The sequence below is a fragment of the Lynx canadensis genome, chromosome B1 (assembly GCF_007474595.2).
Source record: "Lynx canadensis isolate LIC74 chromosome B1, mLynCan4.pri.v2, whole genome shotgun sequence".
Taxonomy (NCBI): Eukaryota; Metazoa; Chordata; class Mammalia; order Carnivora; family Felidae; genus Lynx; species Lynx canadensis.
The window spans coordinates 122,808,199-122,880,287 of record NC_044306.2 but is presented as its reverse complement, the minus strand read 5'-3'; the positions used below and the strand labels follow the sequence as shown (position 1 = coordinate 122,880,287).

The 72,089-nt window shown below is 38.6% G+C and overlaps 1 protein-coding gene across 1 annotated transcript; it reads left to right on the top strand.

Annotated features, from left to right (window-relative positions):
* Positions 1-36,715: 36,715 nt before the first annotated feature.
* CB1H4orf17 (chromosome B1 C4orf17 homolog) lies at positions 36,716-71,601 on the top strand. The gene is made up of 8 exons (XM_032593043.1): positions 36,716-36,915; positions 43,866-44,075; positions 46,637-46,701; positions 58,424-58,567; positions 67,228-67,309; positions 68,709-68,895; positions 69,840-69,883; positions 71,352-71,601. Exons 1-8 carry the CDS (start codon positions 36,789-36,791, stop codon positions 71,552-71,554), a joined length of 1,062 nt encoding a protein of 353 aa, XP_032448934.1. The 5' UTR covers positions 36,716-36,788; the 3' UTR covers positions 71,555-71,601.
* The last annotated feature ends 488 nt before the right edge of the window (positions 71,602-72,089 follow it).

The window sequence follows — 72,089 nt, the reverse complement described above, 5'->3', positions numbered from 1 at the left end:
GCATGAAAGAATGCAATAAATCTCTTTATTTAGTAACCTCAATTAAAATATGCTATTTTTCAGAGGCCAATGCCAGTTAGAGGGGGCACACAGGGAAGAGGAATCTAGGGTGGCCAAGTGTGGGGAAGCTATAATAGGATCTGAGGCTGCTGATGGGTGGGAAGAATTTTAGCATGTGGTAAATATGGCATTGATGGATATGGCTAAACATGGGCTCCAGTTGAGTAGAAAGTTTGTATAATCAGGACGGGGCTGACGATATAAGAGTGATAGGTTGAATTATTGTGAATCCTGTTGAGAAAAATTCAGATTTGGTTTACACAGAGGAATAGAAAAAAAATTAATTGTAATTGGCAAATAGTGCCATAACAATGAACAAATCCCAGCTAGTTTTCTTGAAAGACTTCATGTTCCTTGTCATCAAGATTTTGAAAGCAGAAATACAATTTTATCACTGTAATATAAAAATGGAGACAATTAGTACATAAGGCTTCCGGAACAACATTTCAATAGCCAGTGCATTATGATATGGACAGAGTCAAGCTGTACTATTTTCTTTTTTTGTTTGTGTTTTGTTTTGAAAAGTATTTTTAATGTTTATTCATTTTTGAGAGAGAGAGAGAGAGACAGAGTAAGAGCAGGAGAGGGGCAGAGAGGGAGGGAGACACAGAATCTGAAGCAGGCTTCAGGCTTCAAGCTGTCAGTACAGAGCCCGATGCAGGGCTTGAACTCACAAACTGTGAGATCATGACCTGAGCCAAAGTCAGATGCTCAACTGACTGAGCCACCCAGGTGCCCCAAAGCTGTACTATTTTCTAAGACTCTTTGTAGATTCATCCTGTATCTAATAGATTGGTTTTATATCTAATCTGAGACAATGGCCTAATGTAATAAATAGTATCCTTACTTTACAGATGGGGAAACAGGTTCAGGGAGGTTAGGAAAATAGCTCATAACATAGTGAATGACGAAGCTGGGATTTGAATCCAGGAGTTGAATCCAAGTGTCCTGAATCCAGAGAGCTTTTACTTTTTCCATTACACAATCCTACCAAGCACCTCCTAGATTATAATTTTTCAGACATTTATAAGTTATAGACCCTACATTTATTATTCTTGATCACCTTACCCTTTTCATTTCTTCACAGCATTTGTAAAATTTTATATTTGTATTTCTATGTGTCATATATACATACATATACATCCATATACATCCCCAGCCCCCCCAACACACACAGTTGACCATTATTTGTATGCTGGAGCAGGACCAAAGTTTCTTCCTGAGGAAAATTCTGGCTTTGACCATTTATTCCATTTATTCCTATGAGTCACCTCAACTAAGGGATGGGTGGCCTGCTGCCTGGATGTGAGTATCACATAACTCTTCAGTTTCCACAACTGGATATGTATCCTACATCTGGTTGTTTTCCCTAATTGCACATGGGCCTGCCCTTGGTCAGTGATACCAGCATCAGAGAAAGCAGAAGAATCTCAAGGTAGAAAGATAGACTTGTCATGCCCTATTTTTACAGAACTTTTCTTCTTTTGCCTAAGACTGCTACAATAATCACAAAATTAATAGTCCCTACCTCCTAAGGCCTAAAATGGATATTGACTCATTCTTTAAGTCTTCCCTTCCCGTAGCACTTGTCACTCAAGGATTTGTGAAGGCATTCTTGCACATCAAATCAATCATAGAAATTTTCAAAACAGGTGTCCTCAAGTTTTAATGCAGTTTAAAAAATCCTTGGAAGGGCACCTGGGTGGCTCGGTTGATTAAGGGTCTGATTCTTGATTTGGGCTCAAGTCATGATCTCAAGGTTGGTGAATTTAAGCCCACATGGGGCTCTGTGCTAACAGCCTGGAGCCTGCTTGAGAGTCTCTCTCTCTCTCTCTCTCTCTCTCTCTCTCTCTCTCTGTCTCTCTCTCTCCCTCTCTCTCAATCTCAAAATAAGTAAACATTAAAAAAAAAAAAGTCCTTGTAGGGGTACCTGGGTGGCTCAGTCAGTTAAGCGTCCAACTTCAGCTCAGGTCATGGTCTCATGGTTCGTGGATTTGGGCCCCACATTGGGCTCTGACCTGATAGCTCAGAGCATGGAGCCTGCTTTGAATTCTGTGTCTTCCTCTCTCTCTGTGTCTCAAAAGTGAATAAACATTTAAAAAAAGTCCTTGGAGCTATGATTCAGGAAGATATGCCTGGAAATGAAGACTTCTGCATTCTAGACTTAATTACACCCCTCCCCTTTTTCCTAGATGATAAGGAAAACAATGTAAAGGGAATATCTCAAGACACTAAAGAAGTGAGTGATTAGAAGAGAGTACCTAATCATTGCTTATGTAATTTTATGGGGAAAATGGAAAATACAAATATTTTTGCTTGAAGACTTATTAGGCTTAGACCCCCTAATTTGAACATTCTGTATTAGAAAGACACAAATCTAGAGGAAATAGAAAAATACTTGATTCAGGTATAAAATGGTAACAAAATGGAAACTAACTTTGTGATAATTTAGGAATAGAGTATCCATAGGTTAGAAATATAAGAATAGAAGTTATCTAAGAAAATAACACTGATTATATATTGTTATTTTAATTTCAGTACAAACTGCAGCCCCTTCTTCTTGTTTAGAAATAAAATGTATCCTATCAATACACATCTCTTTCCTGAATGATGCAAGTGAATTCGTTCCTATTTTTTTTCCTGTGTCCAATACATGAGTTCTCAGGGGGTCCAGATTAATCTTGTAGGCCATACAATCAGACACAAGTGTAAGGTTACTATCTTTGCTCTTGAAACTTAAACAAAAAATTTAAACAAAAATGTGCAAAAAGATGGGATTTTGTATTGGGTTACATTTTTACATTTCCAGGAAGACTAGTTACTAATAAGGCTGCTAAGATGTTTTTAGTTTTAGAAACATTTACTTATGCTGGAAAAATAAGTTTAATTACATTTCTGGTTTTGTTTAAAAGATTAATAGACAGTTGGCTCTCAAACATTAGTGGGCATTAAAAATCTCCTGGGATTGGGGGAATCCTGCTTAAAATGGAGATTTCAAGGCTCTGTTCCCAGGAATTTTAACTCAGTAAGTCTGAGGAGTGGGACCTAGAAAACTACATTTTTAAAAGCTTTAATTGAAATATACTCTGCAGATAGAAAAGTGCCTGTATCATTGGGGTATAGCTCAGAGAATTTTCACAAACTGAACCCACACTTGTAACCAGCACTCAGTTCAACAACCAGAATGTTCCAGTACGTAGAAGCCTTCTTGTGCTTCTTTCTCTTGCTCTCCCCTCACAGGAATAACTGTTATGCTCACTTCTGACTTGTTAGATTAGTTTTGTCCATTAGCTTTGTCTGTTTCGTTCTTGTATTTCACACAAATGGAAAGCTGTATAATTTATATTCTTTTGATTCTGACTTCTCTCAGTCAACATTATGTCCATGAGATTCATCCATATTGTTGTGTATAATCGTAGGCCATTCATTTGCCTTGCTGTATGGTATTCCATTGTGTGACCACACCACAATTTACGTATTCATTTATTTTTGTTAGGTATTTGGGTAGTTTCCAGTTTGGGCTATTAAAACTGGTACTGCTATAGACATTGCTGTTTGAATCTTTTGGTCGATTTGAGTGCCTTTCTTTGGAGATATACCTTGGAGTAGAATTTCTGAGTCACGGAGATAATCAAAATTTCGCATTTAGTAGATACTACTAGAAAATTCTCCAAAGTGGTTATACCAATTTATATTCCCACCAGAGAGTATGAGACATACAGTTATTCCACATCCTCACCAACACTAGGTATTATCTACTTTTTTCATTTTAGCTATTCTAGTGATTGTATAAAAGAAGCTGCATTGTTAACATACTCCCCTCCCACTTGATTCTGATGTGGAGGGCGTGTGAACTTCGAAACACACTTATCTAGCTGTCACATATTAGGCTGAATGGGGCTAACAGATATGATTTTTTTGCCTACATTTTTTCTCTAAAGACCAGTCTTGCATTCTTGAGTTTACTGTGGTCCACACCACTCCGTCTCATTTTGTGTTCTACGTGGTTCGTTCGCACATTTATATTGCCAGCCCAGCTCACATAGCCATTTTAAGGTTAACTCTTGAAGACATTATGAATCAATCAACAAGCTATTAATTTAAAAGCATCTGTGTGCAGGAGTGCATGGGTGGCTCTGTCAGTTAAGTGTCCGACTATTGATCTCAGCTCAGGTCTTGATTTCAGGGTAATGAGTTCAAGCCCCACGTTGGGCTCTGTGCTGGGCATGAAGCCTACCAAAATAAATACATAAATGAATAAATGCATGCATGCATGCATGCATGAATGAATAAATAAATAAATAAATCTACGTGCAAGACACTTTGTATGCTAAGTGCCTCTTGATCTTCAAAGAAATAATCTAAAAAGTCTCCTTCCTGAAGAAATTTATAATCTAGTTGGATAGACAAGATATCAATATAGAAAAGCAAATAGCATTAAAAAGAGTTTGCAACTACCATAGTAAGTGCTTATTTGCAATGTAATTTATTGAACCATTATTTTTTAAACTGCCATGTAAAGGAGCTGTTTGTAGCTCACCAGACGGCAAGAGGCCATGTGGTCTAGAACCAAAACATCCACTCATCAGCCAACTCCTAGGCTCTAGAAATCAGGGTGAGGCCCTGAGGGATCTTCTAGTCCAGCCCAGCTTTGAGCTGGATGTAGCCACATGAGTGAGCCCAGGTGAAACTGGCAGAACCTCCTAGTCGACCTACAGGATTATGAGAAAAAAATAACTTGTTGTTGCTTTTAGCCACTAAAGTTTTAGGGTAGTTTCTTAAGCAGCGGTAAACAAGTGAAACACATGCTAACACATGTGATAGTAAGTGCAGAAAGCAAATTGCACAACAGTATTTATAATACCTCCACCTGCCTCTGGCTACCACCAATCTGTTCTTGGTTATCTATGAGTTCAGTTATTTTTTTTAAGATTCCACATATAAGTGAGATCATACAGTATTTGTCTTTCTCTGACATTTCATTTAGCATAATGCCCTCAAATTCCAGCCATGTTGTTGCAAATGGCAGAATTTCCTTCTTTTTTATGACTGAATTATATTCCATTCTATCTATATACCTTACTTTCTTTATATAGTCATTCATTAGTAGACCATTGGGTTGCTTCGATGTCTTGGCTATTGTAAATAGTGGTAAATATTTATTGTAAATAACGAACATGTGTGTGTATATATCTTTTTTTTCATCAGTATTGACATTTTATGAGTTCCAAGACTAAACATAGAATTGAAGAAAATTTTTAATCTTTAATAACTTTTGATTATATATACAAATATTAATTAAATAAAAATTAACTCAAAAAAGGTTATATATATATAATTATACATATATATATAATCTTTTTTGACTCAAAAAATATATATAATTATATATATATAATCTTTTTTGAGTTAATTTTTTAGTTTCTTTTGCATAAATACCCAGAAGTAGACTTTCTGGATCATACAGAAGTTCTATTTTTAATTTTTGGAGAAGCCTCCATACTGCTTTCCATAGTGACTACACCAATTTACCTTTCTACCAACAATGCACAAAGTTCCCTTTTCTACACACCCTTGCCAATACTTGTCCTTGTATTTTTTATAATAGCCATGCTACAGATTTGAGGTTATATCTCATCATGGTTTTGATTTGCATTTCCCTGATTAGTGATGTTGAACAGCGTTTCATGTAAGTATGTATGTCTTCTTTGGAAAAATGTCCGCTCAGATCCTCTGCTCATTTTTAATTGGAGTGTTTGGGTTTTTTTGCTATTGAGTTTCTTTGTGTATTTTGGGTCTGAATCCATTATCAGGCATATGACTTGCAATATAACCTCCCATTCTGTAAGTTTTAATTTTTTCTTTTAATTTTTTGATGGTTTCCTTTACTGTGCAGAAGCGTTTTAGTTTGATGTAGTCTCATTTGTCTATTTTTGCTTTTTTGGCCTTTGTTTTTGGTGTCATATCCAGAAAATCATTGCCAAGGCCAATGTTGACAAGTTTCTTCCCTATATTATCTTGTAGGAGTTTTATGGTATCAGTTCTTATGTTTAAGTCATTGACCCATTTTGAGTTAATTTTTGTGAGTCATGTAAGACGGGGGTCCAATTTAATTGTCATACATGTATTTATCCAAGTTTTCCAGCACCATCTGTTCAAGAGACCATCCTTTCCCCATTTGGTGTGTTTGACTTCTTTGTCAAATATTAGATGATCGTATATGTGGGAGTTTAATTCTGGGCACTCTCTTCTGTTCCCTTGGTTTATGTGTCTATTTTTATGCTAGTGCCATACTATTTTTATTACTAAAGCTTTGTAGTATAGTTTGAAGTCAGTAGTGGGATACCTCTGTGTTTGTTATTGTTCTGCAGGATTGCTTTGACTATCTAAGGTTTTTTGTCGTTCCATACAAATTTTAAGATCGTTTTTTTCTATTTCTTGAACATTGTTTCTTTCAGCCTTCATGGAAACCTTATCTAGTAGGTTTTATTATCCTTTATCCAATGAAGGTCCAATGCAAAGAGAAGTTATATAATTTTATAAGGCCAAACGTCTAGTACAAGGCAGAGCTAGGATTCAAATTAACATTTACCTGACTACAAAACCCATGCTATTAATTACTAAATATGCTTCTTTCTCACAGCTCTTATTCTGGCCTGTAGTAAGCCTGTTGAATTGTATCATCTGCAGCCTTGAATCAAATTCAGCACGTCATAGTAACACCTAATCTTGCATACTGCTTTACTGTCTGTGGAACATTTTCACATCCATCACTTATTTTGGCTGATACCGTGAATCACTCTGCAGGGACCTGAGCAACATTTACTTCCTGCATGAACCAGAAGCTGTGAATATGAGTGTTAGTTCAATAAGTCTGAGTTAGAATGCCAACTCTGACAAGGTCTGTGTGACCTTGTCCAGCTCTCTGAATTTGTCTGGGTCACAGATGTCTTTTTTTTTATAAATTTTTTTTTTTAGTGTTTATTCATTTTTGAGAGACAGAGAGAGACAGAGCATGAGCAGGGAAGGGGCAGAGAGAGAAGGAGACACAAAATCCGAAGCAGGCTCCAGGCTCTGAGCTGTCAGCACAGAGCCCGACGCGGGACTCGAACTCACGAACTGTGAGATCATGACCTGAGCCGAAGTCGGGCACTCAACCAACTGAGCCACCCAGGCGCCCCTGGGTCATAGATGTCTTGTACGTAAGTTGGTATATTAAATAATGCGTGCATGTGATATACTTAGTTCTGACTTTAACTCAGATGTTTGCTCAGCAAGGTTTTTGCTCAGGTTCCCTGTGCCTATTTTCTACTTTACCCTGCCCTGTCCTTCCTGTCCCCCGTCTCCACCAAAGTAGCTAGAGCAGGAGACATTTGGGATTGGGAGAAACCTCTGCCCATGGCTTTAACAAGATCAATGCAGTCTCAAAACTTATGGAGTAGACCTTGGGGGAAGAAGGTTGTGGTCTAATAAATACACATTATTTAATATACTAACTTACACACAAAACATCAACATCAAGTGGCAAAGTGCCTAAGCCCAAAGTCTCACATAGCTGGAGGTCAGAGCTCCTGTGCAAGTCCCAATGGCCCTGCTCTTTACTATGTGGAATTCTCAGTATACACAGACAGCTATGAGTCACACAAAACCCTGCATGGCCCTCAGGAGGCACTTTCAGAGCTACAGGCACACAGCTTTATCGATTCTTACTGCCTGAGCAGAGTCGAGACCCCATGGTCTGGCAGTGGCTCAGTGTCCACTAGTCAGGAGTAACAACACTGGGTTTGGAATCTGATAAGCCTCACTTTAACATGTTTGCTATCAGGGCAAATGATTTCATCTCTCTGGGTGTCAGTTTCCTATTCTCTACAATGTACATAGTAATACTTATTTCATAAAGTATCTTAAAGATTAGATGCCATGATGGAGATGAAAAGTTTGGCACAAATTGAGGATCATAAATGCCGGCTATTCACTGTGCATTTTGTTCTCTCTCCTCCACTTGCTCTGGGAAAGCAGACTTCCTCAGTCTGAACCAAGAGCGGCATGCTCCCCCGGCAAAAACATCTGCGCTTTTCCTTGCTTCCTTTCTCCTTGTCTGTTACTAATTGGCTCTCCCCCCTCTCTGTCTCCTCTCTGCCTCTGTTTCTGTCACTGCCTGTTCTTTTGCTGTCTCTTTCATTCTTCTGTTAAGGCCTTTCCTCCCTTTTCCCCTGTCCTGCCTTTCTCAGACTTCACCCACCTTTATGCTATTATCAGATTTTTCTCTAGGACGTTCCCTTTTCAACCAACCACCATGCAGTATGTGCTGAGCTGCTGTGTGCAAATCACAGGGAGGAGCAGGAAGATGAGGAGGACACAGGCCCCAGTGCTCAGAGGCTCCCATCTAGTGTGGAAGACAGACGCACACTCCAGCCTGCCCCAGCCTGGCCCACCCACCCACTCACTCTGGGGCCTACTGCCCTCCTCAGGCAACTCCTTCACTCTCTCCTGGTCAGCAGGTTATATGTCATTCTGTCCAGTCTCTTTCCCCTTTGTCACATGACTGTTCAAAACATACCTGTTCTATGTCACATTAACTTTTTATCCCTTCCAAGGCCTTTTTTTTAAGTTTTATTTATTTATTTTGAGAGAGAGCATGGGAGAGGGGCAGAGAGAAAGGGAGCAAGAGAATCCCAAGTAGGCTCTGCACTGTCAGCATGGAGCTCAATATGGGGCTCCATCCCATGAACTGTGAGATCGTGACCTGAGCCAAAATCAAGAGTTGGACACTTAACCCACTGAGCCACCCAAGATCTTAACTAGCTTCCAAGATCTTAACTAGCTAATCTAATGAGATAATTTTCTGTAGTGTGCTCCCAAGACAGGGTGAAATGAGAGGACCCATCTTCTCTGGAATCTTCCCATTTGTCCAAGGTAGGGATTATATATTTTCATACAAGGGAATATTATTCATCCTTAATTTTTTTAAATGTTTAATTACTTTTGAGAGAGAGAGAGAGAGAGGCAGAGAGATGGAGACACAGAATCCAAAGCAGGCTCTAGGCTCTGAGCTGTCAGCACAGAGCCCTATGAGGGGCTTGAACTGACGAACTGTGAGCTCATGACCTGAGCTGAAGTTGGACACTTAACTGACTGAGTCACCCAGATGCCCCTATTCAACCTTAATAAGAGATATCCTGCTATATGCGACATTGTGGATGAGACTAGAGGACATCATGCTGAGTAAAATAAGTCAGTCACAGAAGGACAAATATTGCTGTTCCGCTCTGTGAGGTCTCTTAAAAAATCAAACTCACAGAAGCAGAGTAGAAGGGTGGTTGCCAGGAGCTGCAGGGAGGAATGAGTGGGGAGTTGTTACTCAGTGGGTATAAAACTTCAGTTACGAAAGACAAGTAAGTTCTAGAGAACTTCTGTACAACATGGTGCCTGTGGTTAATAATGCTACTATATTGTGCACTTAAAAATCTGTTAAAAGTGTATTTCTCATATTAAATGTTCGTACCATGAAAACAACAACCACAAAAATGGAATGAGGAAACTTTTGGGGGTGATGGATACGTCTGGTACTCTAATTGTGATGATGGTTTAATGGGTATCTGTGTTATGTCCAGACTCCTCAGATTATATACATTATATATGTGCAGGCTTTTTGTATATCAATTATACTTCAACAGAGCTGTCATAAAAATCCATAATCCCTACCTTGGGCAAGTCATATCCCAGCTTGTGCCAAATGCAATATGACATCTTGTGTTGAATATTGAAACAGAACAAGAGGATATTAGTGGGAAAACTGTTGAAATCCAAGTGAAATCTGAAGTTCAGTTAATAGTAATGTACTAATGTTGGTTTCTTGGTTCTAACAAATGTACCACAGTCGTGGAAGATTAGGGGAAACTGGATGAAGGCTATACAGGAACATTATGTGCTATCTTTGCAATTTTTCTATGTATCTAAAATTATTCCAGGGGCGCCTGGGTAGCTCAGTAGGTTGAGTGTCCGACTTCGGTTCAGGTTGTGATCTCATGGTTGACGAGTTAGAGCCTTACATCAGGCTCTGTGTTGACAGCTCGGAGCCTGGAGCCTGCTTCGGATTCTGTGTGTCTCCCTCTCTGCCCCTCCCCCGCTCATGCGCTGTCTCTTTCTGTCTCAAAAATACAATAAGCATTTAAAAAATAAAAAAAACAATTAAAATAAAATTATTCCAAAATAAAAATTAATAAGAATTATTAAAATTATGAAACCTTTAAAAGTTAACTCACTATTTCCTTACTCTCAGATGAAAACTATGGTAAAGATAATAGAGTTGCAAGCATGAGAGCTCACAACAACATAGTAATCTACCGTTTCTCCTTTGCCAACCTCAGTGCTTCATCTGAGCCTCCTCTGCATCCCCTTGTTCAGGGTCATCTACATTTGTGGCGCAGAGAAGAAGCCTGACCCACGGGAAATCCTGCAAGTATTCTTCACATCTCCCCTCGTTATGAAAAAAAACATAAGAAGTTGTGAACATGAATGAATAGCTCCCTCATTCACCCAATAAAACAAGAGCACTGACTTGTAATTGTCTTTCAAAGATAAAGAAAACTAAAAATGGACTTTTCCTGCAATGTCCATGCTGTCTCCAAATCACTAGACATCAGCCAGTCTAAAGGTATGTTGTTATTTTCCAGCTCTCCTTTATGCAATGCAGAATCCTAATTATTTAGCTGGTATTGAATTGGAGACATGCCTCCTTGATCCTTAGCTCAGCTTCTTTTCCTAGGAAATTTAGAAAGACTTTATCAAGCCTACAGTATTCTAAGGATCTGTTTTAACAGTTATCAGATAATTTATTTATACTCCAAAGATCAGCTTGAAGTCTGGTATCGGTGAAGAGGACTCTTTGTTTGTGTTCAGTTTTGAAATATTAAGGGTCAATACCTGTCAAAGAGAATCCATGTGAGAAGCAGAATGTTTTTGCATCTGGGGCAAGGTGAAAGAGTGCTGTCCAATAGAACTGTAATGTGAGCCACACATGCAATTTTAAGTTTCCTGGTAGCCACATTAAAAAGAGTATAAATAAATGGGTGAAATGGATATTAACAACATTTTACTGAAGCTGATCTTTTCAAAATGTTATCATTTAAAAGTATAATGAATACTAAAAGTTATTAATTATTTTATTTTATTTTTCTAATAAGCCTTCAATATTCCATATATATTTTATACTTAGAGCACATCTCATTGAGGACTAGGCATATTTCAAGTGTTTAAGCCTGGCACAAAGGGCTTCCTTAAAGATATTAGATGTTAAAAACCCCCAGAACAGGGGCGCCTGGGTGGCGCAGTCGGTTAAGCGTCCGACTTCAGCCAGGTCACGATCTCGCGGTCCGGGAGTTCGAGCCCCGCGTCGGGCTCTGGGCTGATGGCTCAGAGCCTGGAGCCTGTTTCCGATTCTGTGTCTCCCTCTCTCTCTGCCCCTCCCCCGTTCATGCTCTGTCTCTCTCTGTCCCAAAAATAAATAAACGTTGGAAAAAAAAATTAAAAAAACAAACAAACCCAGAACAGAATTAGAATGGTAGAACGCATTTCTAAGTGTTTGCATTACATTTCCAAGTTAATCATAGTGCACAGGGCTTTAAATAGCTCTAGAGGTAATCATTAGTTGTGTTAGGCAGGTCAACTTGAGTTAGACCATGACCACATGTCCTTGAGAACATTATTTAACCTCTCCAAACCTAAGTTTTGTCCATATAAAATGAGAATAATAATATCTAATAAGAATAATATCTACTTCAAAGAGTTGTAAAAATTGAGATAATCCATGTAAAGTACTCAACACAACACTGACTCTGATTTGAAAACAAGCATTTGATACATGATACTACTATGTTATTATTATTTGGCTGAGCACAAACCATTTTCTCAAGTGTCTGTAAGACTTCTAAGTGGACATATCCAGTAGACAGTTAAGCATAAAGGAAAAAAAAGCAAAAGTGGGATAATCCCCATAGAAGATGCATTCTAGGCCTTTTATTCTACTCAAGTATCCAGTGTAAGATACCATATTGCACTTAGGACAATTAATATTTGATGGATAAACTTTTTAAAAATTTTAATTCCAGTACAGTTAATATATAGTGTTATATTAGTTTCAGTTGTACAACATAGTGATTCAACAATTACATTACACAGTGCTCATCATGATAAATACACTCTTTAATCCCCTTCTCCTATTTCACCCATTCTCACACCCACCTCCCTTCTGGTAACCACCAGTTTGTTCTCTATAGTTAAGAATCTGTTTATCTTTTTTGTTTCTTTCTTCATTTGTTTTCTTAAGTTCCACATGTGAGTGAAGTCATATGGTGCTTGACTTTCTCTGACTGACTTGTTTCGCTTAGGATGATAGCCTCTACGTTCATCCATGTTGTTGCAATATATACATATATAAATGGTATAGATACTACTTCTTTATCCATTCATCTGTTGATGAACACTGAGCTACTTTCATAATTTGGCTATTGTAAATAATGCTGCAATAAACATAGGGGAGAATATATCTTTTAGAGTTAGTGTTTTTGTATTCTTTAGGCAAATATACCCAGTGGTGGAATTACTGGATTATATGGGAATTCTATTTTTAAGTTTTTGGACACTTCCATACTGTTTTCCACAGTGGTTGCAGCAGTTTGCATTCCCACCAACAGTGTACAAGGGTTCCTTTTTCTTTGCATCCTCACCAACACTTGTTTCTTTTGTTTTTGATTTTAGCCATTGTGACAGGTGTGAGGCGATATCTCATTGTGGTTTTGATTTGCATTTCCTTGATGATGAATGATGTTGAGCATTTTTCCATGTGTCTATGGGCCATCTGTATGTCTTCTTTGGGAAGATGTCTGTTCATATCTTCTGCTAATTTTTAATTGGATTATTTGTTTCCTTGGTGTTGAATTTGGTAAGTTCTTTATATATTTTGGATACTAATCTTTTATCAGATATGTCATTTGCAAACATGTTCTCCCATTCAGTTGGCTGTCTTTTAGTTTTGTCAGTGGTGTTTTTTTGCTGTGCAGAAGCTTTTTATTTTGATGTAGTCCCAATAGTTTAATTTTGCTTTTGTTTCCCTTGCCTCAGGAGACATATCTGGAAAAATGTTGCCAGGACCAATGTCAGAGAAATTACTGCCTGTGTTCTCTTCTAGAATTTTCATGGTTTCAAGTTTCACATTTAGGTCTTTAATCCGTTTTGAGTTTATTTTTGTGTGTGCTGTAAGAAAGTGGCCCAGTTTTCCCAACACCATTTATTGAAGAGACTGTCTTTTTCCCCACTGCCTGTTCTTTCCAGCTTTGTCAAAGATTAATTTACCATATAATCATGGTTTATTTCTGGGCTCTCTATTCTGTTCTATTGATCTATGTTTCCGTTTTTGTGTCAGTACCATACTGTTTTGGTTACTACTGCTCTGTAATATAACTTCAAATCTGGGATTTTGATACCTCCAGTTTTGTTTTTCCTTCCTCTTGTACTTTTTGGAAGAGTTTGAAAAAAGTAGGTATTAATTCTTCTTTAAATGATTGGTAGAATTCACTTGTAGCCCTCTGGTCCTAGACTTTTTGTTAGGGAATTTTTGATTTCTGATTCAATTTCATTGCTACTAATCAGTCTATTCAATTTTTCTATTTCTTCCTGATTCCATTTTGATAGTTTATATGTTTCTAGGAATTTATCCATTTCTGTTAGGTTGCCCAACTTGTTGGCATATAATGTTTTATGATATTCTTTTATAATCCTTTGTATTTTTATGGTGTTAATTGTTATTTCTCATCTTTCATTTCTGATTTTGTTTATTTGAGTCCTGTCTTTTTTGTAACATTTATTTATTTTTGAAAGAGAGAGCACAAGCAAGGGAGATGCAGAGAGGGGGACAGAGGATCTAAAGTGGGCTCCACATTGACAGCCGTGAGCCTGAAGCAAGGCTTGAACTCTTGAAACATGAGGTCGTGACCTAAGCTGAAGTCAGACCCTCAGCTGACTGGGCCACCCAGGCACCCCATCTCTGTCTCTCTCTCTTCTTTTTTTTTAATGAGTCTTTCTAAAGTTTTATCAATTTTGTTGATCTTATGAAGGAACCAGCTCCTGGTTTCATTGATCTGTTCTATTGTTTTTTTAGGTTTTATTTCATTTAATTCTGCTCTAATCTTTATTATTTCCCTCCTTCTGCTGGTTTTGGATTTTTTCCCCTTACTTTTCCAGCTCCTTTAGGTATAAGGTCAGGTTGTTTATTTGAGATTTTTCTTGCTTCTTGAAGTAGGCCTGTGTTGTATAAACTTCCTCTCAGAATAGCTTTTGCCGATCCCAAAGATTTGGGACTGTTGTGTTTTCATTTTCATTTCTTTCTGTGTATTTTTTGATGTTCCCTTTAGTTTCTTGGCTGATTTAATGATTGTTTAGTAGCATGTTATTTAACTGCCATATATTTGTACTCTTTCAGATTTTTTTTTCTTGTTGTTGATTTCTAGTTTTATATTGTTGTGGTCAGAAAAGATGCACAGTATGACTTCAATCTTTCTGAATTTGTTGAGACTTGTGTTGTAGCCTAATATGTAACGTAATCTGGAGAATCTTCCATGTGCACTTGAAAAAAGTGTGTATTCTGCTGTTGTAGGATGGAATGTTCTGAATATATCTGTTAGATCCATCTGTTCCAATGTGTCATTCAAAGCTACTGTTTCCTTGTTGATTTTCTGTTTGGATGATCTGTCCATTGTATAAGTGGGGTGTTAAAGTCCCCTACTGTTATTGTATTACTACTTATTACTTCCTTTATCTTTTTTTAATAGTTGCTTTATGTATTTGGGTGCTTCTATGTTGGGTGCATGAATATTTATAATTGGTATATCTTCTTATTGGATTGTTCCCTTTGTGATTATATAGTGTTGTCTCTTGTTACAGTCTTTGTTTTAAAGTCTATTTTGTCTGATACAGGTATTGCTATCCCATCTTTCTTTTCACTGCCATTTGCATGATGAATGCTTTTCCATCCCTCCACTTTCAATGTGCATATGTCTTTAGGTCTGAAATTAGTCTCTTGCAGGCAGCTTATTGATGGGTCTTGCTTTTTTATCCATTCTGTCACCCTGTGTCTTTTGATTGGAGTATTTTTTCCATTTAAATTCCAAGTAATTATTGATAGGTATGTACTTTTTACCATTTGGTTCATTGTTTTATGGTTATTTTTTGTAGTTCTTCTCTGTTCCTTTCTTCTATTTTATTCTTCTTTCTTTTTTCAATTTATTTATTTATTTTTTTAATTTATTTTTGACAGAGAGAGAGAGAGAGAGAGAGCAAGTGGGGGAGAAGCAGAGAGAGAGAGAGGGAAACACAGAGCCTGAAGCAGGCTTCAGGCTCTGAGCTGTCAGCACAGAGCCCAACATGGGCTCACAAACTGTGAGATCATGACCTGAGCTGAAGTGGATGCTTAACCAATTGAGCCACCCAAGCGCCCCTGCTGGCTTTCTTTAGTGATATGCTTGGATACCTTTCTCTTTATTTTTTGCATATCTATTACTGGTTTTTGATTTGTGGTTATCATTAGGTTTGTATATTAAGTTGACCGTTGTTTAAATTTGAACTGATTCTAAAAGCACCTGATTTTTTACTCCTCTCCCCTCTCCCCCCATGTTTTAGGTATATAGTGTCATATTTACATCCTTTTAGTTTATGGGTCATTTGACTGATTTTCATAGATATACTTGATTTTAGTGCTTTTATGGTTCCTTCCTTTTTCACTCCTACTTATGGCCTTTCCTTTCCACTCAGAGTCCCCTTTGACGTTTCTTGTGGGGCTGGGTTAGTGGTGATGAATTCCTTTAACTTTTGTTTGACTGGGAAACTTTATCTCCCTCTCTATTCTGAATAATAGTCTTGCTGGATAGAGTTTTCTTGGTCACAGGTTTTTATTTCTCAGCACTTTGAATAAATCATGCTATAGCATTTTGAATATATCATGCTACTCTCTTCTGCAAAGTTTTTGCTAAAAAGCCACCTGGTAGCTTTATGGGGGTTTTCCTTATATGTAGTTGTTTCTTTTATCTTGCTACTTTTAAAATTCTCTCTTTATCACTACTTATTTTTTGCCATTTTAAGTACTATGTGCCTTGGTGTGGACTTCCTTGAGTTGATTTTGTTTACCTTCCCCAGATTCGGGAAGTTTTCAGCTATTATTTCTTCATGTAAATTTTCTGCCCCCTTTCCTTTCTCTTATAGGGGTCCCTATAATGCAGATGTTATTGTGCTTGATGGTGTTGTTGAGTTCCCTTAGTCAATTTTCATTTTTTATTATGTTTTTCTCTTTCTCCTGTTTAGCTTGACTGCTTTCCATTACTCTGTCCTCCAGGTCACCAATCCATTCTGCTTCCTCTAGTTTACTATTCATTCCCTCTAGTGTGTTTTTAATTTCAATTATTGAGTTCTTATCCCTGATTGTTTTTTTTTTTTTATGTTTTCAGTCTTTTTGTTGAAGGTCTCACTGAGGTCCTCCACTTTTTTCTCAACTCCAGTGAGTATCTTTATGACTATTACTTTAAATCTCTAACAGGCATATCACTTATCTCCATTTCATTTAGTTTTTTTTGCTGTGATTTTTGTCCTTTTCTTTCATTTGGGACAATCCTCTATCTCCTCGTTTTGTCAAACTCTGTTTTCTATATTTTAGGAAAGTCAGCTACATCTCCTAGTAAGTAGTGGCCTTATGAAGAGGTCCTGTAGTGCCCTACAGTGCAATATCCTCTGTTCACCAGAACCTGGCATTTCAGGACGTCTCCTATGTGTGTTGTGTGCACACTACTGTTGTGGCTGAATCACATTTGCCTTAGGTCCAGTCATCTGCACTTGCTTTCTTTGTTGTGGGCAGTGTTTGATCCCTGTGTTGTTGATGGGCCAATCTGGGACCACCTTGTGCTTGAGTTGGGTCAGACCAGGTGTTTGCTAGAAATGCAGTAACAGCAGGCTGTAGGGCCCTTTCCCTGTATTTTCCCATGAGAAGCTTTTGTTGGTGGGTGAGGCCTGGGGTAAGACCAGGTGTCTGCCCCCAGCTCACTGCTGGGGCTGCAGTCAGACTATTACATGTGGTTATCTTCTCCTCTCCCCAGCACAGGAATCACTTCAGAGTGGTATTGGCCCCTGTTGGGGCTGCTTTGCACACTGCCTCATTTGTGGTCCCACACTGGATGGACCCCTGCCAAGGGTGTGTTGGGGTGATAGGTCCACAGGAGAACTCAGAGGCAATGCACATGGTGATAGGCACAGGTTTGTGCTGGTCCGATGTGGGAAGGGACCTGTAACCACTTTGGAGAACTCTTATCCAGGCCAAATTGGAGGGGTGGGTATGCAGGAGAATGTGGGAGTGGGGATTGCGTGGGGCACAGTGTTAGCAAATTAGGTAGAGAATGTTTGCGCTGCGCTGGTTCCTGCAGGTGTCTGTGCATCTGGGCTACTCTCACCAGCTCTTTTGTTCTTGCAGAAGTCTCCCAAAGATCCCTATCCCTCCAGCATACTTTCTGAGATTAGTAAACAAATCTCCCTCCCTTAAACCCCAGACATTTTTCAAACTGCTCTTTCTATGGTGTCTCTTGGCAGGGATATTTGTTGTGCTGTCTATTTAAGGGTAGGGACTCAGTTTCCTATTGCCCTCTGGCTGAGTCTCCTGAACTTTAAATACTAAAATTCCAGGTGTTAAGCTGCACTGATTGTAAAAGTTCAGGAAGTCAAACCCTGTGGTTTTCAAAGCCAAATTCTATGAAGATTTGTCTTCCCAATGTGGGTCCCCCATGCCTGGGGTGCCTGGGGTGGGGTTTGCTCCTCTCTCCTTTGTGCTCATGGTGTCCCTCCCTCCCACAATATTTTTGCTGGTCAGTTTGGCTCCTGACCATGTCTCTGCCCTTCCCACCCTCTTCAATGTGGCCTCTTCTCTACATTTAGCTGTGGAAAGTCTCCCCACTCTTTGGGTTGTTTTCTGGGTTATTTACACTGATGTGGGTGTTATCTGGGTGTATCTATGTGCCAAGGAGAGCTTAGGGTACTCCTCCTCCACCATCTTCTCCAGAGTTGACCTTGATGGACAAACCTTAATTCTTCTGGGGACACACATTCAGGACAGTTAATATTTGATGGACAACCTGAGAGATGATGTATAGGTTTATTATGTGTTTGAATATGTTTGAGATATAAATGTATAGAAGTTAAAAGAGGAATTAAGTTCTTGTCATCTAAAGCATATACTTACAAACATGCTGATCTGAATCAAGTGAAAGTAGATTTTGGCAACCAAGCCTGGGACTGTCTCCTTGTTTGAATTATGCTCAAGTTAGGATCGGGCAGGTATTGCTGCCTGGAGCTTTGAAAAATTTTCTTTACAAGGAGACGCAATGACAGAATAATATCCTAGATCCCTTTTCTCAGGATTAAACTCGCTGGAATGGCATCTGGAACTAAGTTTGTAATAGATAATCAATTTCCAGTATAATGAAAAACATAGGAGACAACAGTAAATTTTGCATTTCAAGTTAAAGTGTTGGTTGTTCTCTACTGGAGTGCCCTCCCTCCTAACTTTGTGCCTTGCTGAGGGTCTCAACTTGAATATCACCTTCTCAGAGGGGCTCGTCCTGGCTGTCCTGTCTTCCTTACGGGACCCCACTCTTGTCCTTCAGGGCTGCGGCACATGATGCTACCTACCGCCTGCCTTTTTAACCAACCCCCAGTAGTTGTTCAAGGCAGTGATGTGTCTGGCTAAAACACAACAATTATCAACCTTCCCTGGGACAGAGACAGCAGTGTGACAGTGTCGTGGCCCAGGAGCATAGGCAGAAGCTGCTGAGGATGGCTGGGAAATAGCTGCTTTCTCCCCATCATTGCTGACTCCAGGTTGCTTCCTTCTTTATGGAATGCAGATGCCAGGCTTGGAAGGGCAACAGCCCCCTAGGACCACAAGAACAAAAGATACAGGCAAGGACTGCTGGAGCAGGAAGAGGGGAAAAGGAAAGAGCCTGTGTCCCATGACATCTCTCTGCTTTAACCCAAGGTTCCCTACCTAACGTTAGCAACAACAACAACAAAAATTGTACATATATGTTTATGCATTTCCGTCATCAGTGCCTGTCTTCTTCACTAGACTGTGAACTTTATGAAGAAACAGACCATCCAGGTTTTTTTGTTCATGACTGTGTACCCAGAACCTTGCACAATGTCTGGTGCCTAGATTTTCAAAGGAGATTCTGGAAAAGAATGAATGATATGCAGCATTGTGGAGTGAGACATTTATTAAAACAAAACCATTTTAGCTGAAAGGTAAGAGAGAAAGTAAAATGCAGCAACACAGAGGCCTCAGTTACCGTGAGAATAAAGCTAAGAGTGAGGCAGAGACACTGAGACAGATGCTGAGAAGGAAGCAGAAGCCTGAGTTCTCTCCATCTTCTCTCTCTGTAAACTGTCTTATCACTCAGATTCTGCCCAGTGATGTTCTTTTAGTATAAGGGCCATAAAAGTGACCCATTTTCAAAATGTCCTTGTGGGGCGTATGGCACACACAAAATACATGCAAGATCAAAAGAGTGACATGATAATGGTGGACACCTGTCTTTTCTTCCTGCACACCCCCTACGTGCACACACACACACACACACACACACACACACAGATTCACACACAGATCTTGGCAAAAACAGTGAAAAGAAAAGTCTTCTGCATAACCCCTCTTTAGACAGTCATCTCTGACTCTCAAGAGTTTGATCCTATGTGCTCCTGCTAAGGCTCCTTTCTTTCAGACAGGTCTTCCATTTCACTTTCTTTTTAAAGTTTATTTATTTATTGAGAGACAGAGAGAGAGAGAGAGAGAGAGAGAGAGAACAAGTGGGGGAGAGGCAGAGAAAGAGAAGGAGAGAAAGAGAATCCCAAGCAGGCTACACACAGTCAGCACAGAGCCCAATGCAAGGCTTGAATTCACCCACCACAAGATCATGACCTGAGTCAAAGTCAGACACTTAACTGACTGAGCCACCCAGGCACCCCTCTATCAAACAGGTCTTAAGAAAACCCAGCCTCTGGCTTGCACCACTGATGTTACCAGTAGTGTGTTGAAACTCAAAGGTCCTGGAATTGTAACAGGTTTTGTCATAGGTCTTGGAATGATTACAAAGCTGTAAAAACCCTGTGAAGTACTGCGCCAGCCTAACTTGTGTCCTGTCTCTACTTCCTGTCCTTCTCACTGGACCATCTGTGCTCTCCCGATGAGCTGCCATCTGAGACATTTTAAATTTCAAGTGGAGGCAGTAATCACTTCTCCCAAGGAACTGGTTTGCTTGGGCAATTGTAGATAATCTCTCAAAATTAAGAAGACAGGAATTGTCTGATAATGAGAGATGATATTCAAAATATCAAACAACTACTATGGCATGGATACCAACCAACTGGGAGGGACATAGCTGGTAACAATCAGTACTCCCGTTTAGGGCACACCAGCTGCATTTCAACCTGCTTGGCTTGCTGCCCAAGGACACACACACAGCCCAGAACTGTAACACAACCCTGAGAAGTCATGGATACATTTTAGGATGGAATCCTGTGAACTGTCTCCACAACCTGCCTCACTTAAAGAGATCACAATCTGATACATGAAACAGATACTGTTATTATAATTGAGTATGGACTATGAATATGCTTCCTAAGTTTCATTTTACTGTATTAATTTTTCTTTTGCTGCCTAATACATTGCTACAAACTTAGCAACTTAAAACAATGCAAAGTTGTTATCTCACAGTTTCCATGTGCCAGGACTGTAGGCATGGCTTAGCTTTAGCTGGGTCCTCAAAACAGGGTCTTATAAGAACTGCATTCCAGGTACAAGCTGAGTTTGGGGTCTCATCTGTGGCTTGGGGTCATCTCCCAAGCTCTCAGGGTTGTTGACAGATTCATTTCCTTGAAGCTGTAGAACTCATGATAGCTTGCTTCTTTAAGGCTAGCAGGAAAGCTTGTCTGATCTTAGGGAAGGCCTAAATCTCCTTTAAAAATTAGGTCAGGGGTGCGTAGGTGGCTCAGTCAGTAAAGAGTCCAACTTTGTCTCGGGTCATGATCTCATGGTTCCTGGGTTTGAGTTCCACATTGACTCTGTGCTGACAGCTCAGAGCCTGGAACCTGCTTCAGATTCTGTATCTCCCTCTCTCTCTGCCCCTGCCCTGCTCACGCTCTGTCTCTCTCTCTCTCAAAAATAAATAAACATTAAAAACTTAGGTCAGATCCACCCCCAAACAATCTCCTTTTGATGAACTCATAGCAATTCTGATTAGGGATTTGAATTATATCTGCAGAACCTCTTCATCTTTGCCATAGAATGTCACCTAATCACAAGAGTGACATCCATTGTATTCACAGATGTGCCCACAATCAAGGGAAGGGGGTTATACAGGGTATGAACAGTAGTGGTGAGGAAATGTAGAGGCTAATTTAGAATTCTTTGTATTATACTTACATCAGTACTTTTGTTATGCTCTGGCAATCACAAAGTACTCTTTTCTATGAATGCAGATACTTGTTGCAAATTTAGGACTGAATCATGTGCTTCCAAAATTGACAGAACAAAGTACAGGGTGGGCAAGACACCAGATGAAATAAGTTTTATTCTTGTGTTGTTTTCAATTACATTTTTGCCTTTCATAAATAATTTACATTACTTTCTTATATGTTAAGCAGACACCAGTGGGATTTTTATAGAAAATGCAAAATGAGGATAAAAATCAATAGGTCTAATCCATTCACAGCTCCAAGATGTGGCCACACTGCTTGTATATGGAGAAAATGCACCTGACGGAGTGTTCTGCATATTCACATGTGTATTAATGTGCTAGGGCTGCCATAACAGAATACCACAGATAGGGTGACTTACACAACAGAAGTTCATCTTTTCATAATTCTGGAGGCTGGAATTCCAAGGTCAAGGTTCTGGCAAGGTTGGCTTCAGGTAAAGCCTCTCTTCCACCTCTCTCCCTCTCTTCCTCTCTTCCTGGCTAGTAGACAGACCCCTCCTTGCTGTGACTTCACATGGCCTTTCTTCCATGTGTGTATGGAGAGAGAGAGGGGGAGAGGAAGAGGGAGAGGGAGAGAGAGAGAGAGAGAGACAGAGAGAGAGAGAGAGAGAGAGAGAGAGAGAGAGAGAGGGTGTGTGTGTGTGGGTGTGTGTGTGTGTGTGTGGGCTGGGGTCTCTTCCTCTTCTTAAAAGAACACCTGTCCTATTAGATTTGGACTCACCCTTAGGACCTCCTTTAGCCTTCATTACCTCCTTAAAGGTCCTGTCACCAAATATGGTCACATTGGGGGTTGGGGCTTCAACATATGAATTTAGGGGGACACCATTCAGTCCATAACAATACTCAAAATATCTGTGGACAGTGAACAACCTGGGAGATTTCCTGTTTATGACTACTACAGAAGGTGTTTTTAAATCACTAATCACCATTCAAATATGCACATATTCCAAGAAATCTCTCCATCCATTTTCTGTCTTTGAGTGTCTTGACTAGCAGTTTGTTTCCAAGGCAACAAAGACACATGTGTGCCCTGAGCAAGGGCAGCAGAGCAACCTCTGTCCCGCGGTTCTGACAGATTACTGCCAACCGTGCCCAAACAAACCAGTTGTATCATTTTTCCCAATAATGAGACAAGGAAGGTCTCATAGGTCTTCCTATAAAGAAAATACAACAGAACCATGGTTACATAGCCAGGGGTATGTCTCCCTCTGATGGACACTTCGCCCTCTCTAATGAAAGGTGCAACTGCGTAGAGTGTCAAAACCTCTTCCACAGGGGTCAGGTATAATGTCAGGATCTGTGGTAGAAACTGTTTATAACCCAATATACCCTATCTCACTCTTCTTTTGGTAACTGAGCCCCTCTTTGAGAAATCAGTGGCAATATGCCCTGTGAAGAAGCTACACTTTCTATCCCCACCTTGCAGCTAGAAGTGATCAAGGCACCTAGATTATTGTCTGGGACTCATGAAAAGGCTTTTATGGAGGGAGCACATAGCCATCATGTCCTTGTCTGCACTCACCCCTCTTTCCTTTTCTTTTCTGCCGGCACTGTGCATTTGATGTCTGTAATATAGTAGCCATTCGGATGACTGGAACTTCAGGAACCATCTTGGATAAGAGTTAGCTTCAAGGAGGGAAGCCACATATCAAGGAAGATGGACCAAAATGTGGAACAAGTCTAGGCTCCAAATGACACCATGGAGCTTCCACACCAACCTTGGACTCTTGGACTCTCTCATGTGAAGGAGAAATAAATCTCTATGACTAGCTGTGGAAAGCAAATTCCTGACACAAAATGTAGCATGAACATTTCAAAATGTCAAAATTACATTAGAAAATTGTTTGAATCTTCCATAAAATAAAGAAAAATAGTGTGGTACAAGTCCTGAATGGGTTATAGGCAAGAGGAGATATTTAGCCTTTAATTCTTGGGGCCAAACAACAAAAAAAATCCAGACCGAATTAGACCATATCCTTGCATTGCTTGAAACTAGTATTTGCCCTTTAGAAACTATCTACATTGATTTCAGAGACTGATTTAGAAATTAAAAACCAGGGGCGCCTGGGTGACGTAGTCGGTTGAGCGTCCGACTTCAACCAGGTCACGATCTCGCAGTCCGTGAGTTCGAGCCCCGCGTCAGTCTCTGGGCTGATGGCTCGGAGCCTGGAGCCTGTTTCCGATTCTGTGTCTCCCTCTCTCTCTCTGCCCCTCCCCCGTTCGTGCTCTGTCTCTCTCTGTCCCAAAAATAAATAAAAAACGTTGAAAAAAAAAAAGAAATTAAAAACCATATGTGGTCTGAAAAGAAAAATATTAGGAAGCACTAGTATATATAATCCGGAGAGCTGAAGGACACATGTATGTATGTGTATATGTGTATGTGCATGTATGGAATTACTATGTATGATTCCATCTTCCCTTTTCACAGGGAACCCTATGACTTTAACTGTATTATTTAATGTTTCTTTATGACTTTTAATTAACATTTCAATTTTTTTCAATACTATTGAGCAAGTCGTTGCCATGGACATGCTGACTACCAAGCAGAATGACTGGGATGTCTTTAAAATCACCCACATTTTCTCCCCCTACTTTTGGGTGAGAAGTTTGATTACCTCTGCATAGTATGTATTCTTCAAGCAGAATTATGGAGAAAGTATCAATAAATGATATTGATTACTCTTTCTTTTTTCTCTTTCTCTTTCATTCGATTCAACACTATTATATGTCTGAAACTGAGAAAAGTCACTGCTACCATATGGTTTTGTCAAGCTGTGGAGCTCTGAGAACATGGGGTGAAGAGGTTCTGGAACTCAGATTTCCCTAAGGAATGTTACCACGTTGCTAAGCTTTGTAGTGTATCCTAACAACCAGGGAGCCTCCTGGGCTCTTTGTAGCAACAGTGGGAGAAACTGGAGGGAGACAGTGATATTCTACTGGATGCATTAGACATTAGGCTGTCTCTGCCAATTAAAAATTCCCAGCTCAAGTGCAAAGATTTAAGGAAATCAGTGACAACTCAGCATAGACCCATTATGAGGCTTGAAGTGTATCAATAGCCTTGAGTTCCTGTGAACAAGATCACCTTCTTTAAAAACTGTCCTCAGGTATAATTTTAAATTCATCATTAAAATAATTTTCAAAAAGTTTAGGTATGGTTTAGTTAATGGATCTCAGGTTCATCCTTTTTCAAGACTATGTGAAGGCCAAATAAATCTGTTTTGTGGTAATGAGGTATTATCTTTTAAAGTAAACCACCTAAAAAAAAATAAAGTAAACCACCTATCTTTGAGGAGATCATACAAATAAAATAAGCTAAGTTTGTGGGATAAAGACATTTGTTCTGTGGATAACATTCAACTTCATTTAACAAATACTGAACATATACTATGTGACAGGTATTGGGAATACAGAACTTAGACTAGACCATTGCCTGCTTGATTATGATATCCTATGGAGAGAAGCGGAAAATAAACACAGAAATGAAAAAAAAAAAAGCCAGGGAATAACATGCACTTATGGAGATCGCCTAAGGAGAGTTAGGGATAGACAGTGATCCAGGCAGGGAAGATGGTGGGAACTACTTTAGAGAAGGGTAAGGAAGCCTTAGCCTTAGGAGAAAGTCTCCTGTAGGCAGAGCAATGAATGCAGTGAAGATCTTAGTGGCATGCCTTTTAGGCGAGGTGACCTGCAAAATGGTTCAGCATTCATCACCTAAATAACAATCTTTACATCTCTAGGAATTCTTTGTAACTTACAGCTGTTCGTTGATCAGATGTCGTATCCTCTTGTTTTAAACATACATCTTACATAAGTGTTACTTTGGACTAAGATTATTAATATTTAATACAGATTGGCATATTTTATGTTTGTTAAATTTTTTTTTTAGCATTTATTCATTTTTTTTTTTTTTTTCTCAGCAACCCTTGGCTTTATTATTTTTTTTTTTTTTATATGAAGTTTATTGACAAATTGGTTTCCATACAACACCCAGTGCTCATCCCAAAAGGTGCCCTCCTCAATACCCATCACCCACCCGCCCCTCCCTCCCACCCCCCATCAACCCTCAGTTTGTTCTCAGTTTTTAACAGTCTCTTATGCTTTGGCTCTCTCCCACTCTAACGTCCTTTTTTTTTTTTTTTTTTTTTTTTTTTTTTCTTCCCCTCCCCCATGGGTTCCTGTTAAGTTTCTCAGGATCCACATAAGAGTGAAACCATATGGTATCTGTCTTTCTCTGTATGGCTTATTTCACTTAGCATCACACTCTCCAGTTCCATCCACGTTGCTACAAAAGGCCATATTTCATTTTTTCTCATTGCCACGTAGTATTCCATTGTGTATATAAACCACAATTTCTTTATCCATTCATCAGTTGATGGACATTTAGGCTCTTTCCATAATTTGGCTATTGTTGAGAGTGCTGCTATGAACATTGGGGTACAAGTGCCCCTATGCATCAGTACTCCTGTATCCCTTGGATAAATTCCTAGCAGTGCTATTGCTGGGTCATAGGGTAGGTCTATTTTTAATTTTCTGAGGAACCTCCACACTGCTTTCCAGAGCGGCTGCACCAATTTGCATTCCCACCAACAGTGCAAGAGGGTTCCCGTTTCTCCACATCCTCTCCAGCATCTATAGTCTCCTGATTTGTTCATTTTGGCCACTCTGACTGGCGTGAGGTGATACCTGAGTGTGGTTTTGATTTGTATTTCCCTGATAAGGAGCGACGCTGAACATCTTTTCATGTGCCTGTTGGCCATCTGGATGTCTTCTTTAGAGAAGTGTCTATTCATGTTTTCTGCCCATTTCTTCACTGGGTTATTTGTTTTTCGGGTGTGGAGTTTGGTGAGCTCTTTATAGATTTTAGATACTAGCCCTTTGTCCGATATGTCATTTGCAAATATCTTTTCCCATTCCGTTGGTTGCCTTTTAGTTTTGTTGGTTGTTTCCTTTGCTGTGCAGAAGCTTTTTATCTTCATAAGGTCCCAGTAATTCACTTTTGCTTTTAATTCCCTTGCCTTTGGGGATGTGTCAAGTAAGAGATTGCTACGGCTGAGGTCAGAGAGGTCTTTTCCTGCTTTCTCCTCTAAGGTTCTGATGGTTTCCTGTCTCACATTTAGGTCCTTTATCCATTTTGAGTTTATTTTTGTAAATGGTGTGAGAAAGTGGTCTAGTTTCAACCTTCTGCATGTTGCTGTCCAGTTCTCCCAGCACCATTTGTTAAAGAGGCTGTCTTTTTTCCATTGGATGTTCTTTCCTGCTTTGTCAAAGATGAGTTGGCCATATGTTTGTGGGTCTAGTTCTGGGGTTTCTATTCTATTCCATTGGTCTGTGTGTCTGTTTTTGTGGCAATACCATGCTGTCTTGATGATGACAGCTTTGTAGTAGAGGCTGAAGTCTGGGATTGTGATGCCTCCTGCTTTGGTCTTCTTCTTCAAAATTCCTTTGGCTATTCGGGGCCTTTTGTGGTTCCATATGAATTTTAGGATTGCTTGTTCTAGTTTCGAGAAGAATGCTGGTGCAATTTTGATTGGGATTGCATTGAATGTGTAGATAGCTTTGGGTAGTATTGACATTTTGACAATATTTATTTTTCCAATCCATGAGCAGGGAATGTCTTTCCATTTCTTTAAATCTTCTTCAATTGCCTTCATAAGCTTTCTATAGTTTTCAGCATACAGATCCTTTACATCTTTGGTTAGATTTATTCCTAGGTATTTTATGCTTCTTGGTGCAATTGTAAATGGGATCAGTTTCTTTATTTGTCTTTCTGTTGCTTCATTGTTAGTGTATAAGAATGCAACTGATTTCTGGACATTGATTTTGTATCCTGCAACTTTGCTGAATTCATGTATCAGTTCTAGCAGACTTTTGGTGGAGTCTATCGGATTTTCCATGTATAATATCATGTCATCTGCAAAAAGCGAAAGCTTGACTTCATCTTTGCCAATTTTGATGCCTTTGATTTCCTTTTGTTGTCTGATTGCTGATGCTAGAACTTCCAGCACTATGTTAAACAACAACGGTGAGAGTGGGCATCCCTGTCGTGTTCCTGATCTCAGGGAAAAAGCTCTCAGTTTTTCCCCGTTGAGGATGATGTTAGCTGTGGGCTTTTCATAAATGGCTTTTATGATCTTTAAGTATGTTCCTTCTATCCCGACTTTCTCAAGGGTTTTTATTAAGAAAGGGTGCTGGATTTTGTCAAAGGCCTTTTCTGCATCGATTGACAGGATCATATGGTTCTTCTCTTTTTTTTTGTTAATGTGATGTATCACGTTGATTGATTTGCGAATGTTGAACCAGCCCTGCATCCCAGGAATGAATCCCACTTGATCATGGTGAATAATTCTTTTTATATGCTGTTGAATTCGATTTGCTAGTATCTTATTGAGAATTTTTGCATCCATATTCATCAGGGATATTGGCCTGTAGTTCTCTTTTTTTACTGGGTCTCTGTCTGGTTTAGGAATCAAAGTAATACTGGCTTCATAGAATGAGTCTGGAAGTTTTCCTTCCCTTTCTATTTCTTGGAATAGCTTGAGAAGGATAGGTATTATCTCTGCTTTAAACGTCTGGTAGAACTCCCCTGGGAAGCCATCTGGTCCTGGACTCTTATTTGTTGGGAGATTTTTGATAACCGATTCAATTTCTTCGCTGGTTATGGGTCTGTTCAAGCTTTCTATTTCCTCCTGATTGAGTTTTGGAAGAGTGTGGGTGTTTAGGAATTTGTCCATTTCTTCCAGGTTGTCCAATTTGTTGGCATATAATTTTTCATAGTATTCCCTGATAATTGTTTGTATCTCTGAGGGATTGGTTGTAATAATTCCATTTTCATTCATGATTTTATCTATTTGGGTCATCTCCCTTTTCTTTTTGAGAAGCCTGGCTAGAGGTTTGTCAATTTTGTTTATTTTTTCAAAAAACCAACTCTTGGTTTCGTTGATCTGCTCTACAGTTTTTTTAGATTCTATATTGTTTATTTCTGCTCTGATCTTTATTATTTCTCTTCTTCTGCTGGGTTTAGGCTGCCTTTGCTGTTCTGCTTCTATTTCCTTTAGGTGTGCTGTTAGATTTTGTATTTGGGATTTTTCTTGTTTCTTGAGATAGGCCTGGATTGCAATGTATTTTCCTCTCAGGACTGCCTTCGCTGCGTCCCAAAGCATTTGGATTGTTGTATTTTCATTTTCGTTTGTTTCCATATATTTTTTGATTTCTTCTCTAATTGCCTGGTTGACCCACTCATTCGTTAGTAGGGTGTTCTTTAACCTCCATGCTTTTGGAGGTTTTCCAGACTTTTTCCTGTGGTTGATTTCAAGCTTCATAGCATTGTGGTCTGAAAGTATGCATGGTATAATTTCAATTCTTGTAAACTTATGAAGGGCTGTTTTGTGACCCAGTATATGATCTATCTTGGAGAATGTTCCATGTGCACTCGAGAAGAAAGTATATTCTGTTGCTTTGGGATGCAGAGTTCTAAATATATCTGTCAAGTCCATCTGATCCAGTGTCTCATTCAGGGCCCTTGTTTCTTTATTGACTGTGTGTCTAGATGATCTATCCATTTCTGTAAGTGGGGTGTTAAAGTCCCCTGCAATTACCACATTCTTATCAATAAGGTTGCTTCTGTTTATGAGTAATTGTTTTATATATTTGGGGGCTCCGGTATTCGGCGCATAGACATTTATAATTGTTAGCTCTTCCTGATGGATAGACCCTGTAACTATTATATAATGTCCTTCTTCATCTCTTGTTACAGCCTTTAATTTAAAGTCTAGTTTGTCTGATATAAGTATGGCTACTCCAGCTTTCTTCTGGCTTCCAGTAGCATGATAAATAGTTCTCCATCCCCTCACTCTGAATCTAAAGGTGTCCTCAGGTCTAAAATGAGTCTCTTGTAGACAGCAAATAGATGGGTCTTGTTTTTTTATCCATTCTGATACCCTATGTCTTTTGGTTGGCGCATTTAATCCGTTTACATTCAGTGTTATTATAGAAAGATACGGGTTTAGAGTCATTGTGATGTCTGTATGTTTTATGCTTGTAGTGATGTCTCTGGTACTTTGTCTCACAGGGTCCCCCTTAGGATCTCTTGTAGGGCTGGTTTAGTGGTGACAAATTCCTTCAGTTTTTGTTTGTTTGGGAAGACCTTTATCTCTCCTTCTATTCTAAATGACAGACTTGCTGGATAAAGGATTCTGGGCTGCATATTTTTGCTATCTAGCACCCTGAAAATCTCGTGCCAATTCTTTCTGGCCTGCCAAGTTTCAAAAGAGAGATCAGTCACGAGTCTTATAGGTCTCCCTTTATATGTGAGGGCACGTTTACCCCTTGCTGCTTTCAGAATTTTCTCTTTATCCTTGTATTTTGCCAGTTTCACTATGATATGTCGTGCAGAAGATCGATTCAAGTTACGTCTGAAGGGAGTTCTCTGTGCCTCTTGGATTTCAATGCCTTTTTCCTTCCCCAGTTCAGGGAAGTTCTCAGCTATTATTTCTTCAAGTACCCCTTCAGCACCTTTCCCTCTCTCTTCCTCCTCTGGGATACCAATTATGCGTATATTATTTCTTTTTAGTGTATCACTTAGTTCTCTAATTTTCCCCTCATACTCCTGGATTTTTTTATCTCTCTTTTTCTCAGCTTCCTCTTTTTCCATAACTTTATCTTCTAGTTCACCTATTCTCTCCTCTGCCTCTTCCATCCGAGCCGTGGTGGTTTGCATTTTGTTTTCCATTTCCTTTAAAGCGTTTTTCAGCTCCTCGTGACTGTTCCTTAGTCCCCTGATGTCTGTAGCAAGAGATTCTCTGCTGTCCTGTATGCTGTTTTCCAGCCCAGCGATTAATTTTATGACTATTATTCTAAATTCACTTTCTGTTATATTATTTAAATCCTTTTTGATCAGCTCATTAGCTGTTGTTATTTCCTGGAGATTCTTCTGAGGGGAATTCTTCCGCTTGGTCATTTTGGATAGTCCCTGGTGTGGTGAGGGCCTGCAGGGCACTTCCCCTGTGCTGTGGTGTATAACTGGAGTTGGTGGGCGGGGCCGCAGTCCGACCTGATGTCTGCCCCCAGCCCACCGCTGGGGCCACAGTCAGACTGGTGTGTGCCTTCTCTTCCCCTCTCCTAGGGGCGGGATTCACTGTGGGGTGGCGTGGCCCGTCTGGGCTACTTGCACACTGCCAGGCTTGTGATGCTGGGGATCTGGCGTATTAGCTGGGGTGGGAAGGCAAGGTGCACGGCGGGAGGGGGGGCAGGCTTAGCTCGCTTCTCCTTAGGTGATCCACTTCAGGAGGGGCCCTGTGGCAGCCGGAGGGAGTCAAATCGCTGCCGGAGGTTTGGCTCCGCAGAAGCACAGAGCTGGGTGTTCGCGCGGAGCGAGCAATTTCCCTGGCCGGAGCCGGTTCCCTTTGGGATTTTGGCTGGGGGATGGGCGGGGGAGATGGCGCTGGCTAGCGCCTTTGTTCCCGGCCAAACTGAGCTCTGTCGTCCGGGGGCTCCGCAGCTCACCCTCCCTTTGTCCTCCAGCCTTCCCGCTTTCCGAGCAGAGCTGTTAACTTATGACCTCCCAGACGCTAAGTCGCGCTTGCTGTCTGAACACAGTCCGTCAGGCCCCTCCGCTTTTGCAAGCCGGACTCGGGGGCTCTGCTTGGCCGGCGAGCCGCCCCTCCGCCCCGGCTCCCTCCCGCCAGTCCGTGGAGCGCGCACCGCCTCGCCGCCCTTCCTACCCTCTTCCGTGGGCCTCTCGTCTGCACTTGGGTCCGGTGACTCTGTTCTGCTAATCCTCTGGCGGTTTTCTGGGTTATTTAGGCAGGTGTAGGTGGAATCTAAGTGATCAGCAGGACGCGCGGTGAGCCCAGCGTCCTCCTACGCCGCCATCTTCCCAGAATCCCCATTTATTCATTTTTGAGAGTGAGAGAGACAGAACACAAGCGGAGGAGAGGTAGAAAGAGAGGGAGACACAGAATCCGAAGCAGGCTCCAGGCTCTGAGCTGTCAGCACACGGCCGGACGCGGGGTTCCAACCCACAGACCGCGAGATCATAACCTAAGCCAAAGTGAATGTTTAACTGACTGAGCTACCCAGGCGCCCCTAGATTTACATATTTTAAAAGTAACGATGACCAGATTTAGAACTACATGATTAATCATACCTCTGAAACTCTAGATTTTGAAGATTTTGTGTCATGTAGTCTAAATAAAATTCAGTGACTTGCTAATATATAGGTAGATTCAAGAGGCTATAGAAAAGGAAATACTGCTCCCAGAAGTGCTTGCACGATTCCCTGAATGACAAAGGGTAATTTTAATTAGATTTTCCATCAGTTACCACTGTACAGGTTTTTTCTCTTCCTCTTCAAGGCAAAAGCAGAATGCTGGCATCACAAGTAGAATAGAATTATAAATGGAACTTGGCTACTTTCACTCAGCACATCTTTTTGGACATAGTCAGGAGGGCTCCACCAAGGTTTTGCAACACAGACAGTGAGGCGAGACCCAACATACTTACTGGTAATAACTAAAACGCTCATGTTTAGAAATTGTTTAGCTTTTAAAAGGAATTAATACAAAGAAGGGTAAGTTTTCTAACACTACCTGTTGGTGTTTAGTTGCAATGACATGTGCCTACCTGTTTGGAAAGATTGGAGTTAAAACCTGTTTATACAGCTCCTGTGAGCAACAGTTACTGACACACCGTAGTTGGGGTGATTGATTTTTTTTTTTTTTTTAGTACTTTGCTCTACCACAACTGTGGAATTCATTCTTTAAAATCTGAACATGGGATGGCGATGTCTTTCCTCTGAACATCACCTGTCATGTGCATCAGGTGGGGAAAGAAGGCTGAGAACTGCTGCCCCATATTATACAGCAAATACCTACTAAGCTAAAATAGTGGAAACAGTGTGTGTGTGTGTGTGTGTGTGTGTGTGTGTGTGTGTGTTGTTTTCTTTGTGGTGTTTTTTGTTTGTTTTGGAGTTAAAAAATACCTATTATTTATCACAAAACTGTAAATAATTCATGGCACATTACAGAAGTTATTATAACTGATTTCATCTACAGAGTCCGTCCATGATATGTACTGAACAATTTTGCATTGATGGGATGCTCTAATATTGGTTCAGGAAAATGTTTAGTCACTTCATTATAAAATAAATGAAATTTCTGATTCTCTAACAAAGATTATGTTTGTTTATCAACAAGTAAATTATTTTCTGGTCCTCTATTAATTCGTTATTTTAATAACATGTTCTTTTCATGTTTCTCTTGCCTTTGGGGGGAAAAATCTAACCTTTTGTAGAAGAATGAATGATTCATTTGTTTAGAGTTTATGTCTTAAAAAAATTATAGCCCCAAATCAATGCTTATATTAAAGAGAAATATTTAAATAGAAAAATATTATTTTAAGCCAATTCATGAACTTTGGAAAGATATCCACTAAAATCAATGCAAAAATGTATTATCAGTCAGTTAAGGAGTGTTAAAATCAATATAGGCAACAAGTGGAAGAGAAAGATGTGGGCCATCATTAATAGCAACTAAAATAGTTTTGCTTTTCTTCAGGCTTGAGTTAGTTTCTTTTTTTGTTTTTTACATTAATAGACTTTATTTTTTGCAGTCGTTTTTAAGCTTGCAAAAAAATTAAGCAGAAAGTACAGGGAGTTCCATATATCGCCCCTGCCCAATCTCCCCTATTATTCACATCTTCACTAGTGTGTTACATTTGTCACAATTTATGAACAAAAACCATACATTATTATTAACTAAAGTCCCTAGTTTACATTACCATTCACTCTGTGTTGTACAGCTCTGTAGCTTTCAACAAATGCATGATGTCATATATCCACAACTACACTATAGAACAGTATACTACAGGCTGGTTTCACTGCGCTAAAAATCCCCTGATCTCCATCTATTCGTTATTCCCCCACTGTCCCTCTAGAACTTCTGGCAACCACTGATCTTTTTACTGTCTCCATAGTTTTGCTTCTTCCAGAATGTTATGTAGTGGGAATCACTCGTGTGTAGGCTTTTCAAACTGGCTTCTAACAACATACATTCTAACAACATACATTCTTCCATGTCTTTTCATGGCTTGATAGCTCATTTCTTTTTATTACTGAATAGTATTCCACTGTATGGAGGTACTACAATTTATCCATTCACCTATTGAAGGACACCCTGGTTGCTTCCATTTTTTGGCAATTATGAATAAACATTCATGTGTAGGTTTCTCTGTGGACATGAGTTCAAATCCTTTGGGTAAACACCTAGGAGTACAATTGCTGGGTCTATGGTAAGAGTATGTGTAGTTTTGAAAGAAACGTCCAACCTATCTTCCAAAGTGGCTGTACCATTTTGTGTTCCCACTGGCAATGAGTGAGAGTTCCTGTTGCTCCACATTCCTGCCAGCATTGTCAGTATTTTGGACTTTAGCCATTCTAATAAGTGAGTAGTGCTATGTCATTATTTTAATTTGCAATTCCCTAATGATAAGTGATGTTGAGTATCTTTTTATATGCGTGCTTATTTGCCATCTGATAATCTTCTTTGATGAGGTGTTTATTCACCTTTTTCACCTAGTTATTAATTTGGCTCTTTGTTTTCTTAATGTTGAGTTTTAAGTGTTCTTTGTTACTCTGGATACAAGTCCTTTATCATATACGTGTTTCAGAATATTTTCTCCCAGTCTGTGGGAGACAATTGTTTTAAGAACTTTTGCAGGGAAAAATATAGTTTCACTTTTCTTCAGGTTTGAGATAGCTTTATTTTTTCATTATTAGATCACTTGCTAGAACAATTCAAAGTACAACTTTGTCCAGACTTTTCATTTATCTAATTTCTGAAAACTTAAGTGTAAGTCAGACTTTCAACAGTACATAATGTATATTGGATTTTGTAAAATTTTTAATGATATATGTGGATAAAATATTTACATATTGCCTGAATCCCTTTAACATTATTTCAAAACCTACAAAAGAAACAATAAAAGCCACAACATCAGGTAATTAAATTTTCTGTAATACAAAAGAAAGCCCTATAGCATCTTTTAAAGTATAAAAGCAAGATGAATTTCAGACTTCTTGAAGGCACTGTTTTTTTATAAGAGGAGAAAGAGTTTTCTTCATTGTTTATTGACCTTTAATACCAGAATTTGAAGTATGTCATTACCCTTCAAATTAGCCTAAGAAATGATTAATGAGGGTAAGACACACCCAGTAGAATAGCTGAACATTCTAGCTGATGTCTCAGTCAATCTCATCAGGTTTCAGATGAAAAAATAAAAATCTAGGAAATAAAATAATTAATCCATGGTGACTTAGCTTGTTAATGGAAAAGCTGGGACCATACATCTCATTTTAAAGTTTCAGTTCACTTTAACTTGAAAGTTAACTTGAAAGTTCCACTCTCCAAATTGTCTACTGTATCCTTTTCCTCCAATACAGATAAAAAATGAATTTACTGACTTAATTGTGCAAAAGGTCCCACACAGAAAGAATGAGTAAGGCTATAGTTTGGGTTATACAAAGAGGCTGGAATTAACTCATTATTTATAAGGAACAATAAGAAAATATTTTTTATTGATAGATAATAGTACTTTATGAGTTCAAATATTTTAACATATTTTATTTAGCCTAGAATAATTTTAGAATTTATGAACGTTAGGTATTTGTGGTAACAGGACTGATAACATATACCATACACTCTGAATGTATACCATGGAAAACTTGAACACAGATTCTTTGGTCTAAAAAGTAGTCAATGAACTAAAAATGTCTGCCCCAACAAAATCTTGAGAGCAATTTCTAGAATATGGGCATATTTTGATGCTGAAAATTATTCTGACCAGAAAAACTCCCTGCCGTGGTTACAAAATAAAATATGTATTTCCTAGTCCTGCTATCATGAATAAGATAGCCACGTAAGATAGGAAATACACAACAAACACCAGAAAAAAACCCTTCTTTATATTTCAAGATAGCATGCCATTTTTTTTAAAGTTTATTTATTTTGAGAGAGAGAGAGAGAGAGAACATGAGTGGGGAGGGGCAGAGAGAGAGGAAGAGAGAGAATCCCAAGCAGGCTCCGGGCTGTCAGTGCAGAGCCCAATGTAGGGCTCAATCCCACAAACCATGAGATCATGACCTGAGATGAAATCAAGAGTTGGATGCTTAACTGACTGAGACACTCAGGTGCTCTAGTAATATGTTATCTTTAAGAAAGTTTGTTTAACTCTTTTCTATGTTAGTAATCCAGAACTTTCCCCCCATGTAATTGTAAATTCCCTAAGAGCCATAACATTATCTTTGATCCCTTAGGCCTATGACACTTTAGCTATCTAATAAATAATTCCTGAGTGATTGAAAGAAAATCATTAAATAATACTGAAAATTACAAACAACATGTCAAATGTTCTCCAGTTTATCATTTGTAGGTACATCATTCTTTTATTAGATTCCCCCCCCCCTTATTTTTAGGTTTTACCATCCTCTCAGAAGATGATACAAATTTAAGAAGGTGGTTTTCTAGGGGTACCTGGGTGGCTCAGTTGGTTAAGCATTGGACTCTTGATCTCAGGGTTTTGAGTTCAAGCTCAGCATTGAGCTCTGTGCTGAGGGTGAAGCCTACTTAAAAAACAAACAAACAAACAAACTGGTTTTCTTAAAATATAATATGAAAGGTCTTCATATGTATATTATATCATAATATGAAAGGTGTATTCATGTAAAGCACATTTGTGGGTATTGTATTTTAAAGCTATAATTTTCATTTACTATATCAAAATTGATAACTTGTTATTTTTATGTTGGTAAGCTAACAAAGTGACCTTAAATGTAATTAAATATAGAATGTATTTTAAGCTTCTCACAAATGTTTTGAATTTTCCAGGGAAAAATTCTTTGCTTCCACCCATACCCGAATTCATTTCAATGTGTACAAAAATTTAATCTGAAAGTATAATAGCCTCACATTGCTTTGACAAGGGAAACAACTCAGCAGTGCAAGCAATGAAGAAATATTTGATGTGTAAGAAATGTCAAGAGCCCCTCATCAGAATGATTGTCATTTTATGATTTCAGGGTCAGAGCACCTCTGGAAGTGAGGTTACCAGGTAGAACCCCAAGACATTTTGTGGCAACAGTGGAGAGGGGCAAACCAACATCCCGAGAACATGAGCCTCAAGTCCCCAATGTCTGCTCCTCAGTTTGAGAGCAAATGCAGCCATATTATGGCTAGAAATGGAGGTTGTTTTCTAGTCCGGCACACCCCTCATCCCAGAAGGGTGTGCCACATCAAAGGTAAGGTGACTCAAGGTCCTAGAATGTTTCCCTTTCTCAACATTTGGGCTACTTGATGATTCTGGTGGGTAAGCACAGGGATACTGTTCAAAATATGTAACCAATAGGGAGGCCCAGGTTTTGAACATTAAGACCAGATGCCAGCATTGGAGTTAGAGCAGAGGCTTACAGGCATCCTCTGTGCCAGACATTAACCCTTGGTTGGGAAAGGGACTATAAATTTGGTCCCTTCTTGAACTTCCTTCCTTTCCTCTTGCAATACTTCCCTTGATCTCATCACTTTTTTTTTTCTAAATATTTTGCAAAGTAAGCTACTTCTCCCCATGGCCATGGTTGCAGCTCCATTGTAGGCCATTCTTATCCCTTGGTCTGACTACTACTTTTGCAATTTGTAGCCTTCTAACTGCTCTACTTCCACCCCTGCCCTCATCCAATCCACTCTCCATAGAACAACAAGAAAGATCATATTAAAATGTAAATTTAACTGCTCAAATATCCTACTCAAAATCCTTCAGAGACTTCACATGCACTTAAGATAATGACTATCTTGACATAGACTAAAATGTTTCCTATGATGTATGTGGCCTCTGCCTCTTTTGACTCATTTCCTATCAATACCTACCTACCCGTCTTCACTGTACATAAACCACACTGGACTTGCGTAAGTTCCTTGAACACGTAATAAGACTTTTCCAACCTCTGGATTTTCACTCATACTATTTCCTCTTGCCAAAAATTCCCTTATTACTTGCTGTTTCTCATTTTTCAAGTTTCTTGAAATGTAACTTAAAAGAGACATTCTGGGCTCCATATCCTCAATCTAAATTAAATTTCCTTATGTTATATTCTCATAGTATTCTATCACAGCAATTGTCTTAAGTCAGGTTCTCTGGAAATAGACTGTAGTATGGAGAACTGTTTGAAGGAGATTTACTGGGGCTGCTCTCAGGAACAACATGTATAGGAGTCAAGGGAAGCAGGATTTAGCAGAACTTGAGCTGTGATACAGATACAGTAGAGGCCTCAGTCAGCCCCATAAGGAGCCATGGATGGCTTTGTAGAGGTATCTCAACTTGAGGAAAGGGGGTAAGGCCTTTGTAATCCCCACCAAACACTCATTGGTCAAGTTCCCATCGTGCATGAGAACTATCTTCAGCTGGAAGCAATTCCCAGAGAGGGACTCAGCATGAGCCATCAGTAGCTGACACATCTGTCAGGTGGACAGATGAGTGTGCGCATCCTGAAAGCATGGTTTTGGGTAGATGCACCTCCACAGTCATTGCAGTTTGTGACTAAATATTTTTATTTGATTATGATCAAATACCTTCCACTAATTTGTGAGCTCCTTGAAAACAGAAGACATATCTGTTTTACACACCACTGATTTCAATTTCCCAAAGAGTGGCTGCCACATGGGAGGTGCTAGGTAAATTTTTGTGTAAGGAAAGAAGGGAGCTTAAATTATACCCAGGTAAAATTTAGAGCCTCTCATAGATTTTTAAACAGAGTTCATGTTCTACCTCAGCTATCTAGTTGTGTGTCCTTGAGCAAGTGATTTCATTCTTTAAAAAATCATTCTAGCTGTATTATAGAAAGTGGAAGAGGAGCAGGGGCCTAACAAGGGGTTGGGAGATAAGTTAAAAGATGGACTTAGTCATCTAAGTGAAAGGGATAGAGAATGGGCCAGGGAAGAGTAAGCAGAGAAGTGAAGGCTGAACTTTGGGGCAGAGCAAGAGGAAAAGCTTAGGTGAGCAGCACAGAGGAAAAAAAAAAAAAACCACATCAGAAGGTTATGAGATAAACCAAGATTCAATGAGAATGGCTGGGAATGATCGTCAAAGACAAATTCCTAGAGAAGATCAGGAAAATGAAAGCCAAGAGAAAGCAAACAGATATTACAATAGAAGTCATAGATGACCTTGAAATCTATTGTTGTGGCAAAATCTGATGACAGAGTGTTTCAAAATCCACATGAGAAAACCATTGCATTTAATTGGAACTTTTTTTTCTATGAAGGCAAATACTACCAAATTGAGTGTAATATTTGTTCTGACTTTCAGATACTTGATATATAATATATAATTCTTGTATATGTTATTTCACATTCTGCCTTGAATATCTTATACCTATAATTATAGCATAAAACTGTTGGCAGGCAAGGGATGGAGTTTTATGCCTTCAAACACCCTACAATGCCTACCACAAAGCCTTGCTGATAGTAATATATGTTCACATATAAATATATGTTCAATTGAATACGAAATTTTCTTGGAAATCTTTCAAGGATATTCATGCAAATTCTAGAAAGCCTAGTAACTGGAGTTGGATGAGAGAGAAGAGCAGCAAACTGCTTTGTTTTGGCCATTAACAGCCAGTGCTTTGAGCCCATACTGAGTAAAAGGACACTACAACTAGTTTCACTAGTTTTACGCCAAAGATAATTCTTATAGTCCATTTTACCAATATTCAAATGTTCTAGTCTGTTGAGATCTAATGTTATTATCAGTGATAATCTTTTAAAAATTAAATCATCAGTAAGTTTGTTCAGGGACGCCTGGGTGGCTCAGTCGGTTGAGCGACTGACTTTGGCTCAGGTCATGATCTCACGGTTTGAGCCCCGCATCGGGTCTGTGCTGACAGCTTAGAGCCTGGAGCGTGCTTCAGATTCTGTGTCTCCCTTTCTCTCTGTCCCTCCCCCACTCATGCTCTATCTCTCTGTGTCTCAGAAATAAGTAAACATTAAAAAAAAATTTTTTTTTAAAGTTTGTTCAGTCTAAGAAATGTCAGGTTAGAGTCTCTATTTGTGATACATATAGGCACTCTGCTAACAACAAAACACAAGCCAGTTTCTGCTCACAGTGTAGTTTGGAGGAGATATAAATAGAAGGAAATAATTATAATACAGTGTGTTATGTGCAATAATAGAAGTATGGTGGAAGTTGAGGTGTAATACAGAAATAGGAAAATTACTGGAAGAGTATCAAGAATGCATTTCACGGAGATTTGATTGAGAGATACATATGATAAACATTAAGGAGCAACAATTAGCAGGAGTTGGACCTTTACTGGATTTGGGAATGGAATAACAAGTCTAGAATTACTACCAGTTTTTTTAGCTTGGTTGATCGGGTGGATAGTGGACCAACTATTAGTCTTGAGCATATGGGAGGAAGAACATATATAGGAGGTAAGATTAAAAGCTTCATATCAAACATGTTGTACTCGATGTGCCAATGGAACATTCAGGAGCAAATGACCAAGTAGAGAAATGGATATAAGGACTTGGAGCCTAAGGACTGGATGAGTCTATAAAGTAGATTTGGAACATGTAGGTTAAAACTATAATGTTATTGCTCAAGAAAGCAAGGAAATGCCAAAAAACCCTGAAAAACACAGGGATGTATAGACACAGAAAATCCAGAGAAAGAGACTGAAAAGAAAGGGCAGAGATGCTGGGTTGAAAAATGTTGTCTCTGAAAATGGAAAGAAGTGATTTTAAAGAAAGAGGGAACAGTAAATGGGGTCATCCATAGAAAGGTAAATGCATGTAAGAGACGAAAATTTTTCAGTTAATTTACAAACTAGCGATCTCTACAACCTCTTCTATCACATAGAATAGAGAAAGCTTGAATTTATAGACCTGAGGATATTAAAATCTTACATTTGCTTGGCAGAGGTTTTTGAGCTGTGTTCTGGAGTCTTAGAAATCTGGGCAGGAGACAAACATGGAGTAAAATGTGCTTGAACAAAGGACACAACAGCCAAAGAAATTTGTGTGTCACTACTGCATAGAAAAAAAGCATTATATTTAGTCATGGGATTAAATGAGACTTTTCTTGTTTCCAGAACTTTGGCTAAAGCCAAATTTCAAGATCATTTGTGCATGACTTGCTAAGAGGTGATTTAAAAACTGGCTCTACCATGGTAGCCTATCTCCAGGCTCTTTTGCTTTAGAGAAGAGTAAAAGTTCATGAAAAGGAAAGAGAGTGAGGATTTCTTTGACAAGAGTCTTTGGGGTGCTGTGTACTCCCCCTCCCCTCCATGACGAACAGTAGTAGCTGCCTTCACCGGTACCTTCAGGGCTTTCCAGGGGGCCATTTATGGGGAACGGAGGGTCTAGAGAGGAGACTGAGATCTCACTGGCTAGCAAGATCCTTGCCTGTGCTGTTCCTGGTCTGCCCTGTACTGTTTCTGCAGTGGAATATGGGGAGACTATTCTTGGGGTGAACTTGTTCTGTATCTTCTATGCTATGGAAGACAGAGAATGGTGTCTGATTCTCTTCTAAAATCTAACGACAAGACCCAACTGGAGCTGCCTGAAGCTAGCTATGTCAGTGGCACAAAGACTGGGATTAAGTTGGTCTCCCACAGAAGACTAGGCAAAAGGCCTTGTTTCCTGTGGGCTAGAGTGGACACTCAGGAGGAAGCTGGTCAAGAACTGTCTTACAGGTACCCAGCCCAAGAGGACTAACCACTATAATAGGACAACTCCAGCCAAAAGAGGCTGGTGACATTTTGCCTGGTGTGAAGGTGGGAAGGAAGAGATGTGAATAATTTTCTGGTAGGTACATTATCCATGACTGAACAGTATCAGAGATTTCCTCAACCAGGGGTCTCCAAAGAACCCACAAAAATGCCTCATGAGAGAAAGAGCCAGCATTTCTTCTCTGTCTCACAGATCCACTTTCATAGATGCCTCAACACTAAATTAAAACCATTCGGCGAGTAAGACTTTGTGTCCCTTTAACTATTCCTTCATCTTCCACCCCAACTCCAGAGGAGCTGGAAGCAGTGAGTGGGGAAGGGAGAGTGGAAGAGCAACGTGGAGGAAAAACAGACCACACCCCCACTCCCCTGCTGGTCTGTGGAGGTTGGGTCATCCTTGGCCTGGAGAGGAGGGTGTGAAATGAAATGGACTACTAATACTTTTACAACACCAGATATGCTGATAGTAAATATTTTTGGCATCTTTGATGGAAAGTTTTGTACACGATAAAGATTATTGCAGTTACTTGTTATTTTTAAATCAAATTTTAAAATAACAATTCTAAACCTTTTTGTTTTAACATTTAAAATTTAACTTAACCCAATATTAGAGCACACTCATCAACTAAGGAAAATTACCTTGGACAAAAAGATAAAATGAGAGTATGTTCTCATTAAACTGGGGCTGCATATTAGAAAATTAGATAGGAATGTGATATTTGAATCTTCTGGTGACACTCTCCCACAAGGTGAGTCCCTCATAATTACAAAGGTAACAGAAATTTGATGCCCTATAGGGGGAGCTGGTCATTCCTAGGCCCAAAACTCCATAACCTAATTCTCCTGTATATTCAAAGCAGTTAATGAAACTCCCACCGATGTTGTCCTAATCTTCTTCACTGCTGGGTTGAGTTTTACATTTCCCTGACTAGCTTTAAATCATTTAATATTGTCCCATTTGACTCTGAAACCACTTTAGTGCCCTTCCACTTTTTACATTTCTGGGTAGTTCTTTCCCAACTCTTGGATAGATAGAATCTGAATTCTTTCATATTATGTATCACCATTTTTTAATTAAAGGAGGTAGCAGAGAAAATAAGGATTTTCCCCTTGAGTTGTCTTCATGTTAATCTTTTATTTTTTTCATTTGGTAGGCAGTTTTTCACCATACACCTGGGCCAATCACTATCTCAGGTGTTTAAGATAAAATGGTAAGATGTGATGCTATCTTTAAAAATGTTATTCTCATTTCTATATGGAACCAGTTACTATCAGTAAAGTTCTAAGTATCAGACTAAATAAAAGCTTTATATTTGGCTGTGTTATTCATTCATTTGATAAATAATCATAGAGCACCTACTTTGTGCCAGGCACTATTCTAGACACTGGGAATAGAGTAGCAAACCAAACACACAAAATCCATGCTTTCATGAAGCTTACACTCTAGGACAGCTCAGCCCAGCAATGTGCAAACAGATATGACAAGGGACAAATGCTATGAGAAAAATAAAAAGGCATAACGGAACAGAGTGTGAAGGGGTGCATTTCAGACAGGGGGTTCAGCAAAGACGTTTATGATGTCATTTGAGCAGATAGATAAGAAGGGGGGTACTGATAGTACTAGAAGGAAATTTAGAACAAAATGGGCACAAAAACCAAAACAAAAAACAAAAAAACAACACTATCCAGAAGCTTCTTGTGCAACTTCTTGGAAACAAGACAGCTGCCTATTACTATCTCTCATAATTCACGGATTAACATCGAGCAATGTCCTGTACACCCTCATTTCCTAAACTGTCCGACACGTCATGACATAGTGTTTACACGGAAAAGAATTATATATCTATAATTCGATATATGACCCAGAAGCAAATAGCTGTTACAGGAGAGTGAAGGAGGCTAGAAGCCTTGGACATGAGGAAGGAGTTTGCTTTGCACTGTTTTTTCCTTCCTTACCTCGCTCATAATCTACCTCCTCCTGCCTCCTGTTCCTAGCTTATACAGCTGTCTATATCTTTTGCCAGTATGAAAAAAGAGCCAGTGTATGTCTTTTAGGAGGCCTTATTATATTGAGACATTTTGGATGCTTTCAAACGTCTAAATGTACTGTTCATGAAAAGGGCTAACATAATCCCGCTTGGTCATTATCAAAACTTGGGAAATGAGGCGTCTGTCTGGGATAGAGGCAGATCTATTCCACTTGACTCTCCAACTAAGATCAAAGATGTGAGCCTGGTTCTCAAGGCTAACGAGATGGCAGAACATTTCAAGGAAGCATGTATTGCTAACATAATTTGCTAAACTGACTTTCAAAGAATATCCACCTAGCATTCATTCATACGATTTGGAGTCTGACATCTTATATACACTTAACAATATCGAATTGGGAAATTGCTGATCATTCAGAGAAAACCTGCCAAAAACCTAATCTGTTTTTTTTGGTCTTTTTATCCTTACTCAACTAGGTTTGAATAACATTCCCATCTGTACTGTGAATGATGATGAGAACTCACTGGGAACATTGTGGGGTGTTGGCCAGTTCAACCACTTAGAGAAGGATGAGACACCATTTGCCAAATGCGGTTACCCACCCAGCACTGCGACCCTGGAGAGTCCTGTCAGAGAAGTCACACCGGCCCCAAACCATATCAAAATGCCCCCTCGGCCTCATTCTGGTGAGTCCCTTGCGACTAATGAAATCTTTCCTGAGGTCTCCTGCAAACAACCAGAGGTGGTAGGGGGGATAGTCTGTATGATTGCTAATATAACTGCAGCAATTTTAAAATATAGCAGCTAATATAGCTGCAGTGATTTCTCACTGTGAAACAGGTTATTCATTATAAAATTTTTTTATCCTTTTAATCTCATTTCAGTAGCCCAAGACATATTTGGTGTGGTTCTAGTCTCTAATTCCAACAAAAGTAGCTTAAGAGATACTGAAAATGAATGTTTACCCAATATGATAGGGAACCTACTGCAGACAAAAAGTGAGTCAGGGAAATGCAGTAGGGATGGAATTACATGTTTACATTTCTCCCTGCTGGATGGCCAGCTCCTGAAGGTCAGGGACCAGGGTTATTCCCTTCTGTGTTTCTGGTATCCTTGGTATCTCCCCAGGTCCCAGTACAGTGTTTGATCTTCAGTAAAAAAAATTTTAATTAATTAAATAATGTTTATTGAATTGAAATGAAAAGGGATTAATCAACAGAACACCATGATGACTATAGTTCACAATACTGTCTTGTATATTTGGAAGTTATGAAAGTAGATTTAAAATTTTTCAGCACAAGAAAAATATTGATAATTTTGCAAGGTGATAGTTAACTACACTTAACTGTGGTGATCATTTTGCAATATATACATATATCAAATCACGGTGTTGTACATCCTGCACTATCATATTTTAAAAAGCACAGCATGGCAAAATCTAAAGGGCTAGCTAAAATAGAAGGAACTCTGGGTATTGGAAATTGCTTCCAGTTCTCCTTCTCTTGTCCTGTACAGTTACCTGCCATTATTAAAAGTTTCGGGGCACCTGAGATTGTTTTGGTATAGTGTGGTAAAATAATATTGTCTTTCAAAAAGCGACAATAAGAGGCATCATTAGTAGAGTACTTCCTATGTGATTCCATTCTAAGGTCTTCACGCTTGCTAACTCATTTCATCCTTTCAAAGAGTTCCTCTTCCTTCCTTTCCACTAGCAGTAGAGAATAAAGCCCACACATTCCACCTACTGTTGGGTGTTCCTTCCTATACCATAAAACCCAGAAACTTAACAGTTAGGTTTGCAAGAGTCCCCTAATGGGAGTTAAGTGTTGCCACCTGATCAGATGTATATTTCATATGTGGGGCTAAGGTCATCGTTTTGGTTGCTGTCTGCTCTCAAGCATGACTGGAGACATGGGGTTTTCCTGCTACAATATCCCAGTGTTCAGATTCTGGACTTATGGGTGTCAGATGCCAAGTCAGCAGATACGGTGGCTTTCAGATTGCAGCATGTTCTAGTGCCTCATCTTTAGCCTCAGTGATGTGACAGCAACTCAAGTGTCAGTGGCATCCTGACTCCCCTCCCCCCACATAAAGGCTGTGCCCCCTGGCGGGCCAGGTGCAAGGCGTTCTTGAAGTGATTTGTGAGGGTCAACGCCAGAGTTCACTGCTCCAGCCCTTCCAGTGATGTTGCAAATACCGCATTCCCTGTCTTATTTACATTTTTGCTTAAAATAGAGTGGTTTCTGTTTCCCCGAAGTGAACACTACCTTAATAGACCACCACCCATAACTTTGTTCTTCCTACTTCCTGTTCTTTTCTGGAGAGGTAACTTTACAATGGTTTTCTCTCTTCAGCTAGAACTAATGAATTCAGTTACTGTTGGGAATATGCACAAAATCTTTGCATCTTTTAAGAAATTGTTTCTGTTGACTATGGCTTCAGTAAAAACGATAGCATTATTTACAGAGAATGTAGCTTTATTTAATTTAATGCAAAATGAAATTAAGCAAATATTTAAATGGTTTAAAGTGATTTAGTTAGATGATGCTATGAAATGTGTAAGGTTGAGAGACTGATGAAATAAGAAATATAATTAAAAATGTAATTATAACTCAATACACATCCTCTGCTTGTGGCCACAGGGCAAACAGCGCACCTATAATCTCTTTAATTAGGAAAAGTGACAGCTATATGGACAGGAAACAGAGAAAAACATGTTTTATATGAAATGTGCACTTTTAAAAATTAGTTTACCCAGATCAAGAAAATTCTTCTAGTCTTTCTTTATATCATCTTCCTGGGCATTGAATTAGTTTTGTAAATATCAATATGCTTTAAAAAATTTTTTTTATTAGTTTTTTTTATTTTTTTATTTTTGACAGGCAGAGAGAGACAGAGCACATATGGGGAAGGGGCAGAGAGAGAGGGAGACACAGAATCCAAAGCAGGCTTCAGGTTCTGAGCTGTCATCACAGAGCCTGATGTGGGGCCTGAACTCACGAACCGTGAGATCATGATCTGAGCCGAAGTCGGACACTCAACCGACTGAGCCACCCAGGCGCCCCTTAATATGCTTTTATTATGTTGTTCTGGTATAACTCTACCTGCAAGTTTTTCAACAGATCCCTGAGTTGACTTTAATTAAAATCCAGATATACTCTCACTTATTTCAGCAACTGATGTATATGTTATGTGGTAGAATTTTTTCTGTTTGATCTAAATATATATTTCTGTGTCATCATTTCAGAGCCCTGCAGAAAAATCAGGGAGTGCTTCAAAACTTCCAGTGAGAATCCCTTAGCAATTAAAAAGGTAAAGAAACAACTATTTACAGTTACCTATTTAATTTGACTTCTGTCATTTCCTCTCCTTCTCTTCACATAACTTTCTGAAAAGGCACATTTCATAGTATCTTTAAGCTTTATTTAGGTGTAATTAACACAATATAAAATACACATATTTAGAGTATACAATTTGATGAATTTTGATAAATATATATCCACATCTGGGAAGCCACCACTGAAATCAAGAGAATGAACATACTAACCACTCCCACAAGTTTTCTCAAAACCCCAGCCCTGGCCCTCCCACATGCAAATATTTATCTGCTGTTGCTCAAAATTAGCATGCAATGTTTTAGGCTTTTATGTAATGAAATCATATAATGAGTTATTTTTTTAAATATGGTTTCTTCAGACTCTTAACTCTAAAGAACAAACTGATGGGTGGGGGTTGGTTAAAAAGGAGATGGGGATTAAGGAGTGCATATGTTGTGATGAGTGCCAGGTGATTATGGAAGTGTTGAATCACTATATTGTACACCTGAAACTAATGTTATACTGTATGTTAACTAACTGGAATTTAAATAAAAACAAAAAAATGGTTTCTTTAACTCAGCATCAATATTTTAAGATTCATCCATGTTGTTATGTTCATCAGTAATTCATTCCTTTTTATTGCTGAGAAATATTCAATTGTATGGGTATCCCACAATTTGTATACGTGTTCACCCATTGATGGACATTTAGTTTGTTTCCAATTTTTGCTGAAGCTGGTATGAACATTTGTGTACTCGTCTTTGTATGGATATATATTTTCTTTTCTCTTGGGTAAATACATAGAAGTGGAATGATTGGGTCTTATAGCAGGTGTAGGTTAAAATTTTTAAGAAATTGCCAATGTGTTTTTCCAAAGTGGTTTTATGATTTTACATTCCTGCCAGCAGTGTATGTTTCTTTTCCTCCACATCCTGCCAACACTTAGTATAGTTAGTATTTTATAATTTTAGCCAGTCTAGTGGCTAATGGTATCTCATTAGCCAATGGTATCTCATTGTAGTTTTAATTTGCATTTCCCTGATGACTAGTGAGGTTGATAGCTTTTCATGTTCTTACTTACCATCCCTATATGGCATTTTTATGAGAAATGTGTGTCCAAATCTTTGCCCACATTGTAAATTGGGTTGCTGGACTTTTTATTATGAAGTTTTAAAGGTTCTTTATATATTTTAGGTAAAAATTATTTTGTCACATATACATTTTGTAAATGTTTCTTCTAGTCTGATGGTTACTTTTTTTTGTAACAGTGACTTTTGAAGAACCAAAATTTAGAAGTTTGATGAAACCCAAATTTAAAATTTTTCTATCATAGTTTCAAATCCACATGATGTTTATCTCTCTGTTGTGTCTTATTGCAAAGACTAACCTCTAGCCCAATGTTGAGTAGAAGTGATGAAAGCAGATAACCATGTCTTAGGAGAAAAGCTTATATTTCACCATTGAATATGATGTCAGTTTACTTTATTTATAGATGCCCTTTACATGGCTGAGGAAGTTCTTTTCCATTTCTAGTGTCCTGAAGCTTTTATCAGAAATAGGAATTGGATTTTGTCAAATGCTTTCTCTGCATCTATTTAAGATGAGCATATTTTTCTTTTTTAATCTGTTAATATGGTGAATTGTTTTGGTTAACTTCCAAATGTTAAACTACCCTGGCATTTCTGGGGGGGAAAAAACTCAGTTGGTCATGATGTGTTACCTTTTTATATATTTAATTTCATAAAACATTTTTTAACATTCTTGTGGCTATGTTCATAAGGAATACAATTTTGTAGTTTACTTGTAATGTCTTTTCTGGTTTTGATAGAGCGTACACTGGCTTCCTAGAATAAGTTGGGAACTTCTCTTTAAAATTCTGGGAGATTTTATGTAGAATTGGTGTTATTTCTTCCTTAGAAGTTTTGTAGAATTCATCAGTGAAGCCATCTGGGCCTGGAGTTTTCTTTGAGTCAAGATTTTTAACTACAAATTCAGTTTCTTATTTTCACAGATTTAGACCACTCAGGTTATCTGTTTCTTTAGTGAGATTTGGTGGTTTAAATTGTTCATAGAATTCGTCTGTTTCATCTAAGTTGTTGAATTTACTGATATGAGGTCATTCATAACATATCCTTTTAATGATTCTATGATCAGTAGAGATGATTTGTGTCTCATTCCTGACACTGGGAATTTGTTTTCTTTTTTTCCTGTTGTGTCTAGCTAGGTTTGTTAGTTTTATTGATTTTCTTAAAGAATCTTTTTTTACAAAAAGAAAGTTCTTTTCTTAAAGAAGCTTTTTTTTTATATATATGAAATTTATTGACAAATTGGTTTCCATACAACACCCAGTGCTCATCCCAAAAGGTGCCCTCCTCAATACCCATCACCCACCCTCCCCTCCCTCCCACCCCCCATCAACCCTCAGTTTGTTCTCAGTTTTTAACAGTCTCTTATGCTTTGGCTCTCTCCCACTCTAACCTCTTTTTTTTTTTTTTTTCCTTCCCCTCCCCCATGGGTTCCTGTTAAGTTTCTCAGGATCCACATAAGAGTGAAACCATATGGTATCTGTCTTTCTCTGTATGGCTTATTTCACTTAGCATTACACTCTCCAGTTCCATCCACGTTGCTACAAAGGGCCATATTTCATTTTTTCTCATTGCCACATAGTATTCCATTGTGTATATAAACCACAATTTCTTTATCCATTCATCAGTTGATGGACATTTAGGCTCTTTCCATAATTTGGCTATTGTTGAGAGTGCTGCTATGAACATTGGGGTACAAGTGCCCCTATGCATCAGTACTCCTGTATCCCTTGGATAAATTCCTAGCAGTGCTATTGCTGGGTCATAGGGTAGGTCTATTTTTAATTTTCTGAGGAACCTCCACACTGCTTTCCAGAGCGGCTGCACCAATTTGCATTCCCACCAACAGTGCAAGAGGGTTCCCGTTTCTCCACATCCTCTCCAGCATCTATAGTCTCCTGATTTGTTCATTTTGGCCACTCTGACTGGCGTGAGGTGATACCTGAGTGTGGTTTTGATTTGTATTTCCCTGATAAGGAGCGACGCTGAACATCTTTTCATGTGCCTGTTGGCCATCTGGATGTCTTCTTTAGAGAAGTGTCTATTCATGTTTTCTGCCCATTTCTTCACTGGGTTATTTGTTTTTCGGGTGTGGAGTTTGGTGAGCTCTTTATAGATTTTAGATACTAGCCCTTTGTCCGATATGTCATTTGCAAATATCTTTTCCCATTCCGTTGGTTGCCTTTTAGTTTTGTTGGTTGTTTCCTTTGCTGCGCAGAAGCTTTTTATCTTCATAAGGTCCCAGTAGTTCATTTTTGCTTTTAATTCCCTTGCCTTTGGGGATGTGTCGAGTAAGAGATTGCTACGGCTGAGGTCAGAGAGGTCTTTTCCTGCTTTCTCCTCTAAGGTTTTGATGGTTTCCTGTCTCACATTTAGGTCCTTTATCCATTTTGAGTTTATTTTTGTAAATGGTGTGAGAAAGTGGTCTAGTTTCAACCTTCTGCATGTTGCTGTCCAGTTCCCCCAGCACCATTTGTTAAAGAGGCTGTCTTTTTTCCATTGGATGTTCTTTCCTGCTTTGTCAAAGATGAGTTGGCCATACGTTTGTGGGTCTAGTTCTGGGGTTTCTATTCTATTCCATTGGTCTATGTGTCTGTTTTTGTGCCAATACCATGCTGTCTTGATGATTACAGCTTTGTAGTAGAGGCTAAAGTCTGGGATTGTGATGCCTCCTGCTTTGGTCTTCTTCTTCAGAATTCCTTTGGCTATTCGGGGCCTTTTGTCGTTCCATATGAATTTTAGGATTGCTTGTTCTAGTTTCGAGAAGAATGCTGGTGCAATTTTGATTGGGATTGCATTGAATGTGTAGATAGCTTTGGGTAGTATTGACATTTTGACAATATTTATTCTTCCAATCCATGAGCAGGGAATGTCTTTCCATTTCTTTAAATCTTCTTCAATTGCCTTCATAAGCTTTCTATAGTTTTCAGCATACAGATCCTTTACATCTTTGGTTAGATTTATTCCTAGGTATTTTCTGCTTCTTGGTGCAATTGTGAATGGGATCAGTTTCTTTATTTGTCTTTCTGTTGCTTCATTGTTAGTGTATAAGAATGCAACTGATTTCTGTACATTGATTTTGTATCCTGCAACTTTGCTGAAGTCATGTATCAGTTCTAGCAGACTTTTGGTGGAGTCTATCGGATTTTCCATGTATAATATCATATCATCTGCAAAAAGCGAAAGCTTGACTTCATCTTTGCCAATTTTGATGTCTTTGATTTCCTTTTGTTGTCTGATTGCTGATGCTAGAACTTCCAACACTATGTTAAACAACAGCAGTGAGAGTGGGCATCCCTGTCGTGTTCCTGATCTCAGGGAAAGAGTTTTTCCCTGTTGAGGATGATGTTAGCTGTGGGCTTTTCATAAATGGCTTTTATGACCTTTAAGTATGTTCCTTCTATCCCGACTTTCTCAAGGGTTTTTATTAAGAAACGGTGCTGGATTTTGTCAAAGGCCTTTTCTGCATCGATTGACAGGATCATATGGTTCTTTCTTTTTTTTGTTAATGTGATGTATCACATTGATTGATTTGCGAATGTTGAACCAGCCCTGCATCCCAGGAATGAATCCCACTTGATCATGGTGAATAATTCTTTTTATATGCTGTTGAATTCGATTTGCTAGTATCTTATTGAGAATTTTTGCATCCATATTCATCAGGGATATTGGCCTGTAGTTCTCTTTTTTTACTGGGTCTCTGTCTGGTTTAGGAATCAAAGTAATACTGGCTTCATAGAATGAGTCTGGAAGTTTTCCTTCCCTTTCTATTTCTTGGAATAGCTTGAGAAGGATAGGTATTATCTCTGCTTTAAATGTCTGGTAGAACTCCCCTGGGAAGCCATCTGGCCCTGGACTCTTATTTGTTGGGAGATTTTTGATAACCGATTCAATTTCTTCGCTGGTTATGGGTCTGTTCAAGCTTTCTATTTCCTCCTGATTGAGTTTTGGAAGAGTGTGGGTGTTCAGGAATTTGTCCATTTCTTCCAGGTTGTCCAATTTATGGCATATAATTTTTCATAGTATTCCCTGATAATTGTTTGTATCTCTGAGGGATTGGTTGTAATAATTCCATTTTCATTCATGATTTTATCTATTTGGGTCATCTCCCTTTTCTTTTTGAGAAGCCTGGCTAGAGGTTTGTCAATTTTGTTTATTTTTTCAAAAAACCAACTCTTGGTTTCGTTGATCTGCTCTACAGTCTTTTTAGATTCTATATTGTTTATTTCTGCTCTGATCTTTATTATTTCTCTTCTTCTGCTGGGTTTAGGCTGCCTTTGCTGTTCTGCTTCTATTTCCTTTAGGTGTGCTGTTAGATTTTGTATTTGGGATTTTTCTTGTTTCTTGAGATAGGCCTGGATTGCAATGTATTTTCCTCTCAGGACTGCCTTCGCTGCATCCCAAAGTGTTTGGATTGTTGTATTTTCATTTTCGTTTGTTTCCATATATTTTTTAATTTCTTCTCTAATTGCCTGGTTGACCCACTCATTCGTTAGTAGGGTGTTCTTTAACCTCCATGCTTTTGGAGGTTTTCCAGACTTTTTCCTGTGGTTGATTTCAAGCTTCATAGCATTGTGGTCTGAAAGTATGCATGGTATAATTTCAATTCTTGTAAATTTATGAAGGGCTGTTTTGTGACCCAGTATATGATCTATCTTGGAGAATGTTCCATGTGCACTCGAGAAGAAAGTATATTCTGTTGCTTTGGGATGCAGAGTTCTAAATATATCTGTCAAGTCCATCTGATCCAATGTCTCATTCAGGGCCCTTGTTTCTTTATTGACCGTGTGTCTAGATGATCTATCCATTGTTGTAAGTGGAGTGTTAAAGTCCCCTGCAATTACCACATTCTTATCAATATGGTTGCTTATGTTTATGAGTAATTGTTTTATATATTTGGGGGCTCCGGTATTCGGCGCATAGACATTTATAATTGTTAGCTCTTCCTGATGGATAGACCCTGTAACTATTATATAATGTCCTTCTTCGTCTCTTGTTACAGCCTTTAATTTAAAGTCTAGTTTGTCTGATATAAGTATGGCTACTCCAGCGCTCTTTTGGCTTCCAGTAGCATGATAAATAGTTCTCCATCCCCTCACTCTGAATCTAAAGGTGTCCTCAGGTCTAAAATGAGTCTCTTGTAGACAGCAAATAGATGGGTCTCGTTTTTTTATCCATTCTGATACCCTATGTCTTTTGGTTGGCGCATTTAATCCGTTTACATTCAGTGTTATTATAGAAAGATACGGGTTTAGAGTCATTGTGATGTCTGCATGTTTTATGCTTGTAGTGATGTCTCTGGTACTTTGTCTCACAGGGTCCCCCTTAGGATCTCTTGTAGGGCTGGTTTAGTGGTGACAAATTCCTTCAGTTTTTGTTTGTTTGGGAAGACCTTTATCTCTCCTTCTATTCTAAATGACAGACTTGCTGGATAAAGGATTCTCGGCTGCATATTTTTTCTGTCTAGCACACTGAAAATCTCGTGCCAATTCTTTCTGGCCTGCCAAGTTTCAAAAGAGAGATCAGTCACGAGTCTTATAGGTCTCCCTTTATATGTGAGGGCACGTTTACCCCTTGCTGCTTTCAGAATTTTCTCTTTATCCTTGTATTTTGCCAGTTTCACTATGATATGTCGTGCAGAAGATCGATTCAAGTTACGTCTGAAGGGAGTTCTGTGTGCCTCTTGGATTTCAATGCCTTTTTCCTTCCCCAGTTCAGGGAAGTTCTCAGCTATTATTTCTTCAAGTACCCCTTCAGCACCTTTCCCTCTCTCTTCCTCCTCTGGGATACCAATTATGCGTATATTATTTCTTTTTAGTGTATCACTTAGTTCTCTAATTTTCCCCTCATACTCCTGGATTTTTTTATCTCTCTTTTTCTCAGCTTCCTCTTTTTCCATAACTTTATCTTCTAGTTCACCTATTCTCTCCTCTGCCTCTTCCATCCGAGCCGTGGTGGTTTCCATTTTGTTTTGCATTTCCTTTAAAGCGTTTTTCAGCTCCTCGTGACTGTTCCTTAGTCCCTTGATCTCTGTAGCAAGAGATTCTCTGCTGTCCTGTATACTGTTTTCCAGCCCAGCGATTAATTTTATGACTATTATTCTAAATTCACTTTCTGTTATATTATTTAAATCCTTTTTGATCAGCTCATTAGCTGTTGTTATTTCCTGGAGATTCTTCTGAGGGGAATTCTTCCGCTTGGTCATTTTGGATAGTCCCTGGTGTGGTGAGGACCTGCAGGGCACTTCCCCTGTGCTGTGGTGTATAACTGGAGTTGGTGGGCGGGGCCGCAGTCCGACCTGATGTCTGCCCCCAGCCCACCGCTGGGGCCACAGTCAGACTGGTGTGTGCCTCCTCTTCCCCTCTCCTAGGGGCGGGATTCCCTTTGGGGTGGTGTGGCCCATCTGGGCTACTTGCACACTGCCAGGCTTGTGATGCTGGGGATCTGGCGTATTAGCTGCGGTGGGTAGGCAAGGTGCACGGCAGCATGGGAGGCAGGCTTAGCTCGCTTCTCCTTAGGTGATCCACTTCAGGAGGGGCCCTGTGGCAGCCGGAGGGAGTCAGATCCGCTGCCGGAGGTTTGGCTCCGCAGAAGCACAGAGTTGGGTGTTTGCGCGGAGCGAGCAATTTCCCTGGCAGGAACCGGTTCCCTTTGGGATTTTGGCTGGGGGATGGGCGGGGGAGATGGCGCTGGCGAGCATCTTTGTTCCCCACCAAACTGAGCTCTGTCGTCTGGGGGCTCAGCAGCTCTCCCTCCCTTTGTCCTCCAGCCTTCCCGCTTTCCGAGCAGAGCTGTTAACTTATGACCTCCCAGACGCTAAGTCGCGCTTGCTGTCGGAACACAGTCCGTCAGGCCCCTCCGCTTTTGCCAGGCAGACTCGGGGGCTCTGCTTGGCTGGCGGGCCGCCCCTCCGCCTGGCTCCCTCCCGCCAGTCCGTGGAGCGCGCACCGCCTCGCCGCCCTTCCTACCCTCTTCCGTGGGCCTCTCGTCTGCACTTGGGTCTGGCGACTCTGTTCTGCTAATCCTCTGGCGGTTTTCTGGGTTATTTAGGCAGGTGTAGGTGGAATCTAAGTGATCAGCAGGACGCGCGGTGAGCCCAGCGTCCTCCTACGCCGCCATCTTCCCTCGAGCTTAAAGAAGCTTTTTACAAAAAAAAAAATTATGAAAAAAAAAAGAAGAAACTTTTGGGACACCTAGGTGGCTCAGTCAGTTAGGCGTCTGACTTCAGCTCGGGTTATGATCTCACAGTTTGTGAGTTCGAGCCCCGCATCAGGCTCTGTGCTGATAGCTCAGAGCCTGGAGCCTGTTTCAGATTCTGTGTCTCCCTCTTTCTCCCCTCCCTCACTCATGCTCTTTCTCTCTCTCAAAAATAAAATAAAACATTTTAAAAAAATTTTTTAAAGAGAATAAGCTTTTCATTTTGTTGATACTTATTTTGATTTTTTGTTTATTTTATTGATTTTTCATTTGTGTCTTTATATAAGATGAAAGCTTAGGTCATTGATTTCAGACATTTTTCCTTTCTAATATGAGCATGTATTAATATAATTTTTTTTTTAATTTTTTTTTCAACGTTTTTATTTATTTTTGGGACAGAGAGAGACAGAGCATGAACAGGGGAGGGGCAGAGAGAGAGGGAGACACAGAATCGGAAACAGGCTCCAGGCTCTGAGCCATCAGCCCAGAGCCTGACGCGGGGCTCGAACTCACGGACCGCGAGATCGTGACCTGGCTGAAGTCGGACGCTTAACCGACTGAGCCACCCAGGCGCCCCAATATAATTTTTTTAATAAACAGTGCTTTGGCTGTATACCCCAAATTTTACAATGTTGAGTTTTCATTTTCAATCTGTTTAAAATACTTTCTAATTTCCTTTTTAATTTCTTCCCTATTGGTTACTTAAAATTATGTTATTTAATTTCCAAATATTTGGAGATGTCACAGATATCTTTATGTGATTGATTTCTAATTTAATTCCATTGTGGTGAGAGAGTGTACTTTGTATACTTTGAAACTTTTTAAATTTATTGAAACTTGTTATATGGTCAAGAATATGGTCAATCTTGCTCAATTTTCCATGTACCAATAAAAAGAATGCTCACTCTGCTGTTGTTGGGTAGACTGTAATATAAGTATCAGTTATGTTGGTTGATACTCTCATTCAGGTCTTCTACAGCCTTACTGATTTAGCTGTCTACTTTTCTCTATCACTTATTGAGAAAGAGGTGTTGAAATCCCTGACTATAATTGTGGATTTCTATATTTCTCTTTTAATGCATATCAGTTTTTTTGGAGTCCCAGTGGCACAATTGGTTAGCACACAGTACTTATATCAGTTTTTAATCCTGTATTTTGAAGCTCTCTTATTAGAAGTATAACTATCTGGGTTTGTTATGTCCTTTTGATCAAATGACCCTTTTATCATTATAACATTACTACTTTCAATCCTCATAACATTCTTTGATTTGAAATCTATTTCATTATAGAACTATTCAGGTTTTCTATTTCTTCTTGAAGTGATTTTGGTTATGAAATTATTCATTGCATTGAAACATTCAGATTTATTGATAATGGTATACATAATAACCTTATATTATATTTTAAATATATGCAACATCTGTAAGATGTACCCTTTTACCTTTCAGTTTTGTTAATCTATGTCTTCATTTTTCAACAGAAGTTTATCAATTTTATTAGTATATCAAAGAATTAATTTGGGGGGTTTTGTAGATCCTATATGTTGTATCTTTCTTTTCCATTTTGTTAATTTATGTTACCTTTTCCTTCTTTCCATACATGCACTTTATTTTATTGTTCTTTATCTGACACCTTTGGTCTTTCTGATATATATATTTTAGCTATAAATTGCTCTCTGAGGACTGCTTTTGCTGCTTTTGTAATTTTTGCTATCAGCATTAATTTAAAATTTTTTCTAATTTGCACTGTAATTTCTTTTTGCCTCATGACTTAGCTGCTAGATATTATGTATGAAAGTTATTTGTAGGAATCTGAAGCTTATGACAAAAGGACTTTTTTCCAAAGAGAACTTGGTGCTTGCTTCTGTAGGAACCCAGACGCCTTACCACCCTAGACCAACTTAAATGAAGTTCAAAGCTTGATCTCAGGTTGTATTTCTTCAAGGACCATTGCACTTCTAAGTCACCTTTACCTTCAGGGTGTAGTCCTGTGTTGGCCCTTATTTGGGTCCTGAGCTTTGAGTCTTGTCTTTCAGGCTTTCAGGACCTTTTAAGCTGTCACAAGAAAAGTTTTCACTCTTCAGGATCTGACAATGACCTCAGGCCACAAATGGCTACTGTACTCCCTACAACTCAGGCTTCTCACTTGCCCTTTATGTTGGCCTATTAATTCCTACTTTATTCACTCCTTGACAGCTTTATTTTTTTTTTTATTTTAATCTGCCTTTTTAGTTGTGTCCAGTGGGAGAGTTGAACCAAAAAAATATGTATTGTTATTCCCTAAAACAAGAAGTCTTTTTATATAATAAACTTTAACAGAAGAATGCATCTACATACGGTATAGCTTTACTTTCACTAAATGTCAATAGTTCAATATTGTTCTATCAATTCCAATCATCACAGTCCCCAATTGTTGACATATTCAGCCACTTGGTTCTTTGTGTCTGAAATATCACTCACTTCTGAAGGTTAAAACCCTTTCTTAGAATAAGCACACAGATCTAAGGCTTCTATTACTCTTCTTGAACTTAAAGCTCTTCTAACCTTTTTAAAAAATTCTAAATTTCAGAGTACATTTACTTCCCAGAACAAGAAAATAGCCTTTCTATTTCCTCTTCCAGTTAATCAAGGGAAGTAATTTAGTTGACCTCTAATTCTCTAGCTCTCAGTTGCTGTTCAGCAGAACAAGGAGACAGCAGTTCACAACATGTAGTGTCTTCACAGACACTGCATGAAATCTTTTGAGTGTCTTCTTCCTGTCATGAAAGAGAAATCTTCCTAACTTAACAGAAAATCTCATGTGGTATCAATTTGTTGTTATCTGGAGCAGCTAGATAAATAAAGGTTACACATCAAACATTTAAAAATTATTATCTTGTTGTTTAACCAAGGGTTGAAACCAAGGGTTTAAAATGGCTTCACCAAAAGTAAATAATATCTCACTATGTGTTCTGTATCTAAATGAAAATATTTGATAATTAGATTTTTAAGGGAAGGTTGAAACTAACCCCTCTTTACTTTTATGTATGCCTCTTATTTAGCTACAATATTTCTCATTCATTTTATATTCAACTTTCATAGAAAATGTGAGTGGATCCCCCGTTCCTGCTCTGTCTCTCTCTGTCCCAAAAATAAATAAACGTTGAAAAAAAAAAAAAAAAAAAAAGGGGCGCCTGGGTGGCGCAGTCGGTTAAGCGTCCGACTTCAGCCAGGTCACGATCTCGCGGTCCGTGAGTTCGAGCCCCGCGTCAGGCTCTGGGCTGATGGCTCAGAGCCTGGAGCCTGTTTCCGATTCTGTGTCTCCCTCTCTCTCTGCCCCTCCCCCGTTCCTGCTCTGTCTCTCTCTGTCCCAAAAATAAATAAACGTTGAAAAAAAAAAAAAAGAAAATGTGAGTGGATACAAATGCATATTGATTATATTATGCCTTTGATTTAGGAAGAAATTAAGGTAAAAAAGCCACTGTCACCTCCAAAGGCATGCTCTACTGCTGGCTCTTGTTCTTCAGAGGTGATGAGTACCAAGACCGACGTCAAAGAGAACACCATTTGCATACCAAACTATCTGGATCAGGAAATCAAAGTAAGAGGCAGATTTTTTAAATCCATAACTTAGGAACAGCATGAACATACAAAAAGTCACATTACTAACATCCTGAAAACTCTTTAGTGGCTCCCCCTTGACAACTGAATTGATTTAAAACCGCTTAGCCTGAAATCCAGGGCCTACTTCTATTTTTATTTCCAGTTTTCTTCCTGGAATCCTGTCACTGTTATGGAAACCTAACCTTTGGTTTAGGCATAATGAAGAACTTGGCATTGGCTGAACAAGCTCAGCCCTGTTCTTCCCACGTTTCTCTTTATCATTCTTTAGCATTCTTCCCAATGCTTGAAAGGCACTACTTCTTGCCATTAGCTATATATTTCCTGTACATATTTTAAGGCAGAGATTCCTCCAATCAACATCCATCTCTCTCTTATCTGTGGAAAACTGTTTCCTCAAACCTACTCTGCCTGGGGTTATAAACTTAGTTATATTTATAGTAATATGCCATATCAGACTACTGGAAGGTTCTTTCCAGCCACAATAATCTCTGAGAATGACATATAATCAAGAATAAACCAATCAGCTGGTATCTGTTTTCCTTCTTTAGATCCTTTTGGTAACCTCCACATTGCCTCGCCATAAGACTCACTACAATAAATTAAAGGTGAAAATACCGTAATGATGACTTTGATAGCAGTTATAAATAAGTCTGTAGTAGCAATTGCAAACAGCAGAGCATGTTATTAGGGTTATTATTGAATAATCCTGATAAGGAACTATTTTAAAAATAAAGCATAACAGTGGCATTGGGTATAATTATGCTGATGATTAAAATTGGGAAGGAAAATAAAAGGAAGGGAGGAGAAGAGGATAGAGTATTTGAAGACATGCGTTGCGGGTATACACGATTTCCTGATGATTCTGGCTAAAGACTTTCTATTTATATAGAGTCTTCAGAATCACTGTCTGTCTACCCACTACCGTCTGGCACCATAGATCCTCTAAAATTCGCTCATTTCTACCCTTAGGGACTTTCCCTCTCCTTGATCCTCTCAGTGGTCACCTTCTACTCATTAAAGTCTCGGTTTAAATATCACTTAAAAATACTTTCCCTGACCATCCAAAGTCACTACCTAGTCACTCTCTATACTATTACTCTTTGTTATTTTTTGCATAACGCATGCCCTATGTGATATGTTTCTATTTATCTGTTTCAGTACTGTCTCTGCTTCCTTGCTCCACTCACACCAAAATTTAAGTCTTATGGATCTCATACTCATCTGTCTTGGTTACTGCTTTATCTTCTGTGCCTAGATAAGTGCTGGGCACCTAGTAATTATTAAGTGAGTATTTATTGAATGTTGAATATAAACATTAAAAAGAAAAGTTCTACCAAGATCAAAGTGGAACTATAGAAAATCAGCTAACTATATAGGTCCTCAACTCAACCAAATGATAAACTGAGTACAGTTTTAGTAAGACTGTCTTCCTTCTTTATGCATATCAAATAATAGACCAGCAACATGATCTTATAGAACTGGGCTTTTGGGCATCTATTTAAAAAGCCTTCCTCTCAAATGCATCTTCTACCTCACAGATTTTGACTTAACTGGACATTAATACAAAATCTACTAAAATGTACTCTTTGAAAGAAGGCATCCTGTCTATCTTGTTCACAACTGATTCCTCAGCACTCATCACTTTGCTTGAAAACTATTAACTGGCACACACAGCATGGCATTTTATCTAACAGTTGGTGGCTATTTGTTAAATAAATGAAAAGAGAGGGAGTAAAGTGAGAAAATAGGTCTTACCAAAGTTTTTTGGCTTGTATAAATGAGTCATAAAAATAAATCTCATCTTGGTGGTATTCCAACCTTCCATGCTTTCAAAAAAAAAAAATCTGAAATATCTTCCAATTTCCTACTATCCAAGCTGGTAACTCTGAATGGCCGTGAAGTCAAGAAATGTTTCTGCAAGCGTGTGTATGAAAGACTGTACAGTTTTACAATTATTACTTTACGGGAAAAGAAAAACAGAACGCTGTGTCTGTTCATATCTCGTTTTTAGATTTCCTCCTCAAAATCTTGAATTTATAGAAATAAGTCTCTTTACTATTGGCACGAAAAGCCTGCCAAACACATTCATTTACTTTACAAATATCTAATATCAATGACAAAATACTAGAGTTTAGGGATATAGCTCATTCCTTCACTCACATAGGTTATGAGAGAGATTGTGCAGGTGTTGTTAAGAACATATAGGAGGAGATTTTGGAGCTGAGAGAGTCTTCAAGGGGAAAGAAACGTAAAGAATGTTTAAGACATAATTAGAAGATGAATAGAAGTATGGAAGAGATCATTCTCAGACGAGAGACCTTCATATCTAAAGGCTAAGAGGTGAGAGCACTGTTTATTCAAGGAGTTGAAAACAATATGGCTGATGCAGAGTGCAGGGAGAAAGCTGCAAGAGATGAGGTTGGAGACTTATGCAGAGACCAGAAATAAAGGATATTATAAGCCATATTGAAATGTTCAGATTCATCTGAAGTACTATGGGAAGGTAGAGTAAAATTTTAAACACTGAGTTATACTGAAATTACTTTGTAAGTATAAGAATTAAAAGGTCAGATTGGACTTTAGAAAAATCACTCTAGATACAATATGCAGAATTAATTTGGAAGGGGGAGGCAAAATTGCAAGGGAGGTACTGTGCTTCCAAAATGTTAGGTTAATTCCAAGACTTAGCTTCCTGCTGTAAACAACTATATAACCGGGAAAAATACATGAACAAACTATTTTCAAGCATTAGGCAACAGACAGTGTAGATTTATGATGGTTGATAGAAAGAAGGGAAACCATTGAGATGATCTCCACTTTCAACCTAGATTTCAGCCTGGGCTTACTCCTAATCATGGCACAGAGAGGGGGAAGCCTAAACAGAACAATAACAGAAGTAACAGCTTCACTAGGTAGAGAAAAAAGAGTTTAGAGCTTGGGGACTCTGAAGTGGCTGGAATTTACAAATAAGATACTAAAGAGGAGGAATCTGTGGAGAGAATAAGCTCCAGAAATCTGTATAGGGTTCCACAAGTCTTTAGTTCAGTATAAGTTACATATGCACAGGATGATATTCTGAGACCTGGAAGAAGAGAGCTAGTGGGAAGTAGGACATTGCTTAGAGACGCTGGCGTTCTGGTCTGCCAGAGTGGAGAGACATTACTGAAGACACCAGGAACTCAACTGAAACCCCAGAAAGTCACACCTGAAAAGAGAGTAGGGTACTCTAGCCCTCAGTAGGGGCTACTCTAGATCTATAACCTCAAATCCTAAAATCAGGATTTAGCAGACCAAATTCACCCACCAATATATTAGGTACCATCGAAAAAAAAACTCAATGAAAAGAAATCAGGAGGATTCCATAAAGTACGTATTCTACTTCCTCTCACTGAAAGGAGAATTATATTCTCTCAAAGTTGATCACTGAGAGATCTATAAATTAGAAGAAGCTGGGAGCAATGTGCAATCACCATATTGATGAAAAACCCATTAGAGGCAGAGTGGCCTAGGGAATACCATAGGGCTTTTTTTCTTTTTTTGCCATGGCCATTGATTTATTGTGAAATTAGGAGCAAATTTATACTCTCTTCTAGTATATTGCATTATTGAGGACAAAAATCTTAATAATATAACAAAGTTCAATATAGGGCAGTGGATTTTTCTGCCCTTTAATTTCAATTCTGTATCTCCAGCATCTAGATCAATAACAAACACAAATATCTGTTGAATTAATAATACTTCAAGAAATATTTCAGTTGATAAACCTTTAGCCAGACTCATCAAGAAAAAAAGAGAAAGGATTCAAATAAGTGAAATCAGAAATGAAAGAGAAGAAATAACAACTGACACCACAGAAATACAAAAAATTATACGAGAATACTGTGAAAATTTATATGCCAACAAATTGGATAATGTAGAAGAAATGGATAAATTCCTAGAAACATACAATCTTTCAAAACTGAACCAGGAAGCAAAATAGAAAATTTGAACAGACTGATTACTACTAACAAAATTGAATCTGTAATAAAAAAATCTCCCCACAAATGAAAGTCCAAGACCAGATGGCTTCACAGATTAATTCTACCAAACATTTAAAGAAGAGTTAATACCTTTTCTTCTTAAACTATTCCAAAAAATAAAATAGGGAGGAAAATTTCCAAATTCATTTTATGAGGCCAGCATTACCCTGATGCCAAAATCAGACAAAGGCACTACAAAAAAAAAAAAAAAAAAAAAAAAAAAAAAAAAAAAAAAAAAAAAATTACAGGCAATATCTTTGATGAACACATATGTAAAATTCCTCAACAAAATATTACCAAACCAAATTCAACAACACATCAAAAGGACCATTCACTATGATCAAGTGGGATTTATTCTGTAGATGCAAAGGTTGTTCAATATTTGCAAATCAATGCAATATATTACATTAACAAGAGTAAGGATAAAAACCATATGATCATCTCAATAGATTCAGAAAAAGTTTTCGACAAAATACAGCATCAATCTGTGATTCAAAACTCTCAACAAAACTACATTGGGGAACATACCCCAATGTAATAAAGGCCACATATGAAAAACCTGCAGCTAACAAAATACTCAATGGAGAAAAACTGAAACTTTTCCTCTAAGATCAAGAATAAGACAAGGATGGCCACTTTCACCACTTTTACTCAACATAGTGCTGGAAGTCCTAGTGGCAGCAATCAGCAAGAAGTGAAATAAAACACATCCAGATTGGTAAGGAAAAAGTAAAAGTTCCACTAGTTGCAGATGGCATGATACTATATACCCTTAAACACTCCACCAAAAAACTATTAGAACTAATCAATGAATTCAGTAGAGTCACAGCATACAAAATTAACATACAAAAATCACCTGTGACTCTAATACAAGGTATCAGAAAAAGAAATTAAGAAATCAATCCCATTTATAATTGCACCAAAAATAATAAAATACCTAGGGATAAATTTAACCAAGGAGGTGAAAGAGCTATACTCTGAAACTATAAGACACTGATGAAAGAAATTGACAAAAACAATAGAAAGATATTCTATGCTCATGGATTGGAAGAATTAATATTGCTAAAAATGTCGATAGTACCTAAAGCAATCTACAGATTCATTGCAATCCTTATCAAAATACCAAAAACATTTTTCACAGAACTAGAACAAATAATACTAGAATTTTATGGAACCACAAAAGACCCTGCATAGTCAAAGCAATGTTGGGAAATAACTAATCTGGAGGTATAACACAATCCCAGATTTCAAGACATATCACATAGCTATGGTAATCAAAACAGTATGGTTCTGGCACAGAAATAGATACATAGATCAATGGTACAGGATAGAGAGCCCAGAAATAAACCCATGCTTATATGGCCTGTTAAGCTATGACCAAGGAGGCAAGAATATACAACGGGGATAAGACAGTCTCTTCAACAAATTGTATTGGGTAAACTGGATAACAACATGAAAAACAGAGAAATGGGGCCACTTTCTTACACCACAGACAAACATATACTCAAAATGGATTAAAAACCAAAATGTGAGACCTGAAAAAATAAAACTCCTAAAAGGAAGCATAGGCCATAATCTCTTGGACATTGGCTTTAGCAATATATTTATGGATATGTCTCCTCATGGAAGGAGGACAAAAGCAAAAGACAAAAGCAAAAATAAACTACTGGGGCTACACCAAAATAAAAAGCTTTTGCACAGCAATGGAAACCATCCACAAAACAAAAAGGCAACCTAATGAATTGGAAAATATATTTGCAAATGATATATCCAGTAAAGGGTTAATATCCAAAATATATAGAGAACATATACAACTCAACATCAAAAAGCCAAACAATGCAATTACAAAACTGACAGAGGAGGGGCACCTGTTAATCATCCAACTCTTGATTTTGGCTCAGGTCAAGATTTCACAGTTGTGAGATCGAGCCCCATGTCAGGCTCCATGTGAAGCCTGCTTGTGATAGTCTCTCTCTCTCTCTGTGTGTATGTGTGTGTGTGTCTGTCTCTGTCCTTCCCCCACTTTCTCTTTCCCTCTCTGTCAAAAATAAATAAACATTAAAAACAAATGAACAAAAAACCAAAGAGCACATGGCTTAAAAATGTTGGAGAAAAAGTATTATGTAAATGTGTCAGGCACATATTTGGTAAAAATATATTATTAAAAAAATGTGCAGAGGGAGGTGCCTGGGTGGCTCAGTTGCTTAAGCATCCGACTTCAGCTCAGGTCATGATCTCACATTCATGAGTTCGAGCCCCCCCATCCGGCTCTGTGCTGACAGCCCAGAGCCTGGAGCCTGCTTCAGATTCTGTCTCCCTCTCTCTCTGCCCCTCCCCTACTCTCTCTCTCTCTCTCTTTCTCAAAAATAAATAAACATTTAAAAAAATGTCAGAGGATCTGAATTGACATTTTTCCAAAGATGGCCAATAGACACATGGAAATGTGCTCAGTATCACTCATCATCAGTGAAACGCAAATCAAAACCACAATGAGATATCACCTCACACCTGTCAGAATGGCTGGTATCAAAAAGGCAATAATAACAAGTGTTGGTGAGAATGTGGTGAAAAGAGAATGCCTGTACACTGTTAGTGGGAGTGCAAATTGGTGCAGCTACTGTGAAGAACAGTATGGAGTTTCCTCAAAAAATTAAAAATTGGAAATACCATATGATCCAGTAATTCCACTACCCAAAGAAAATGAAAACAGTAACTCAAAAAGATGTACGCACCCCTATGTTCATTGCAGCATTATTCACAATAGCAAAGTTATGGAAGCCACTCCAGTGTCCATTGATAGATAAATGGATGAAGAAGATACATATATACATACATACACACCATATCTTATACGTACATACATATACATATATACAATGAACTGTTGTTTCATCATAAAAAAGTGTGAGATTGTGCCATTTGTGACAACATGGATGGACCCAGAGGGTATTATGCTAAGTGAATAAATCAGACAAAGAAAGAAAATACCATATGATTTCACTTACATATGGAATATGAAAAACAAAACAAATGAACAAACAAAACAGACTCTTTTTTGGTTAAAAATGTTTTAATGTTTATTTACTTTTAAGAGAGAGAGACAGACGGAGTGTGAGTGGGGGAGGGGCAGAGAGAGGGGGAAACACAGAATCTGAATCAGGCTCCAGGCTCTGAGCTGTCAGCACAGAGCCCGACTCGGGGCTCAAACTCAGGAACCGTGAGATCATGACCTGAGCTTAAGTCGGACGCTCAACTGACTGAACCACCCAGGTGCCCCCAAACAGACTCTGAAATACAGAGAACTAGTAGTTGCTAGGGGGTAAGTGGGTAAGGGGATGGGCAAAATAGGTGAAGACGCTTAAGAAATAGAAACTTCCAGTTATAAAATAAATAAGTCATGGAGATAAAAAGTACAGCATAGGGATTGCAGCCAACAATATTATAATAATGTTGCATGGTGCCTACATTAATTTGGTGAGCATCGAGTAACGTATAGAACTGTCAAATCACTATGTTGTACACCATGTTGTATTGTATGTCAACTATACTTCAATAATAAATTTTTAAAAAAGGAAAGATTTCAGGCACGCTAGGGAAAAGGATGTTGCAGAAGCTCAAGCAAGAATCGATGATAGTTTAGACTGGGCCAAGGGTGTGGAGATAAGAAGAAATGGAGAGATTTGAGAAACATTTAGAAGAAAGAATTTACTGAATTTGTTGTCTGGCAGCATACTTTAGATGCAAGAGAGTCATCCAGGATGAATCTCAGGGTCTGGCTTGGACATATATTCAGTGTATGCCAGAGCTGTCCATCGAGGTAAGGGAACCAGGAGGAGCCAAGTGTGGAGCAGGTTTTAGAAAGAAGAAGATGGGTTTAGTTTTAGATAATTTGGGTTCAAAGTATCTATAGTATATCTAGGTGGATACATTTGGTAGGCAGCTGGATACATAGGACTGAATTTCAGATATGTCTAAATTCTAAGAACAGACACAATTTAGAATCAAACTGGAAACATCATTACTTGTGCTTAAAGTTTTGTACTTTAATGATTATAGTCCATTTTTATTAGAATTATTTCATATATTTATCTCCTCTATCTTCCACATTTCAGACCCTAGCTCCGAATTTAAAACACACACACACACACACGTCAAGGAAGGATACTGACTGCCAAAAGTGAATTCTATTCCTAGCCCATTGGACCAACCACAGTGTTCAGGGAACTGAGGAAAAATGACTCCAGCTAGATTCACCCACTACGGTACAGCAGGGATACAGTTGTGTGACTGGAAAATCCCAATTAGAACCCCATGGTGCAGTGGGAAAGGATCCATTCCCCAAAAAGAAGGAAAGTGAATTGCCCCTCCGGAAGATGTGGATACTGAGCAGACAAAACAAAAGGAACACTGTATTACCTAACCCAAACTATTACTTGTATTGATTTTTTGTTTGTTTTCTCTTTGAAATCTGGTTCCCAGGCTAAAATCCCAATTGACTTAATTGAGCAGTGGGTACAGAGTGACATTTGGGCGATAAGATTGTGGAGACAGTAAAGGAAATCTTGTAACACTTACACCATTTATTTGCTCACTCTGTAATTCTAATATTCTCTGTCAGATTCTGGCAAAGCTCTGTAACGTTTTACGTACTGATTCCCTGGCGGAAGTTCTACAGTGGCTGGTTCATGCCAGCACAAAAGGTGAGATTAAAATAAGCATTTGCAAACACTGGGCTCAGTTTATTGTCAGAAAGTGTGAATGCGCCAATATATGAAGTTTTCTACCTTGGATTTGCAAAGGTAATGTTGCAATATTATTTCCCTAGTACTTCGGTATCAGAGTCTCTGTAGTCCTCTATAACTCTATAACAGTCCTCTATACTGACTGTATGCAACTGGTCACTCAGTGACCCTAAATTTAGTATGCCCCACATTAAACTGCTTTGGGTGGTGTGAAACACGTGTGTCCAGGGCCGGCTTGTGCTTCTTCTCCTAAGTCCATACACCGAGGTGTCTCCCTGAGTATATTTTCTGGCCTACCGTGAACCATGAACACAGAGCCTGTTTCCTTTCTCTGGTATGGGTGGCTATTGCACAGCCTTTCAAGTTCTAGATTCTAACAGCTCTGCCAGTTCCCCACCCAAATCATCAACTCAGTCATCTCTCAGCCTCCTTTTGGGCCTGTGTGGCCTGTTCCATGAAAACATATACCAGTCCCATGTGGGCCAGCCATAAATAGCATAGAGTGGCTTCCCTCAAACCTAGCTCGTCATCAGATTGAGGCAAAACTTCTGAGGTGGGCAGGGCCTGAGAATTTGCATTTCTAACAAGTTCCTAGGTGCTGATAATGCTGGTCTGGGGGCTACTTTTTGAGAATCTGCACCAATAAAAGTTAGGAAATATGGATGTGTTAGAGATAGACTAATATTCTTAAATGGGGAGAATTTTGGCAATAGTACTTTACCCAGGAATTCAAGACTACTTGGCAAGCAATTAAGAAGTATTTGGGGGCAAGGAGTCTTTGATTATTATTTTTTCTTTTTAAGAATGTAACTTAAAAATATACACAAGTAATTAAGTACTTATTGTTGAGGGGAAAAACCCAAATGAACCAGAAAAAAAATATGAGAAAGGAAGAATAATAATCAATAAAATCATCACAGACATCATTTCAGTGACTACTTTGGTAAATATCTTTATAGACATCTTATAACTATTTACTACTTAACTATTAGTCTGTAATTAATGAGATTATATTGTACTTATTATTTTGTGTAGATATGCTTTCTTTTATTTGGCAGCAGCCTGAAAGGCTGGGTTTTGTACTCAATATTTAAAAAGAATTCCACTGCCATTCAGGGACAAGTGCCTCAGTGAGCTAACAGCTCGGGGCACTCTATAGTATCACAGGTCAATAGAAATCAGGTTGATGTGAACCAATTTTTCTGCAGAAACCTTGACTCATGAATAAATGCCTACTTGGAAAACGGATTACCATACCAGCCTTTCACACTAGAGTGCTGGATAAAAGAACCAATCCTGCGTTTCTAGTCAACATGATAATTATAACCTTTATGCCCACCCCTGTTCTTTAAATCAGAAAAAGAGTGGATCTCAGCTTTGATTCATGCTGAAATGGCTGAGATAAATTTGTTGACTCAACGAAGAAACATCTCAGCAGAACTAGCAACAGAGAGTAGGAAGCCACCCAAAGTTAAATCGCCCCCAAATTCACCTGCAAAATCTAAAGTACTGACCAAATCGAGGGAAAGACAGCAACCAACCAGGTAATTAGATATAATGGCTAAGTAGATATGGTACAGAAAGATTTTCAGTTTTCTTTTTGTTACCTTTCAAAACACTAAACATTCTGATGTTTTAAGTCTCCTCTTTATTCAGCAGGGGACCACCATGTGTATTTATTTTCTTTCATTTTCATAAATGTAATATGAGAATTATTCTAAATCCTATTTTAGCCACCCAGACATCTAAGAAAATGTAGTTTTTTTTTTATTTGCCCTAAAAATGGAAGCAATAAAGAAAACAGAAATTGTATTATTATTGTATATTTTGTTGAATGCATATCACACAAGTATCACTTTTTGTGTGTGTGTGTGTGTGGAACAACGCTAGATTAAAATAAGTTGCTTCAATTAATTTCTCTGGCACACTCCTGGAGGCTGCTAGAGGGAAAAATAACTACTACAGCAACTGTAAATTATTTTAGTAGAAATTTTTCTTAAACCTTATAATTTCAATGACAGAAGAAAATACATATTTATGTGTAATACCATGGTGAAAGAATGTGGTAAGATGTTATTTAAGTCGGGAGAGAAAGTCTTGTTACTTTAAAATTAAAAGTTGGGTAAAACTTAAACTGAGAAAAAATAAATATTCAAAACCCAAGTCACTTTAAAAACGTTTGAGACAGAGGAAAGTTCTGTATTGCAAGTTGTCTCCACTTTAAAGTTTCCATAAAGTTGGAAACTGGGAAATAGGATCAGTCTTTCTACCTTAGGGAATAATATATGATGTACTGTTTAGATATGACTCAAAGTCAGAAGAATTTCTCATTGGGAAGTACCTTTAATACTGTCTACATCGAAAAACAAAGAATTGGGATAAAATATTTAAGATACATATATACTTAGCTTACTGATCATAGTGCAGTCTATAGAAAATACTTGTTTGTATCTGTGAATTTCATTTTCTATTTCTTCATTTGATTTAGAGTGTCAAGTCAAGGATCTGAAGGAAATAAGGAAGTACCAAAAGGTTAAGTACAGTTTGTGATACTCAGTTGGTATAGAGAAACCAATAAGTATCTACCTAACTATTTAGGGACACAGACAAGGACAGGGACCTATGGTTTTAAAAGCAGTGCAATACCATAATGATTTCCAATTACTCTTAAGGGACAGTGTGTGCTGAATTTCTCACTGAGATAAATTTGACATAAACTTAACTTTGTTTTGAAAGGCAAAGTGCCTCATCAGGGACAGACACTCTAAGAAACAAGACAGCAGGATACATAGGTTTGGTCTGGCCAATCCAGGAGAGGCCCTGCACTGACCTAACAAAAGGACAGTGATCTCAGGGTTTTGCTTCTTCATAGGTTAACTGTGAAGCTAAGTGATTTTAACTAGAAACCAAGTCAACCGTAGAAAACAGTAAAATGGCAATCAGCCACAAGCAGATGCTTTATGAGACAGCTGAAAAACAATAGAGAGGAGTAGTTCTCTGTCCCAGCCACACCCTACAGTTTGGGCCAACAAGAATCAAGAGTTGTAGAATGTCCTACTTCGGTTCAGAATAGCCCAACTGAAACATCCCTGTGGGTTTGGCAGCTCCTAACTTAAAACAAGTGTAGCAACGATGACTATAGAGCAAAGACCAGGAGGAATATGTCTATAAGCCTCAAACAAAAGTCTGTCCTGTTATATCTACAAGTTTCTCTTATACCAAGAATGATATGGTAATCAGAGTTCTTTGAGGTCACTCTAAACCCCAGCGGCTTTTGTTAGGGTTAACACCAAAGAGGGCCCATGTGTTAATAGGCAATAAGAGATAAAACAGAAGTTAGAAAATACTCCCTTATACTGACATGCCAAGGATGGTCTATTGTATCTGATTCCTACCAAACTCCTCACCCTAAGACCACAAAGTCATGACAGTGATGGTTTCTATTACTCAGCGTTACGTCTTACCTGTTGGCCCCAAATATATTTTAGCCTATCTAGATATTTGGAAGACTTTTGTATAGAAGCCCCAATCATACTTGTCTCCAGGGGTGATAGTCAGCATCTCCCCAAATCCTTATTCTGGCTTGGGTTTGACCATATAGGTCTTGGGAAGCTCTTATGAATACAATTGACTTGTTTTAATCTGCTTACCTATTTTCTTTTTTGTCTTTCAAAACCATAGATCCTTTTCTTTCCTCCCACTGTTCCCATTCTTACCTATCACCTCTACAGATCACTAATTCTAATTAATTCCTACCAAAATAATGTTTGATTTTAAGAGGATAGAACATATTCTGCATGTTATAGAAAATATTACTCATTAAAAATGAGCAGGTAGTAAGAAAGATGAGACTGGGTTCTTTTATGAATATTGGGTATATTTGATTCGCCTAAACTTCATATAGTTTTTTTTTTTGTTGTTATGTCATTTGCTACTAAAACACGGCAGAAGCTATATTTATGTCTCAATTTTGGCCTTATTTAGACTTTTTCTATTTCAGAGGCTGAACACAGGCCTCCATTTTTTATAAGAAGAAATAAGATGAAAATGCCCATTGCAGAATATTTCAGCAGACCAAAGTCTCCTCCCAGGCCTAAAACTCAGGAAAGCATATCAACAAAAACAATGTCAGCAAGAAGTATACAACAAGGATGCACCCTCTCTCCCCAGAGAGCATTTTATCCTTTAACATTCCAAAGGTAGAAATTCTGGACTGCGCTATTTCTTTCACAAACATGATCTTCACTCCATTACAACATCAAATTATTTTTTTTAAATATTTTGGTATCAAAGAATCAATAACTCCTCTATTTGGTGGCACATGTTCAAAGCACCTGTGCATAATGCTACTAAATAAATATTAATGGAGACAGTATTTCTATTTGTGGTTAATTTTAGCATGATATGTAAAAGAAGTATGTTTATTTATATACCATATTTCTAGTCTTACACTAATTGCATTAATACATATGCTCAGGGCCTTGATGCTAGAAAAAAACATCCATAACAGAATTAGGCAGCTACAATTTGACACATTCTCCGAAGTCTTGATAGAGGAAAAACAAAAACAAAAACAGAATTTTAACATCTGAGCTAGTTTTCACAATCTATAGTGTTTCATTGTTGTTGGAGCACTGAATGAATTCCACAGTGATTATGAAAAAATAATGATCTTCTCCTAAAAAAGACATAAAAATATCACTAATTTATGAGCCAGAAAGGAACTAGTTTCTACTCA

What these genes read in the sequence shown, in the direction of transcription:
- CB1H4orf17 (XM_032593043.1), top strand. Translation starts at nt 36,789, where the DNA reads ATGAGCCTCAAGTCCCCAATGTCTGCTCCTCAGTTTGAGAGCAAATGC. An exon ending in GCCCCCTCGGCCTCATTCTG is followed by an intron (nt 44,076 to 46,636) that starts GTGAGTCCCTTG and finishes TCATCATTTCAG; the next exon opens with AGCCCTGCAGAAAAATCAGG. An exon ending in AAATAAGGAAGTACCAAAAG is followed by an intron (nt 69,884 to 71,351) that starts GTTAAGTACAGT and finishes TTTCTATTTCAG; the next exon opens with AGGCTGAACACAGGCCTCCA.